The 72,089-nt window shown below is 38.2% G+C and overlaps 1 protein-coding gene and 1 long non-coding RNA gene across 3 annotated transcripts; both read left to right on the plus strand.

The window, feature by feature from the left end:
- The first annotated feature begins 1,449 nt into the window (after window positions 1-1,449).
- Window positions 1,450-42,717, plus strand: LOC135086434 (uncharacterized). Of its 2 annotated transcripts, XR_010260472.1 has the most exons (7): window positions 1,450-1,483; window positions 6,067-6,122; window positions 40,346-40,451; window positions 40,691-40,866; window positions 40,972-41,095; window positions 41,338-41,523; window positions 42,342-42,717. It is a non-coding gene; the product is annotated as an uncharacterized LOC135086434 (long non-coding RNA). The 2 variants fall into 2 exon arrangements; XR_010260471.1 differs by lacking the exons at window positions 1,450-1,483; window positions 6,067-6,122 and having other exon boundaries at window positions 39,866-40,451.
- Window positions 42,718-66,398: 23,681 nt separating this feature from the next.
- LOC135086427 (ATP synthase subunit a-like) lies at window positions 66,399-69,054 on the plus strand. The gene is made up of 2 exons (XM_063981154.1): window positions 66,399-67,051; window positions 69,033-69,054. Exons 1-2 carry the CDS (start codon window positions 66,399-66,401, stop codon window positions 69,052-69,054), a joined length of 675 nt encoding a protein of 224 aa, XP_063837224.1.
- Window positions 69,055-72,089: the final 3,035 nt, after the last annotated feature.

Raw genomic sequence — 72,089 nt, forward strand, 5'->3', positions numbered from 1 at the left:
AGTTGATCGTTAAAGCGTGCCATTCCGATATGTCCAAATGGACATACATGGTCGAGTGATGTTCATGTAATCCGATTACAACAATCGGGTTCGATGATTTTACGAGGACAGTAGTACGAACACGGTAGAAAGAAGAAATTATTTACGGATTGAGAATTGTAATTAACAGCACAAGTAACAAATAATTAATTAGAATAAAGTAGCATTGTTTTTAATACATATCCTGCGATGTACTCTTAAGAGTTAAAACTATGGTCCGTGTATGTGGTGCACTCATACCGATCACAAGGAACCGTACTTACTTTTATAACAATAAGACACACACTGAGCCCCGATTACGGTAACTTTTAACGTCTACAATCCAGACACGCTTCATCGATTCTGCGATACGATTGGTCAAAACAGCTGACGTACGCTGTTGAACGACCAATCGTATCGCAGAATCGAGAAGCGTGTCTGGATTGTAGACGTTAAAAGTTACCGTAATCGGGGCTCTGATCCATGTATTCATGCACTTGACCAATTTTTGTCTTGAAACGCTGGTAGGGTAAAAAAAAATAACGACATTTGACGATTTGTAAGAATTAATTTATTTAAAAAGGTAAATAAAGATGTTTTTGGTTTTGTATTTAACAAATTATCAGTTTTATCGGAATTAATTAATTGTCGAATCGAGTCACACGATATCTTTCGATGACTTTGCGAATGCAGTACGATGATACGATTATTTTTACGTTGCGGCAATCACTAAAATTCGCTAAAATGACACTAATGACGTTTAAAAAGTGGCACGATCGGCTTCATACAAATTTTTTCACATGCTGCATCTATCTATATCTGTGGTGTACAGCAACACATTTTGAACGTTTTGATATCTTAATATATTAATATAAATTAGTATAATGAGATTGGAATGTTTAAAATTTAAACGGACTGTTTAAAATTTAATAAATAGGTTTAGATGCGGCGGGGGTGGACCTTTCGCCAACCCTAAGCAGTTTATTTAATTTTATACATACGTGAATGATTTCTTTAATCACATTTACCAAATTATTCATAATAACCGATTGTTATTAATAATTATTTTTCTATCATAATTAATCATCATAATCAAATCAGATTAAATAAAATCTGAGTTGCGTTTATATCCTTTAGAGCGCCATGGTCTTTTTTAAAATACAAAACGTTTAACATTTCCGTGCAATATTTCTTTGATAAAAATACTTATAGACATGCTTTAGTTATTTTATGCGTATTTTTGCGATTGCCTAAAACCCTAAATCTTTATTTTCAAAACAGAAATATATTTTTTTACTGTTCCAGGCGAAATAGGTTGGTGACCAATAGGTTAAACACCACCAAACAAAAGTTGTCTATGGTCATAAGTTTTCTAGGCAAAAAAAGTTTGCCTGAGACATTTCGCGCTCTCATTCACTTCCGCCTCCCTCTCGGTCGCAACTGTTTTGCATCTTGTTTCATCGCGGTAAGTTATGTGTAAATATTATTAAAATTATTATCCATAGGTTTGTCAAATAATAAAATACTATTGTACAAATCAATTTTGATGATATATCAACTTAATTGTTTCTTTTCATCGTTCCGTTAGTGTAGGCATCATTTTTGTTGAAAGGGACGCCATTGTAAAACAAATGAAATAATGTTAACCCTTTCACTACGGGTGGCAACTATTGTTGATTTGAGAAAGTCATCCCTCAATACGGGTGGCAACTATTGTTGATTTCACATAGACAATTTTCAAACTTTTATTTAAAAATCTGTGTCTATGGTAGAACTGTTTTACCGACATAAATGTGTACTTGAAAAGTTTAACTATTCGACAAAAAAGTTCAGAAAAGAATCACTAGATGTCTATCTAGTAAAAAAAACCGTTAAAAAACTATCAAATACGTTGGCAACTATAGTTGTCACCCGTATTGCAGTGTGCGGTCGAATCGAGGCAATATGGCGGATTTTTAGAGAAGTTACAAATATGAGTGCGGGTATATCGATATTTTTTCCGTTAATATTTTCTCTGGTAGGGTATTTTAAAATATAACACTCCAATGCGCGCAGGGGTCTAAATGTTCATTTTTTTGTTATGTGACAAAAACTAAAAATAAGTATCTACAAAGTTAATAATATCTAAATGAATCTTTATTTATTTCTTCACATAGTGAGAATTCTTTAAATATTATTAAGATGTTTATAACTATTGGCACTTATTTGTGAAGAAATGAATAAAAACTTTTTTATTTATTTACAAAAAATAATTAAAAATTAACAATGTGACGTCACACACGTTTTCAGCACTGGGTTTAAAAATAAATTTTATTTAAATGTAATTTTAAAAAGTTACATTAAATATTACTAGAATTAAAATATTATTAGAATTTAAAAATTCTAGTAATCATTTAGTTATTGATAATATAGTAGGGTACGCATGACCACTATAAGTTCGAGTTCCTATTGATTTATTGACATGTACACTTATAGTGTTAACAATATTTTGCTTGCTAAGATACAATTTCATTAGTTGCGTTTTGAACACGATCAGCGTCACTGGTTGCTATTGAAAATTAAACTCTTGCAAAACTATTTTCGCGTTATTATGTCTGAAGCCGGGCCCAGTACATCTCATGATCAACACCAAGTTGTGCGTGATGAAGATATCGCAAACATTTTAATTGCGCTCCCTAATTCTGATGACGAATACGAGTTGGACGAACCACTTCTTCTCACCAATGACGATGAAGATGAAAACTTCCTGGAGACTGAAATTCAGAACATACCAGTTGTTCCTCCACCACATCAAGCGAGACTACAGAAGAATACTCCAATGGATTGGACTTCTCAAGAGTATACTCCTACTATACACAGTTTTGATAGTTCAAACTGCGGTCTGAAAACGAATCTGACCTGTAGATCGCTGCAGGGTGAGGTGTATGAACATTTTTTTAGTGAAGACATTGTACAAAAAATATGTTTGGCCACCAACAAATATGCCTCAAAAATACTTTCTGAATCACCGTCACTCTCACCTTCCGCAACTGATCACCGAGCAAAATGGAAAGATACAACTGTACCTGAAATGTATGTATTTTTTGGTTTAACGATGTTAATGACTAGAAAAAAGGCATTAGAAATAAATGAATATTGGTCAACCCATACATTATTATTTCAGCCTGTGTTTAATCAGGTTATGTCCAGAGATAGGTATAGACAGATTTTAACATTTCTTCATTTTAACGATTACGAAGAAGAAAACTCTAAAGACAAATTGACAAAAATAAGACCTCTTCTCGATCATGTAAGTAAAAACTTTAAAGACTCATTTGTTCCTTATGAAAAGTTATGTATAGATGAAAGCTTGATACTATTCAAGGGCCGCCTTATGTTCAAGCAGTATATTCCTTCAAAAAGAAGTCGATTTGGAGTAAAATTTTTTGTACTTTGTGATAATACCACCGACTACATCATCAGTTTCATAATTTATGTTGGAGAGACGACAGAATTACAAGACGAATATAATTTAGGTCAATCTGGAGCTGTAATCACAACACTTCTACGGGATTATTTCAATAAGGGCCACACATTGTACATTGATAACTGGTACACCAGCCCAGCTTTATTTAGAGTACTTCACCAATTCAAAACTAATGCTTGCGGTACTTCAAGAAAAAATCGTGTGGGATTTCCAAGTTTTGACAAAGTAAAAAAAAATGAAGTGCAAGCCAAATATACAACAAATATGATGGCTTTTAAGTGGCATGACAGAAGAGATGTTCACTTTTTGACAACTTTTCATAAAAACCAGATGCTAAATAGTGGGAAAATAGACCATAAAACTAAGAATGCTATATTCAAGCCTGAAGTAATTATAGATTATAATAAAAACATGGGATCAGTGGATAAGACAGACATGTTACTCAGTTCATTATGTTGTCTTCGTAAAAGTAAGAAATGGTACAAAAAAATAGGATTCCATATTTTGGATTTGATTTTACTTAACTCGTACGCTTCTTTTAAGCATTTGACCGGTAGAGAATCTTACCCATTGGCTGATTTTCAGTACACGTTAATAGAACAGCTCATTTTGAAACACCGGGGTAGTATAACATTAGATAGTCGCATTTCAACCCATAAAGATTCACTTTTTCGTTTAATTGGACGACATTTTCCAAGTCCGGTACCCCCCACCACAAAATATAACAGAAGGTAAACTCATGTATGTACCTCGCTTTGCATACCTCTCTCGCTCGCACGCTCGGGTCGCTCGGCCGTCGCGCTAGGGCTGTCTTGTCATGTGTTGCGTTTATTTCGTTATGATAGAAAAATGTTACTCTTAATACTATGCAAGAAAGACAATAACAGATATCCACGTATACTTATTTATATTTAGTACGTTATTATAGTACTAATAGTTTGCAAACAAATACACGAGGAGGAATTAGTATTTAGTTGAGTGGTTGACACTATTATCCAACTATAACATAATATTATAAATGCGAAAGTTTGGATGTCTGGATGTTTGTTGCTCTTTCACGCAAAAACTACTGAACGGATTTTGATGTAACTTTACAGTATTATTGTTTATAACCCTGAATAACATATAGGCTATAATTTATGACGATCTGAGACAAACTAAATTTCACGCGGGTGAAGCCGCGGGCAAAAGCTAGTTATCCAATAATTCCTAAAACCTCTCTAAAACAATTCGATATTCCTAATAATTGAGTTGGCTTTCAATTTCAATTGAAATTCAAATAAATAACTTACTTACCTCCCCGAATCAACTGGTAATTTAAAAAATGAAAATTCGGTATTTAATGATGAGTTTAAGCAACCAAATACCGAACAATTATAATACAACTTTTTCTGTTCACTCATGTTCGTCAATTTCGATAAACAAAATAATATCACAGGCGGTTGACCGGCGCGTGACTCAAGCGAACCACAGCGAACGTGTGGCGAACGTCTGTCGCGCCACGTCGCGCTCGCATTCGTCCAAGACAGTCTTGCTAGAGCGGTGTCTATGTGTGCGTGGCTCGAGCGCGTTTAGTATGGAGTTTGTCTTCTGTTATATTTTGTGCCCCCACCGAGAAGCGTTCTAAGCCATTTCGACGATGCCATGTATGTTCTACAACTGTACGTGGTCCCAAACAAAGAAAAATGACGAAGTTCATGTGTTCCGAGTGTAATGTAAACCTTTGTATTCATCCGTGTTTTCAAAATTATCATACATTTTTAAATTATTAATTAGTAGGTAACCTTCTTTTTATTTTTGTAGTAGTTTCATGTGATTTAATAAAACAATATGTTAATAATTTCTGTTGTATTTTTCATTCATAATCCAAGAAGAAAAAAAATTAAAACAAAAAAAATATTCCAATAAATTAAACATAGTTATTTAGTGACTCTATAATTGCGCTATTTTAAAATCACTAATAATACGCTATTAGAATAATAATATGAGGGCTGAAGATAAATACATATTCGCAAAGCACTTTTAAAATTTATCGATAGAGTATCCATTATGGCACATCACTAAAGCGCATTAGCAATAGTCAGTTATTTTGTAGTCAATATTTTTCGTGATAATGTCGCATTTTCGGTGTTTTTTTGGATAATAGTAAATATCTAATGCATATTGTGTATGAAATATTAAATTTAGTAGTGAAAAACAGTAAACTCGTGCTGATAAATCAAAAAATACCACAGTGAGAAAAACATTTTTTTCCTAATTGTTTAGTGCTTAACTCGATAAAATGTGTATGTTGTTTTAAACCTTAATAAACAGAGAATAAACTGTCAAAATTTTAACATTCTAACTGTTATAGTTTAGAAAATATCGTGATGTGAAGTGAGGCAAAATTTACGACTTGAGTAAAAAATGCCCCGTATTGGGTGGTGACTTCGGTTTCCAGCGCCCCGTAGGTAAGTGGTTAAACAAACAACTTTTTATGGTTTAAAACTTTAAAGTGTAATTATCGAAGTTTTAAGTGTATTTTAGGTTCTTCAGTGCCATAATTTGTAGTTCTTTAGTTCATTAAATGTGTATAATTGCAGTTTCACGATGCCCCGCTTCAACTACGATTCCACCACGGCCGTCTGCATCGCCACGGGTAAGTCTTATAAAGTCTTATTTGTTCTTCTTTCCATTATTTTCTGTGTTTAGGTCCTTTGGTTCGTTAAAAATATACTGTGTTTGGCTTTGATGAATAGTTATGGACCGCCATTTTTCTTCTTTTCTAATTGACATGGCAATGGTGTTGTAGGTAGTTCATAACTGCAAATTTATAGGATTTCTCTATCGTTGTTTCTTTATTTTGAGTCTGTTCGTTAAGATCTAGCTTTTTCAAGTCAATAACTTCACACATTTTCTAAATATGGTTGACAAGGGCGTAGCCCCTTATTCTATTTGCCAAGTTATTTAAATTACCTACACCTACCTACAATCATGGACCTATAAAAAAAGGTCCATGCCTAACAGTAAATAGTTAATAACACGTAAGAAATCTTTATATTTTGAAACATGTCAATTCCACACAAGGTACCTACTTGTATTAATAATGTCCTAACAGGCAAGTTATCATTTCATTGTTGATGAACATAAATTCACATTATCTATCAATAAAAGTTACTTAGATCTTCTTACTCTGAGATGGTTTTCATATGAATAGTTATGTAAAATAATTTTACATGTAGGATTATTTACTGTTGAAATTGGTGTTACATTAGGTATTTAAAATACACAAGTAAGCATAACTTTAGTTCTTATTATAAACAAAGCATTTATTGAATCACATCTAATTTAATTAATGTTTCAGTGTAGTTAAAATAATTGATTTGCTCTGAAATCAAATCAATAATAAGAACTTGATTGAATCCTTCTCAAATATTGGTAGGTAATATCAATGCAGTTTAAATATTATTTGAAAACCTTCAGATTTGCAATAGGATTATTTGCATTTGATACTACTTATATCCTGCGCTTGTTATATTTGTATTTATTTATCAATATTTTCAATTTAGTGTGTTGAATTCTGATTTGACATTCATCTTACTAGGTATAGGACTTATACGTCTGGATCTGACCATAATATCTAGCCTTTTATAAATCAAGATTAATAATTATAATACTAATTATAATTTACCTACTTGAATAGTGGTATTAATAACATTTAATTACAAGCTTTATATTGACTTCACTTGTTAGTATGTGTGGGACAAATCTTGCAACTGAAATTAAGACCACTTCTCCTCAACCGATTGAGCTGAAATTTGGTATACTTATGTAAGTACGATGACAATGCAATGTTATGGTACCATTGAGCTGGTCTGATGATGGAGTCAGGAGGTGGCCATAGGAACTCCTAAACGAAACGACGGAATCGCATCGAGTTTGGGTTCGTTGGATTTGTCTTTTCGAGCAGTTTCGTGCTAAATGATGTCCAGGGTCATGATGATGGATTAGGGAGGTGGCCATAGGAACTCCCTAAACGAAACGGCAGAAACTCATCGAGTTTGGGTTCGTTGGATTTTTCTTTTCGAGCAGTTTAGTGCTAGATGATGTTCAGGGTCCTGATGATGGAGTCAGGAGGTGGCCATAGGAACTCCTAAACGAAACGGCGGAATCGCATCGAGTTTGGGTTCGTTAGATTTCTTTTCGAGCAGTTTAGTGCTAGATGATGTCCAGGGTCCTTATGATGGATTAGGGAGGTGGCCATAGGAACTCCTAAACGAAACGGCAGAAACTCATCGAGTTTGGGTTCGTTGGATTTTTCTTTTCGAGCAGTTTAGTGCTAGATGATGTCCAGGGTCCTGATGATGGAGTCAGGAGGTGGCCATAGGAACTCCTAAACGAAACGGCGGAATCGCATCGAGTTTGAGTTCGTTGGATTTGTCTTTTCGAGCAGTTTAATGCCAGGGTCCTGATGATGGAGTCAGGAGGTGGCCATAGGAACTCCTAAACGAAACGACGGAATCGCATCGAGTTTGGGTTCGTTGGATTTGTCTTTTCGAGCAGTTTCGTGCTAAATAATGACCCAGAGATTGAGATACAACTAAAAAGTCTAAAATAAAATTATAATAAAAAAAAACTTTTTTAAAAACAAGCTTTATCCTGAAATGCAGTTGTACTAAAACGAAAAAAATAATTGTATGCTTGGTTCAAAGAATTTCGAAAGCTTGTAGCGCAAACAGAAAAAAAGAGGAATAAATTCCATGCGCGATACAAGCTTTCGAAATTCTTTGAACCAAGCATACAATTATTTTTTTCGTTTTAGTACAACTGCATTTCAGGATAAAGCTTGTTTTTAAAAAAGTTTTTTTTTATTATAATTTTTTTTATCTCTTGTCATAAATTAATTAAATTCAAATAGATGTGCACCAATTGATTGAAGTTATCAATATTCATTATGTTTGAAATTGGTCCTATACCTACTTAGATTATTAATCTAAGGTCCTATAATATTTTTCATTTTGACAGAAACATAAATTCTAAATTTCTTTTGATTCATATTATTACTAATTTAATTTAGGTATGTTTGATAAGCAGAAATTAGGTAGGTAGGTACCTACTTATTGTCTCAATGGGGTTAGGTAAGCCTGTTATTTGAATTTGCATTAGTTTTATTTTAGGAAATATTGTATCAATGCAATGCATTTTTTAGGTAGGATTAGCCTAATAAAATTACTTGTTGTAATATGAACTTCTGCAAAATGGTACAGTTACAGTAAAATAGGTTAGTACTAATTTGTATAATCATTGATTTCCATCATTACATACCTTAACTGGTAGGCATTGGTTTTTAATACAATTTACTGTTTTCTTTAGTAATTTGGATACATTACCTACCTACTTAAGTAGGTAATGTTGTTGTTCAATTATAATAAAATTTCAAACTTTTGTTTACATTAAACTTCTTATTACTATTAGCACTAGCTGCTATTAATTGTATGAGTTTGGATTTTCGGTTTAGGTAGGTCTCTATAGGTAGGTATAATATATCTACTTTTAAATTTAATTTAATTTCTTTTATTTATTAGTAAAAAACAAACTTAATTTCAATTACCAAAACAATAAAGGTAATTAATCAGGTAGGCATTGTAAAATTTATCACTTGTTCATTACATAACCATTTATAACTTATTGATTAATATGAATTTATTGACGATTTATTTTCAGAAAATTTGTTGGCACTATAGTTTGTCATTTTGTTTTCTGTGTGTACCTCAAAATTAGCATGATTGATATTGCTTTAAGGTGATGTTCTAAGGCCTTGTCAAAATGCTTTAGATATTTTAGCGGAGAGTGTTAGAAGATAATGAAAGTATTTTTATAATATTACATAACTGAGTCGAAAATTAGCATTAATTATGTGACCAATCTTTTAATTATCTTCCCTGTGTCATATAAATCTATAACACTTTTTATCATTCAATTTAGATACTGAAGTTGCATTCTTTACACGTTTATATTTTATGACAATAATTTTAAGAGAAGATTGACTTGAATCTTTTTAGAGTTTTTGTTATTTTTGTCTTGATAAGGTATCAGCATATATTATCTGAAAATAAAGAAACCACCTGCATTTTGTATTTCGAAGCAAATTACTTTCTTTTAAATTATGTATTCGTAATGCATAATAAGCGCGACTTCATTGTCAATCAGACTATTATTAATTATTAATTTCTGGTAAAGGATTGTCCCATCAAGGCGATGCACGGTATAAAGGTAATAATGCACAGTGTGTAGCCATGTCAGCATGTGCATCCGCTTTGTCAGTTATTAAAAATCGGGCCGTGTTTGATGTTGCGGATATCAATACTATTCTTCAGTACGGTGATTTACTTTACTTGCAGTGCAAACCTCGGGACCACGTTTTCTTATTACCAGACGAATTGCCAAATGATTATCGAGTAGGGAATTTTGCTGTTAAAATTAATGCAATGGAACCCAACTGGATTGAGAACGGGCTTTTTCCAGCTTCACTGCGCGATGTTGATGTTGCAACATTGCAGTTAGTTCATATTTTGCGCGACCGTGTATTCACTCGCGAACGTATCGATACTCGGGATAGTTACTTGTTCATCGGGAACAATTATACGGTTTCGTTTTGGAAATTTGGCAACAAATTTTATTTATTTAATAGCCATGCGGTTGGCGAAAATAATAAATTTAATCATCGGGACGAAACTCAAAATAAGGCGCGTTTGTTTTGTTGCCAAAATTTAGATGATCTCGCAAAATTACTGTTCATAGGACATGCGTATACCTCGGCGGAATATTCTATACATAAATTAACTGTAGTAAATTTTGCGCAAAACTTAGATCCCGTCGTCCCACTCGAGCCACGCGACGCAAAATTAACAACGTTAAAACCTGTCGTAGTTCTTGAAAAAGTTGAGTTAGAATCAATAGACATTGCACCGGTGCAATCAACCAAACGAGGTCGACCCAAAAAAAAGAGATCATCTAAATCTAAACTAGATTCTTCCGCACTGAAAAAATCTAAATTAATTAATGAAAAATTAAAACCAGTTGTGGTTCTTGAAAGAGTAGATTTAACTGCGTTAAAAATTGCCCATGATGCGAAACCTTTGTCCGTCAGTACTACACATTCTGATGTCAAATTGAAATTAAAGCCAGTCGTTGTAATTGATCGGGTCGATTTAAATAGCGGTCGGGTTAGTAACGTAACGTCAACCAAAACCCTTAGACACCGAGAGGCTGTAAAACGTTATGCTACCCAGAACCCAACTATCAATAGGGACGCGGTTAAACGTTATGCACAAAAAAATCCCTTCGTTCATAGGGATGCGGTTAAACGATACACTGACAAAAATCCCTCCGTTCATAGGGACGCGGCTAAACTTTATTCTCAAAACAATCCCTCCGTTAACAGGGACGCGGTAAAACGGTACGCGCAAAATAATCCGTCGGTTAATAGGGAAGCGGTAAAACGGTATTCGCAACAAAATCCGGAAGTTAATAAAGAAGCGTCGCAACAATATAATGTAGTAAACAGAAATTTAGAACCCGCGTTGCGTAATTCCAATATTTTGATCGGGCAAAAACAAAACGACGACTTAGATTCACTTCAAACCCATTGTTTCAAAAAACTGTCTTTGAATGACAGTCATAGATGTCCTCAATGTCAGGCGCGAATTTTTATAGAGGAAAAAGGTAGAGTCAAGTGGTGTTGTGGTTCTGGAGCATATAATGTTCAAAATTTACCGCCGTTAACCGAAGAGTTCTATTCCCACCCAGCTTTCCTTCTAAGACCGCGAGCTTTCAATAATTTGTTTTCGTTTAGCGCATTAGGCGTTTCTCATGGTTTTCATCAACCAAATTCCGGTGTGTCTTTCTTAAAAATTCAGGGCCGAACTTACCATCGCGTTTTTGATTTAGCTTACACCGACACATATAATCCTATCGGTATGTACATTTACGACGAAAGGGAAAGGACAGCTGTAAGCCAAAATTTAGACATGGAGGTAGTTCGCTGCATTACCAATTTTATGCATAATGTTAGTCCGTACATAGATTGTTTTAAACGTTTAAGTCAGGAGCCTTCCGAGGAGGCACATTTGATATTTGAACCCACGTCGCGACGCACCCATGGTAATATTTTAGGAGACATGCCAATCGGTTCGGAAATAGCCGCAATTCTAAGCACAGAACGCGAACGCTATATTCCTAAAGCTATAGTCATATGGCGCATAGGTGCTCGAAAACCGCACACTGTAGACATTTTACATCCGCCCTATGAAACTTTCCAATATCCTTTGCTGTATCCACACGGTAATCCCGGTTGGTTACCGAATAGACTCGATAACAACGGCGTAAAACTAACACAAAATAAATACGTCCGTTGTTTGTTGCTATCTGAGCCGCGGTTTTCAGAGTTGAACAGACTTTCTGAGGAATGGATAGTAGATATGTTCTGTAGAATTTCAGAGGAACGACTTAGGTACATTTTTAACATGCAGAATCATTCCTCAGATGCTGCTCTTAGATCTGCTCCCCTTCAGGAAGTAGAAAACTCGGTAGAAATTAGTAACCAGATAGCAGCAGATGAAACCATACGGGGAGAGGGCGGTGTTGTCCCGGGACGTGTCTATCTGCCCAATACATTTACTGGAGGTCCACGGTATATGAAAACTAAATATATGGATGCGATTGCACTGGTCAATAGACTGGGCACTCCATCATACTTTTTAACGATGACATGCAATCCAAAGTGGCCCGAGATCCAACAATCTACTCCACAAGGACAAAGGCCTAATCCTTTAATTTGTGCGAGAGTTTTTAACTTGAAACTCGCACAACTTTTAAAAGACCTTAGAACTGGTGCTTGGTTTGGTAGATGTATGTATATTATGCATGTCATAGAGTTTCAAAAACGAGGACTGCCCCATGCCCACATTTGTTTTAGAATCGAAGGGGGTGGTCCCATACAAAATTTTGAAATCGATCAATTTGTAAGGGCAGATATCCCTCCTCCTTCTGAGGCAGGTGGTAGATTACGCAAGGCTGTGCTTGATCACATGATACACGGCCCATGTGGACCTCCACATAGAACAGATTTGCCATGTTGGGATACTGAAAAAATTAAATGCACAAAGTATTTCCCCAAATCTGAAACGGCTGTAACTTACTGCGATGACAAAGGTTTTGTTCATTTACGCCGTGATAGTAAAAACCAAGCCACGATTAAATTTAGAAATAGAGACGTAACGGTTAGTGATTTGTGGGTCGTTCCGTACAATGCCGCTCTTCTCCTCAAGTATGACTGTCACATAAATTTATTAGCATATTCCGCACGCGCGATCGTTAAATATTTATTCAAATACATGACCAAAGGTCCTGACGAATCGCGCGTTACTGTCGTTCCCGATTCAGATAAAAACAATGAAATCGAACAGTATGTCACCAAACGTTACCTTGGTTCTTGCGAAGCGACGTGGCGCATTTTAGAGTTTGACGTAACAGCTCGCGAACCGAACGTAAAGCAGCTCGCCGTACACCTTGAGGGCCAACAATCCATCTTTTTCAAGCCGGGAACCGAAGCAGATGCCGCGCGCCGCGCTCATTCGGATTTAATAACTTATTTTAAAAGGCCTCTCGGTGAACAGTTTGATAACATAACGTACTTGGATTTTTACGAGCGGTTTATTGTACATTCACGACGTCCCACCACAAAAAATGTAGAAATCTTTGAATTGAGCAATAATAAATTTTTGACAAGACGGCAAAGGGGCGAATTAGTATCGCGTTTATTCTGGGTCGCGCCAAACAGAGGTGAATTATTTTACTTGCGTCTTCTTTTAGCGTCTCAGCCGTGTCGTAGTTACGACGATTTATATAAACTTGGTGGTCCATTGTGCAAAACTTTCCAGGAAGCTGCGAAAGCTCTCGGGATCGCGGACGATGAAGCGGAGTATGAGATTGCTATGCAGGAAGCATCTACATTTTTGACTGGACCACGGCTGCGTAGCTTTTTCTTACTCTTAGCTGTGAACGGGGTTAGGGTCGTTTCTTTGTGGGATAAGTACAAACATTTAATTGGTCAGGATTTTTTGCAGCGTTTATCCGATGACGCAGAAAAAGCGTACAAACTTTGTCTCGTCCAAATCGACCGGTTATTGCGTAAACATGGGACATCCCTTGTCGAGCAAGGGTTACCGGGCGTTATAGACGATTCGACCGAAGTAGGCCGCGAGCGCGTCGAATATAATCGCGACGAGTTAAACACGTTCGTGAGTAGCTGGCTACCAAAATTATCCCCCGACCAAAACCTCGTGTTTAGTTATATTCACACTCTCCTGAGTGACAGCGAGTTCCGAAACTCTAACAATACTGCCATTTTCATTGACGGGCCTGCCGGAACAGGTAAAACTTTGCTTTTAAATGTAATTACTGCACACGCACGCGGAAATTCAGGAATTGTCTTGTGTACGGCGAGTTCAGGTATCGCGGCGCAAAATTACGTAGGCGGCATTACGGCGCATAGCATGTTTAAATTCCCCCTCAACCCCGTAGATGATCTTGGTTACTGGAGCATTACCAATGGTTCGCAGCGCGCTGAGCTTGTTCGACAAGCTGACGTTATTATTTACGACGAAGCCCCTATGGCTCACAAATATTTAATTCACCTGCTTGATAGGTCTCTCCGCGATTTGATGAAGTGTAACAGGCTTTTTGGTGGGAAAATCGTAATTTTCGCAGGAGATTTCCGTCAGATACCTCCTGTCGTAGTAAAAGCTAAAAGTAACTCTAACGTAATCAATTGTTCAGTCAAGTCCTCACCGATTTGGGAACAAATTAAAATTTTCAACTTGAGCACTTCCCAACGTAACAGAGACGACCCAGAGTATTCTGACTTTTTATTAAAACTGGGATCGAATCAATTGCCGGTTCAAACAGTAAAGGTAAATCGTTCAATTTTAAATTTAGTAGATTTAACTTCCCACCTTTCTTATGTTACAGATTTGAACGATTTAATAGATTTTGTTTTTTCACATGTTGTCATTGTTGAACCGGACACGTGTGCTGGTCGAGCAATACTCACCACACACAATCAAAACGTTAGGGAAATTAATTCCATAGTATTAGATAGAGTAGAGTCGGAACCGTTACACTTTTATTCAATCGATAAAGTCCTTTCCGATAACGCGGACGATATATTTTTAGGCGCGGACGCGTTAAATAAACTGCAGCCAAAGGGTGTTCCAGAACATGATCTAACACTAAAAGTAGGATGCGTGTGCATGATAATCCGCAATCTTAGTTTTTCAGACCGACTGGTCAATGGCACAAAAGTTATCGTCGTGAAAACTACGCCGCGCATAATAACCGTTCGCAAGCCAGGCGAAACAAACGAATTTTTGATTCCGCGTATCTTGTTTAAAGCTCCAATCGAACCGGACAGCCCCATCGAAATGACGCGACGGCAATTCCCCTTAGCTCTGTGTTATGCCATGACTGTTCATAAGAGTCAGGGGCAGACTATAAATCGGGTAGGCGTAGACTTGCGGTCGGACGTGTTCAGTCATGGCCAATTGTACGTAGCGTTAGGTCGGGTCCAAGAAAAATCGGATATCAAAATTTTAGTTTCGCGCGATAAATTAGTCGACGATAAACTTTTGCTTAATAATGTAGTGTACCCGCAGCTTCTTTAGATTACTTTTTTTATATATTTTTTTATTTTTACGCAGTTTCTCGGAAAGTGTAAATATAATTCACCTCATCAATCAATTGACAATTCTTTTGTGTAAATATATTTTAAAATCAATTAAAATCAAGCTGACACGCCTATACACGTGCATTATTTATTTATTTTTGCTTTTTTATACTCATTTCGCATGAATTCAAAATTTGGTGGTTTTTGTTTGGGCATGTTGGTTTTGTGTATATGAGTTATGCGTGTGTGGTGGTGTGAGTGGAGATAGTGAAGTATCGGGGGAATGGGCTATGTTAAATATCATCTCTACACTGTAGGGGTGGATCGGTATAGCGTCGTCACTTGGAGTATAAATCCATTTACATTGGTGTTTGATTTTAGAATAGGAGCTTTCTCGGTCAACCAAATTGAAGAAGAGATGTTATGATATCGCTGAAGGGCGAACTGAAGGATAGACGTGGACGACTGTTAGGGGGACACGCCAGCCTGTGGGCTGATGTTGCTGATGCTGTGGGAAACACCGGCGGACGTCTTGGGGAAGGTAACGACATCGAAGCGAAGAGTGTGGAGTTCGACAGCCGCATAGCTGCGGGCGTGAAGTTGAGGGGGAAGAGACCGGAGAGAAGATGCAGGGGTGACGAATCAAGGTAAGGTTAATAACCGCTTGATAATGTCCCACTTGTGCCAATTGAATGCCTCAGCGTCGACGGAATGTCAGGAAGTCTAGGTACAAGTACGAGTATGCCAATATAACAAACATATGCATGGTTCCGGAGGCAATGAGCAATGGGTGTGTTGATTTTTTGTTAGTTATATGCCGTTTTAAGCGTAACTGAACGGAATTGTTCTTACCAGCATATAATAGATATCGTATAATTGTCATTTTGTAAAAGTAAGCTTCAACCAAACCAACGCGTGCAAATCACCATCGCCGACGCGATCATAGGCGAATGACAGGTCGCACGACCAGTCATTGGCCTATGATCGCGCCGGCGATGGCAATCTGCACGCGTTGGTTTGGTTGAAGCTGAAATAATGTACAGGGGTAGCCTTTTTTTTCCCATTACTTGAATAAGCAATGCACGCTGCGTCGTAGGTTACACTGAAGAACATAGGTACTTTTATAGATATATAAAGTGCTTTAAACGGTTATGTAGAGAGTAGGTTTTCGAGGGAGCACATATAATATTTGAACCCATGCAATGACCGTGACGTAATGAAAATGTCCGTTTGTTTCTTGCTATCTAAACCGCGGTTTTCCGATTTTTTTTATATTGTATGTAAAAAAATGCAGTTGGCTTTAGGGATGGCCAAGGGGCCACTCCCGCCGCAACTTGACCTATTTTTAATACTATGTTGCATAAATTAATATCATAAATTAGTAATAAAACATTATGACAATAAAGTGATCCCCTCCATTGTCAAGATTATCTTCAGTCTGAATTGTTATTTTTATTAAATTAAAAAGAAAGATCTTGAATTTGTCATTCTCACTAAAATGTCTCTAAAATATGATCGAGTGAAGCGATGGCTGGCTCATCCGTCATGTCTGTGAACAGGCGCTGCCTTCGGGGACTGGTCAAACCAAGTTGTCCAGATTTTTACGCTTTTAATTTTGAATGGGGTGATGTTATAGCATTACTTTGCCACAGTTCCCATAGATAGTCAAAAATATTTTTGGTTACTTTAGTGTTAAAACAGTCACATTATTGGTAATAAAACATTACACGATTGGAAGGGATCCTCTTCAATCTTATTGTGTTTAAGTTTTTTCAGTCTGAATTATTACTATCATTAGAATATGAAAAAAGATATCTTGGATTCATTCTCACTAAAATGTCTCTGGGGTGGTGGCGTGGTGAGGCGGGTCGTTACATTCTCTAAAATATGATGGAGTGAAGCGATGGCTGGCTCATCCGTCATGTCTGTGAACAGGCGCTGCCTTCGGGGACTGGTCAAACCAAGTTGTCCAGATTTTTACGATTTTAATTTTGAATGGGGTGATGTTATAGCATTACTTTGCCACAGTTCCCATAGATAGTCAAAAATATTTTTGGTTACTTTAGTGTCAAAACAGTCACATTATTGGTAATAACACATTACACGATTGAAAGGGATCCTCTTCAATCTTATTGTGTTTAAGTTTTTTCAGTCTGAATTATTACTATCATTAGAATATGAAAAAAGATATCTTGGATTTGTCATTCTCACTAAAATGTCTCTGGGGTGGTGGCGTGGTGAGGCGGGTCGTTACATTCTCTAAAATATGATCGAGTGAAGCGATGGCTGGCTCATCCGTCATGTCTGTGAACAGGCGCTGCCTTCGGGGACTGGTCAAACCAAGTTGTCCAGATTTTTACGCTTTTAATTTTGAATGGGGTGATGTTATAGCATTAGTTTGCCACAGTTCCCATAGATAGTCAAAAATATTTTTGGTTACTTTAGTGTCAAAACAGTCATATTATTGGTAATGAAACATTACACGATTGGAAGGGATCCTCTTCAATCTTATTGTGTTTAAGTTTTTTCAGTCTGAATTATTACTATCATTAGAGTATGAAAAAAGATATCTTGGATTTGTCATTCTCACTAAAATGTCTCTGGGGTGGTGGCGTGGTGAGGCGGGTCGTTACATTCTCTAAAATATGATCGAGTGAAGCGATGGCTGGCTCATCCGTCATGTCTGTGAACAGGCGCTGCCTTCGGGGACTGGTCAAACCAAGTTGTCCAGATTTTTACGTTTTTAATTTTGGATGGGGTGATGTTATAGCATTACTTTGCCACAGTTCCCATAGATAGTCAAAAATATTTTTGGTTACTTTAGTGTCAAAACAGTCATATTATTGGTAATGAAACATTACACGATTGGAAGGGATCCTCTTCAATCTTATTGTGTTTAAGTTTTTTCAGTCTGAATTATTACTATCATTAGAGTATGAAAAAAGATATCTTGGATTTGTCATTCTCACTAAAATGTCTCTGGGGTGGTGGCGTGGTGAGGCGGGTCGTTACATTTTCTAAAATATGATCGAGTGAAGCGATGGCTGGCTCATCCGTCATGTCTGTGAACAGGCGCTGCCTTCGGGGACTGGTCAAACCAAGTTGTCCAGATTTTTACGCTTTTAATTTTGAATGGGGTGATGTTATAGCATTACTTTGCCACAGTTCCCATAGATAGTCAAAAATATTTTTGGTTACTTTAGTGTCATAACAGTCACATTATTGGTAATAACACATTACACGATTGAAAGGGATCCTCTTCAATCTTATCGTGTTTAAGTTTTTTCAGTCTGAATTATTACTATCATTAGAATATGAAAAAAGATATCTTGGATTTGTCATTCTCACTAAAATGTCTCTGGGGTGGTGGCGTGGTGAGGCGGGTCGTTACATTCTCTAAAATATGATCGAGTGAAGCGATGGCTGGCTCATCCGTCATGTCTGTGAACAGGCGCTGCCTTCGGGGACTGGTCAAACCAAGTTGTCCAGATTTTTACGCTTTTAATTTTGGATGGGGTGATGTTATAGCATTACTTTGCCACAGTTCCCATAGATAGTCAAAAATATTTTTGGTTACTTTAGTGTCAAAACAGTCACATTATGGGTAATAACACATTACACGATTGAAAGGGATCCTCTTCAATCTTATTGTGTTTAAGTTTTTTCAGTCTGAATTATTACTATCATTAGAATATGAAAAAAGATATCTTGGATTTGTCATTCTCACTAAAATGTCTCTGGGGTGGTGGCGTGGTGAGGCGGGTCGTTACATTCTCTAAAATATGATCGAGTGAAGCGATGGCTGGCTCATCCGTCATGTCTGTGAACAGGCGCTGCCTTCGGGGACTGGTCAATCCAAGTTGTCCAGATTCCTATGCTTTTAATTTTTAATAGGGTGATGTTATAATATTACTTTGCCACAGTTCCCATAGATAGTCAAAAATATTTTTGGTTACTTTAGTGTCAAAACAGTTACATTATTGGTAATAAAACATTACACGATTGGAAGGGATCCTCTTCAATCTTATTGTGTTTAAGTTTTTTCAGTCTGAATTATTACTATCATTAGAATATGAAAAAAGATATCTTGGATTTGTCATTCTCACTAAAATGTCTCTGGGGTGGTGGCGTGGTGAGGCGGGTCGTTACATTCTCTAAAATATGATCGAGTGAAGCGATGGCTGGCTCATCCGTCATGTCTGTGAACAGGCGCTGCCTTCGGGGACTGGTCAAACCAAGTTGTCCAGATTTTTACGCTTTTAATTTTGGATGGGGTGATGTTATAGCATTACTTTGCCACAGTTCCCATAGATAGTCAAAAATATTTTTGGTTACTTTAGTGTCAAAACAGTCACATTATGGGTAATAACACATTACACGATTGAAAGGGATCCTCTTCAATCTTATTGTGTTTAAGTTTTTTCAGTCTGAATTATTACTATCATTAGAATATGAAAAAAGATATCTTGGATTTGTCATTCTCACTAAAATGTCTCTGGGGTGGTGGCGTGGTGAGGCGGGTCGTTACATTCTCTAAAATATGATCGAGTGAAGCGATGGCTGGCTCATCCGTCATGTCTGTGAACAGGCGCTGCCTTCGGGGACTGGTCAATCCAAGTTGTCCAGATTCCTATGCTTTTAATTTTTAATAGGGTGATGTTATAATATTACTTTGCCACAGTTCCCATAGATAGTCAAAAATATTTTTGGTTACTTTAGTGTCAAAACAGTCACATTATTGGTAATAAAACATTACACGATTGGAAGGGATCCTCTTCAATCTTATTGTGTTTAAGTTTTTTCAGTCTGAATTATTACTATCATTAGAATATGAAAAAAGATATCTTTGATTTGTCATTCTCACTAAAATGTCTCTGGGGTGGTGGCGTGGTGAGGCGGGTCGTTACATTCTCTAAAATATGATCGAGTGAAGCGATGGCTGGCTCATCCGTCATGTCTGTGAACAGGCGCTGCCTTCGGGGACTGGTCAAACCAAGTTGTCCAGATTTTTACGCTTTTAATTTTGGATGGGGTGATGTTATAGCATTACTTTGCCACAGTTCCCATAGATAGTTAAAAATATTTTTGGTTACTTTAGTGTCAAAACAGTCACATTATGGGTAATAACACATTACACGATTGAAAGGGATCCTCTTCAATCTTATTGTGTTTAAGTTTTTTCAGTCTGAATTATTACTATCATTAGAATATGAAAAAAGATATCTTGGATTTGTCATTCTTACTAAAATGTCTCTGGGGTGGTGGCGTGGTGAGGCGGGTCGTTACATTCTCTAAAATATGATCGAGTGAAGCGATGGCTGGCTCATCCGTCATGTCTGTGAACAGGCGCTGCCTTCGGGGACTGGTCAATCCAAGTTGTCCAGATTTTTACGCTTTTAATTTTGAATGGGGTGATGTTATAGCATTACTTTGCCACAGTTCCCATAGATAGTCAAAAATATTTTTGGTTACTTTAGTGTCAAAACAGTCATATTATTGGTAATGAAACATTACACGATTGGAAGGGATCCTCTTCAATCTTATTGTGTTTAAGTTTTTTCAGTCTGAATTATTACTATCATTAGAGTATGAAAAAAGATATCTTGGATTTGTCATTCTCACTAAAATGTCTCTGGGGTGGTGGCGTGGTGAGGCGGGTCGTTACATTCTCTAAAATATGATCGAGTGAAGCGATGGCTGGCTCATCCGTCATGTCTGTGAACAGGCGCTGCCTTCGGGGACTGGTCAAACCAAGTTGTCCAGATTTTTACGTTTTTAATTTTGGATGGGGTGATGTTATAGCATTACTTTGCCACAGTTCCCATAGATAGTCAAAAATATTTTTGGTTACTTTAGTGTCAAAACAGTCATATTATTGGTAATGAAACATTACACGATTGGAAGGGATCCTCTTCAATCTTATTGTGTTTAAGTTTTTTCAGTCTGAATTATTACTATCATTAGAGTATGAAAAAAGATATCTTGGATTTGTCATTCTCACTAAAATGTCTCTGGGGTGGTGGCGTGGTGAGGCGGGTCGTTACATTTTCTAAAATATGATCGAGTGAAGCGATGGCTGGCTCATCCGTCATGTCTGTGAACAGGCGCTGCCTTCGGGGACTGGTCAAACCAAGTTGTCCAGATTTTTACGCTTTTAATTTTGAATGGGGTGATGTTATAGCATTACTTTGCCACGGTTCCCATAGATAGTCAAAAATATTTTTGGTTACTTTAGTGTCAAAACAGTCACATTATTGGTAATAACACATTACACGATTGAAAGGGATCCTCTTCAATCTTATCGTGTTTAAGTTTTTTCAGTCTGAATTATTACTATCATTAGAATATGAAAAAAGATATCTTGGATTTGTCATTCTCACTAAAATGTCTCTGGGGTGGTGGCGTGGTGAGGCGGGTCGTTACATTCTCTAAAATATGATCGAGTGAAGCGATGGCTGGCTCATCCGTCATGTCTGTGAACAGGCGCTGCCTTCGGGGACTGGTCAAACCAAGTTGTCCAGATTTTTACGTTTTTAATTTTGGATGGGGTGATGTTATAGCATTACTTTGCCACAGTTCCCATAGATAGTCAAAAATATTTTTGGTTACTTTAGTGTCAAAACTGTCATATTATTGGTAATGAAACATTACACGATTGGAAGGGATCCTCTTCAATCTTATTGTGTTTAAGTTTTTTCAGTCTGAATTATTACTATCATTAGAGTATGAAAAAAGATATCTTGGATTTGTCATTCTCACTAAAATGTCTCTGGGGTGGTGGCGTGTTGAGGCGGGTCGTTACATTCTCTAAAATATGATCGAGTGAAGCGATGGCTGGCTCATCCGTCATGTCTGTGAACAGGCGCTGCCTTCGGGGACTGGTCAAACCAAGTTGTCCAGATTTTTACGCTTTTAATTTTGAATGGGGTGATGTTATAGCATTACTTTGCCACAGTTCCCATAGATAGTCAAAAATGTTTTTGGTTACTTTAGTGTCAAAACAGTCACATTATGGGTAATAACACATTACACGATTGAAAGGGATCCTCTTCAATCTTATTGTGTTTAAGTTTTTTCAGTCTGAATTATTACTATCATTAGAATATGAAAAAAGATATCTTGGATTTGTCATTCTCACTAAAATGTCTCTGGGGTGGTGGCGTGGTGAGGCGGGTCGTTACATTCTCTAAAATATGATCGAGTGAAGCGATGGCTGGCTCATCCGTCATGTCTGTGAACAGGCGCTGCCTTCGGGGACTGGTCAAACCAAGTTGTCCAGATTTTCAACCGACTTCAAAAAAAGGAGGAGGTTCTCAATTCGACCCGTATGTTTTTTTTTTTTTTTTTTTTTTTTTTTTTCTATGTTTGTTACGCGATAACTCCGCCAATTATGAACCGATTTGAACAAATCTTTTTTCGGCGTATAGGTAATACCTCAAGAGTGGTCCCATTTAAATTTAATAATAAAAAAAACAACCCCCAAGGGTGGAAAATTGGGGATGAACTTTTTTATACGCAATATCTCCGCCGATTATAAACCAATTTAAACGATTATTTTTTTGTTGAATAGGTATTATCAAAAGGGTGGTTTCATGCGAATTTGAAGAAAATATTTCGCCCCCAAGGGTGGAAAATTGGGGATGAACTTTTTTATACGCAATATCTCCGCCGATTATGAACCAATTTTTTTTGGTCTCAGTGTACTGCCTACCTTCAGTGGTAACATCAAGGTAATAATTAGTTAACTAAAAAGCAAGAAATAAGTAAAATTTTATAAAAAAAAAAACCGACTCCAAAAAACCTACACTAAAACGTAGAAAAATAATTACTAATTACCTACTTATTTATTACGACGAATTATTAATATTTATGTAGGTATACCATGATTTATACTTTTGGAGTCGGTGCAGGCAAACTTTACATGTTTCATAATCTTGGCACCGACTCCAGAAGTATCAATCATGGTATACCTACATAAATATTAATAATTCGTCCTAATAAATAAGTAGGTAATTAGTAATTATTTTTCTACGTTTTAGTGTAGGTTTTTTTTACGCTTTTAATTTTGAATGGGGTGATGTTATAGCATTACTTTGCCACAGTTCCCATAGATAGTCAAAAATATTTTTGGTTACTTTAGTGTCAAAACAGTCATATTATTGGTAATGAAACATTACACGATTGGAAGGGATCCTCTTCAATCTTATTGTGTTTAAGTTTTTTCAGTCTGAATTATTACTATCATTAGAATATGAAAAAAGATATCTTGGATTTGTCATTCTCACTAAAATGTCTCTGGGGTGGTGGCGTGGTGAGGCGGGTCGTTACATTCTCTAAAATATGATCGAGTGAAGCGATGGCTGGCTCATCCGTCATGTCTGTGAACAGGCGCTGCCTTCGGGGACTGGTCAAACCAAGTTGTCCAGATTTTTACGCTTTTAATTTTGGATGGGGTGATGTTATAGCATTACTTTGCCACAGTTCCCATAGATAGTCAAAAATATTTTTGGTTACTTTAGTGTCAAAACAGTCACATTATGGGTAATAACACATTACACGATTGAAAGGGATCCTCTTCAATCTTATTGTGTTTAAGTTTTTTCAGTCTGAATTATTACTATCATTAGAGTATGAAAAAAGATATCTTGGATTTGTCATTCTCACTAAAATGTCTCTGGGGTGGTGGCGTGGTGAGGCGGGTCGTTACATTCTCTAAAATATGATCGAGTGAAGCGATGGCTGGCTCATCCGTCATGTCTGTGAACAGGCGCTGCCTTCGGGGACTGGTCAAACCAAGTTGTCCAGATTTTTACGTTTTTAATTTTGGATGGGGTGATGTTATAGCATTACTTTGCCACAGTTCCCATAGATAGTCAAAAATATTTTTGGTTACTTTAGTGTCAAAACAGTCATATTATTGGTAATGAAACATTACACGATTGGAAGGGATCCTCTTCAATCTTATTGTGTTTAAGTTTTTTCAGTCTGAATTATTACTATCATTAGAGTATGAAAAAAGATATCTTGGATTTGTCATTCTCACTAAAATGTCTCTGGGGTGGTGGCGTGGTGAGGCGGGTCGTTACATTCTCTAAAATATGATCGAGTGAAGCGATGGCTGGCTCATCCGTCATGTCTGTGAACAGGCGCTGCCTTCGGGGACTGGTCAAACCAAGTTGTCCAGATTTTTACGCTTTTAATTTTGAATGGGGTGATGTTATAGCATTACTTTGCCACAGTTCCCATAGATAGTCAAAAATATTTTTGGTTACTTTAGTGTCATAACAGTCACATTATTGGTAATAACACATTACACGATTGAAAGGGATCCTCTTCAATCTTATCGTGTTTAAGTTTTTTCAGTCTGAATTATTACTATCATTAGAATATGAAAAAAGATATCTTGGATTTGTCATTCTCACTAAAATGTCTCTGGGGTGGTGGCGTGGTGAGGCGGGTCGTTACATTCTCTAAAATATGATCGAGTGAAGCGATGGCTGGCTCATCCGTCATGTCTGTGAACAGGCGCTGCCTTCGGGGACTGGTCAAACCAAGTTGTCCAGATTTTTACGCTTTTAATTTTGGATGGGGTGATGTTATAGCATTACTTTGCCACAGTTCCCATAGATAGTCAAAAATATTTTTGGTTACTTTAGTGTCAAAACAGTCACATTATGGGTAATAACACATTACACGATTGAAAGGGATCCTCTTCAATCTTATTGTGTTTAAGTTTTTTCAGTCTGAATTATTACTATCATTAGAATATGAAAAAAGATATCTTGGATTTGTCATTCTCACTAAAATGTCTCTGGGGTGGTGGCGTGGTGAGGCGGGTCGTTACATTCTCTAAAATATGATCGAGTGAAGCGATGGCTGGCTCATCCGTCATGTCTGTGAACAGGCGCTGCCTTCGGGGACTGGTCAATCCAAGTTGTCCAGATTCCTATGCTTTTAATTTTTAATAGGGTGATGTTATAATATTACTTTGCCACAGTTCCCATAGATAGTCAAAAATATTTTTGGTTACTTTAGTGTCAAAACAGTTACATTATTGGTAATAAAACATTACACGATTGGAAGGGATCCTCTTCAATCTTATTGTGTTTAAGTTTTTTCAGTCTGAATTATTACTATCATTAGAATATGAAAAAAGATATCTTGGATTTGTCACTCTCACTAAAATGTCTCTGGGGTGGTGGCGTGGTGAGGCGGGTCGTTACATTCTCTAAAATATGATCGAGTGAAGCGATGGCTGGCTCATCCGTCATGTCTGTGAACAGGCGCTGCCTTCGGGGACTGGTCAAACCAAGTTGTCCAGATTTTTACGCTTTTAATTTTGGATGGGGTGATGTTATAGCATTACTTTGCCACAGTTCCCATAGATAGTCAAAAATATTTTTGGTTACTTTAGTGTCAAAACAGTCACATTATGGGTAATAACACATTACACGATTGAAAGGGATCCTCTTCAATCTTATTGTGTTTAAGTTTTTTCAGTCTGAATTATTACTATCATTAGAATATGAAAAAAGATATCTTGGATTTGTCATTCTCACTAAAATGTCTCTGGGGTGGTGGCGTGGTGAGGCGGGTCGTTACATTCTCTAAAATATGATCGAGTGAAGCGATGGCTGGCTCATCCGTCATGTCTGTGAACAGGCGCTGCCTTCGGGGACTGGTCAATCCAAGTTGTCCAGATTCCTATGCTTTTAATTTTTAATAGGGTGATGTTATAATATTACTTTGCCACAGTTCCCATAGATAGTCAAAAATATTTTTGGTTACTTTAGTGTCAAAACAGTCACATTATTGGTAATAAAACATTACACGATTGGAAGGGATCCTCTTCAATCTTATTGTGTTTAAGTTTTTTCAGTCTGAATTATTACTATCATTAGAATATGAAAAAAGATATCTTTGATTTGTCATTCTCACTAAAATGTCTCTGGGGTGGTGGCGTGGTGAGGCGGGTCGTTACATTCTCTAAAATATGATCGAGTGAAGCGATGGCTGGCTCATCCGTCATGTCTGTGAACAGGCGCTGCCTTCGGGGACTGGTCAAACCAAGTTGTCCAGATTTTTACGTTTTTAATTTTGGATGGGGTGATGTTATAGCATTACTTTTCCACAGTTCCCATAGATAGTTAAAAATATTTTTGGTTACTTTAGTGTCAAAACAGTCACATTATGGGTAATAACACATTACACGATTGAAAGGGATCCTCTTCAATCTTATTGTGTTTAAGTTTTTTCAGTCTGAATTATTACTATCATTAGAATATGAAAAAAGATATCTTGGATTTGTCATTCTTACTAAAATGTCTCTGGGGTGGTGGCGTGGTGAGGCGGGTCGTTACATTCTCTAAAATATGATCGAGTGAAGCGATGGCTGGCTCATCCGTCATGTCTGTGAACAGGCGCTGCCTTCGGGGACTGGTCAAACCAAGTTGTCCAGATTTTTACGCTTTTAATTTTGAATGGGGTGATGTTATAGCATTACTTTGCCACAGTTCCCATAGATAGTCAAAAATATTTTTGGTTACTTTAGTGTCAAAACAGTCATATTATTGGTAATGAAACATTACACGATTGGAAGGGATCCTCTTCAATCTTATTGTGTTTAAGTTTTTTCAGTCTGAATTATTACTATCATTAGAGTATGAAAAAAGATATCTTGGATTTGTCATTCTCACTAAAATGTCTCTGGGGTGGTGGCGTGGTGAGGCGGGTCGTTACATTCTCTAAAATATGATCGAGTGAAGCGATGGCTGGCTCATCCGTCATGTCTGTGAACAGGCGCTGCCTTCGGGGACTGGTCAAACCAAGTTGTCCAGATTTTTACGTTTTTAATTTTGGATGGGGTGATGTTATAGCATTACTTTGCCACAGTTCCCATAGATAGTCAAAAATATTTTTGGTTACTTTAGTGTCAAAACAGTCATATTATTGGTAATGAAACATTACACGATTGGAAGGGATCCTCTTCAATCTTATTGTGTTTAAGTTTTTTCAGTCTGAATTATTACTATCATTAGAGTATGAAAAAAGATATCTTGGATTTGTCATTCTCACTAAAATGTCTCTGGGGTGGTGGCGTGGTGAGGCGGGTCGTTACATTCTCTAAAATATGATCGAGTGAAGCGATGGCTGGCTCATCCGTCATGTCTGTGAACAGGCGCTGCCTTCGGGGACTGGTCAAACCAAGTTGTCCAGATTTTCAACCGACTTCAAAAAAAGGAGGAGGTTCTCAATTCGACCCGTATGTTTTTTTTTTTTTTTTTTTTTTTTTTCTATGTTTGTTACGCGATAACTCCGCCAATTATGAACCGATTTGAACAAATCTTTTTTCGGCGTATAGGTAATACCTCAAGAGTGGTCCCATTTAAATTTAATAATAAAAAAAACAACCCCCAAGGGTGGAAAATTGGGGATGAACTTTTTTATACGCAATATCTCCGCCGATTATAAACCAATTTAAACGATTATTTTTTTGTTGAATAGGTATTATCAAAAGGGTGGTTTCATGCGAATTTGAAGAAAATATTTCGCCCCCAAGGGTGGAAAATTGGGGATGAACTTTTTTATACGCAATATCTCCGCCGATTATGAACCAATTTTTTTTGGTCTCAGTGTACTGCCTACCTTCAGTGGTAACATCAAGGTAATAATTAGTTAACTAAAAAGCAAGAAATAAGTAAAATTTTATAAAAAAAAAAAAACCGACTCCAAAAAACCTACACTAAAACGTAGAAAAATAATTACTAATTACCTACTTATTTATTACGACGAATTATTAATATTTATGTAGGTATACCATGATTTATACTTTTGGAGTCGGTGCAGGCAAACTTTACATGTTTCATAATCTTGGCACCGACTCCAGAAGTATCAATCATGGTATACCTACATAAATATTAATAATTCGTCCTAATAAATAAGTAGGTAATTAGTAATTATTTTTCTACGTTTTAGTGTAGGTTTTTTTTACGCTTTTAATTTTGAATGGGGTGATGTTATAGCATTACTTTGCCACAGTTCCCATAGATAGTCAAAAATATTTTTGGTTACTTTAGTGTCAAAACAGTCATATTATTGGTAATGAAACATTACACGATTGGAAGGGATCCTCTTCAATCTTATTGTGTTTAAGTTTTTTCAGTCTGAATTATTACTATCATTAGAGTATGAAAAAAGATATCTTGGATTTGTCATTCTCACTAAAATGTCTCTGGGGTGGTGGCGTGGTGAGGCGGGTCGTTACATTCTCTAAAATATGATCGAGTGAAGCGATGGCTGGCTCATCCGTCATGTCTGTGAACAGGCGCTGCCTTCGGGGACTGGTCAAACCAAGTTGTCCAGATTTTTACGTTTTTAATTTTGGATGGGGTGATGTTATAGCATTACTTTGCCACAGTTCCCATAGATAGTCAAAAATATTTTTGGTTACTTTAGTGTCAAAACAGTCATATTATTGGTAATGAAACATTACACGATTGGAAGGGATCCTCTTCAATCTTATTGTGTTTAAGTTTTTTCAGTCTGAATTATTACTATCATTAGAGTATGAAAAAAGATATCTTGGATTTGTCATTCTCACTAAAATGTCTCTGGGGTGGTGGCGTGGTGAGGCGGGTCGTTACATTCTCTAAAATATGATCGAGTGAAGCGATGGCTGGCTCATCCGTCATGTCTGTGAACAGGCGCTGCCTTCGGGGACTGGTCAAACCAAGTTGTCCAGATTTTTACGCTTTTAATTTTGAATGGGGTGATGTTATAGCATTACTTTGCCACAGTTCCCATAGATAGTCAAAAATATTTTTGGTTACTTTAGTGTCAAAACAGTCACATTATTGGTAATAACACATTACACGATTGAAAGGGATCCTCTTCAATCTTATCGTGTTTAAGTTTTTTCAGTCTGAATTATTACTATCATTAGAATATGAAAAAAGATATCTTGGATTTGTCATTCTCACTAAAATGTCTCTGGGGTGGTGGCGTGGTGAGGCGGGTCGTTACATTCTCTAAAATATGATCGAGTGAAGCGATGGCTGGCTCATCCGTCATGTCTGTGAACAGGCGCTGCCTTCGGGGACTGGTCAATCCAAGTTGTCCAGATTCCTATGCTTTTAATTTTTAATAGGGTGATGTTATAATATTACTTTGCCACAGTTCCCATAGATAGTCAAAAATATTTTTGGTTACTTTAGTGTCAAAACAGTCACATTATTGGTAATAAAACATTACACGATTGGAAGGGATCCTCTTCAATCTTATTGTGTTTAAGTTTTTTCAGTCTGAATTATTACTATCATTAGAATATGAAAAAAGATATCTTGGATTTGTCATTCTCACTAAAATGTCTCTGGGGTGGTGGCGTGGTGAGGCGGGTCGTTACATTCTCTAAAATATGATCGAGTGAAGCGATGGCTGGCTCATCCGTCATGTCTGTGAACAGGCGCTGCCTTCGGGGACTGGTCAAACCAAGTTGTCCAGATTTTTACGCTTTTAATTTTGGATGGGGTGATGTTATAGCATTACTTTGCCACAGTTCCCATAGATAGTCAAAAATATTTTTGGTTACTTCAGTGTCAAAACAATCACATTATTGTTAATAACACATTACACGATTGAAAGGGATCCTCTTCAATCTTATTGTGTTTAATTTTTTTCAGTCTGAATTATTACTATCATTAGAATATGAAAAAAGATATCTTGGATTTGTCATTCTCACTAAAATGTCTCTGGGGTGGTGGCATGGTTAACTAATATTAGTAATTTACCAGTATAATTTAAGTTAATGCAGTGTAATAAATAGGTTAAGGTGCGGCGAGGCTGGCGCTCGGGCCCCTATGCCACCTTTTTTTTCAACCGACTTCAAAAAAAGGAGGAGGTTCTCAATTCGACTCGTATGTTTTTTTTTCTATGTTTGTTACGCGATAACTTCGCCAATTATGAACCGATTTGAACAAATCTTTTTTTGGCGTATAGGTAATACCTCAAGGGTGGTCCCATTTAAATTAAATAATAAAAAAAATAACCCCCAAGGGTGGAAAATTGGGGATGAACTTTTTTATCCGCAATATCTCCGCCGATTTTAAACCAATTTGAACGATAATTTTTTTGTTGAATAGGTATTATCAAAAGGGTGGTTTCATGCAAATTTAAAGAAAATATTTCACCTCCAAGGGTGGAAAATTGGGGATGAACTTTTTTATACGCAATATCTCCGCCGATTATGAACCAATTTGAACGATTATTTTTTTGTTGAATAGGTATTATTTGTGTTCACGCATTTGAAGTCGTTTTTTTTTTAAAGTTATATTGATATTATTACATTTAGAAATAAACATTTCATAAACTTATTTGTTACGATTTAATAGTAATCGCGTCGGTATCCTTCCGTTTGGCCAAATTACTTTTCGCCAAATTTCGCTTCGCAAACAACTTATCGCCAATGTTTCATTTCCCAAATAAACTTTTAGCAACTGTTACTTTTCAACCGACTTCAAAAAAGGAGGAGGTTCTCAATTCGACCCGTATGTTTTTTTTCTATGTTTGTTACGCGATAACTCCGCCAATTATGAACCGATTTGAACAAATCTTTTTTCGGCGTATAGGTAATACCTCAAGGGTGGTCCCATTTAAATTTAATAATAGAAAAAACAACCCCTAAGGGTGGAAAATTGGGGATGAACTTTTTTATACGCAATATCTCCGCCGATTATAAATCAATTTGAACGATTATTTTTTTGTTGAATAGGTATTATCAAAAGGGTGGTTTCATGCGAATTTGAAGAAAATATTTCACCCCCAAGGGTGGAAAATTGGGGATGAACTTTTTTATACGCAATATTTTTAATTTTTAGTTTTTTTTTGTGTTCACGCATTTGAAGTCGGTTTTTTTTTTTTAAGTTATTATCGCACCACCTTTGCTGAAGGTTCTTTTACAGACATCTGGAAGGTAGGTAGACTATTGGTCCTCCCGAAGGGAAACGGTAAGCCTCTCTCTGACCCGAAGGCCTATAGGCCTATTACTCTTTTGCCAATCCTGGGTAAGATCCTGGAGCGCGTCATCATCTCCTGCGCTCCCTGCTTGCACCGACATATATCTGACGCTCAGCACGGTTTCACCCGTGGCCGGTCTACGGTCACGGCGCTCAAGTTCATTAACTCGATCACCGAGAACAGTACTGCGTCATACGTGCAGCTGATCTTCCTGGACATCTCCGGTGCTTTTGACAACGCGTGGTGGCCGATGATTTTGTTGAAAGCCAAACAGACCGGAGCTCCACCTAATATCTTCAGGTCATTGGTTAGTTACTTTACAGACCGGCGTGTGGGCCTCTATGTAGGGGCTCAAACGTCGTGGAAGCGCAGTACCATGGGATGTCCTTAGGGATCAATGTTGGGCCCGACACTTTGGAACCTCCTGCTCAACGGCCTCCTGATGCTGCCGTGTCCTGAGTGGGTACACGTAATAGCGTACGCAGACGATGTGACGATCGCAATCGCTTGGTGTGACCCTCGACGAGGCTAGGTCCTATGTGCCGCATGCGAAATTGATTGATTTACAAGCTGCCAATGGTTTTGGCAAGACGTCATGGGGCGTGAGATACCCCGCCCTAAGTGTGCTGTACGCAGGCATTTATGTGGCCACGATGACATACGCTGCGGCCGTATGGTACCGATGCTCGTCGATTTTTGTGATGACAAAGGTGGTTGGAGGGTACTCAGCGACCGGCGCTCATTTTACTCACGAAGGCTTACAGGTCGTGCAGCACGGCAGCGTTACCTGTAAGTCTCTCGTGCAGGACGACTTGCGGAGGAGGGAATCCAACTGGCCCCCAGGGAGCGCCGGGAATTGAAGCGCACCATTAGAGAGGATGCCGTGGCCTTTTGGCAGGAGCGGTGGGATGCGATAATTCATTTGGTCAAATTATCATTTGGCAAAATTTTACTTGTTCAAGTTTTTTTATGGCAAATTTTTGTATAGCAAATGTTTTTTGCCAAATATCCAAATAATTTGATTGATCAAATTAACACTTCATATACTTACCCACAAATCAAAGCATAAGGCACATGATCATAGTTTTCTTAAACAATAATTTTAATAATAAAATTGTATGTTTGCAAAAAGTACGTATTGCAGAAAATAGTGGGTTAGGTTAGGTTAGAACAGTGCTGCCAATGCCCCCTACCCCTGCAGCAACTGCCAATGCCCCCTACCCCTGCAGAGACAAGCAATAAGACGTATTCCATGGTTGCTGCTGCCTCTACGGCCTCACAAAACTCGGTGAAGGCTGCGCCCAAGACAGTACCTAAACCTACAAACGCATCCAAACTTCCTGCCAATGCTGGACCTTCCCGCCCACCTGAGAGCAGAAGAAATGTCCAGAGACCTGAAACGCAGCCACCTACGACCTCAGCAGTCCAGGCGGCTTCAAGTGCGGAGCAATGGACCAAAGTGTCCCATAAAAAGCGGAAGAAGAATAAGAAGAATTCCTCTCAGTCTTCCTCCGCTCCACAGAATGTCCCATCACGGATCCCCAAGTCTGGGAACCGTTCTAAAGGAGGGGTCTCTCTTACCCCACCTCGCACTTCTGCTGTAGTAATATCCTTACAGCCAGAGGCTGTGGAGAAAGGAGCAAGCTACGGCGAGGCCATTAAAAAAGCTCGGGAAGTTCTCTCCCTCGATGAACTAGGGATGGACCATGTTCGCTGCAGAAGGACGGCCACGGGAGCCAGAATGCTGGAGATATCTGGTTCCCAGAGCGGTGAAAAAGCTGATCAACTAGCTGTCAAGCTGAATGAAGTGTTAGAGGGGGTCGCCCGAGTGGCACGCCCCGTGAGAAGAGTCGGTCTCCGTATAACGGAGCTTGACGACTCCGTCTCAAAAGAGGAGGTCATCGAGGCCATTGCAGCTAAAACTGGCTGTCAGAAAGAGGCCATCAAGGCGGGTGAAATCCGTCCTGGGCCAAGAGGCGTGGGTGCCATCTTGGTTTCGTGCCCGGTGACTGCTGCGCAGGTTCTATCCACTGGCCGCCTTCTGGTGGGCTGGTCGTCCGCAAGGGTGTCCTTTTTAGAGTCCCGCCCTCTACGGTGCTTTAAATGCTTAGGGCTGGGGCACACCAAACAACTGTGTCCCTCATCGTCGACCCGTAACGAACTGTGTTTCAGGTGTGGGCATCCTGGGCACAAGTCCACCAGCTGTTCGGCAAAGATCAGGTGTGCAGTTTGTGCGGATGCTGGAAAAGCCTCCGACCACATTATGGGGGGGAAATCATGTAGACCCCGTCCTGTCAGGGGGAAAGCACCATTAGTTGTACAGATCCCAACAACTCCGGTGACCAGTGGTGTTCAATCACAATCGGCAGAGATGGAGACGACTAGCGTGGAACCCTACGATGGCATTTAGGCCTAACACGCTTTTCCTACAGTCGAACCTTAACCATGCAACCAGGGCCCAGGACCTGTTTCTGGCAAACCTAGTGGCGTGGCAGATTGATATTGCGGTAGTGGCTGAGCCCTACTACATATCTACTCAGTCCAACTGGGCTGGCTCAACAGATGAGACAGTTGCCATTGTCAGTCGAACTGACTCTCAAGCACCTCCACTTGAAATCCGAGAAAAGGGGCTAGGATACGTAACAGCAAAGTGGAAGGATATAGCTGTTGTTGGGGTCTACTTCTCTCCCAATCGAACGGTGCCCCAATTTGAGGCCTTTCTAGAGACCCTGGGTCCAGCCATAGGGAGGTTGTCGCCTTTGCAAGTCATCGTTATGGGCGACTTCAATGCCAAGTCCCGTAACTGGGGGTGTCCTTCCACAGACAGTCGTGGCGAAGTCTTAGAAGAGTGGGCGGCAGAAATCGGTCTCAATTTACTGAATACAGGGAATGCTTACACCTGCGTCCGTGGACAGGGGGGATCTGTGGTGGATCTCACGTTCGCCACCCCTGCCCTCGCACACAGCATCACGAACTGGCGTGTTCTAGTGGGAGAGGAAACATTATCTGACCACACCTATATTAGGTTCGAGGTCACTCGCTCGCAATCACATATAGTTCCACGGGAAAACCGCTGCTCCTTCCCGCGATGGTCCCTCACACAATTTGATAGAGAGATAGCTGGTGATGCATCCTTAGTGCAGGACTGGTTCTATGGCCCGCCACTAGAGAACGCAGATGAGGCTGCAGCTCGCTTTCAGTCTGCCTTAACTGAAGTCTGCGATGCCTCAATGCCCAGGGTACGACATCCTCCTTCCCGAAAGGGAGTTTATTGGTGGACAGAAGAAATAGCCTCTCTTCGGGCCACCTGTAATGCATCACGTAGAGCGCTTACAAGAAGTCGTCGAAGAAGTTACCGTGCTCCAGAGGAGGAAGATCAACTACGTGCAGCCTACCTTGAGGACAAAAAAGCGCTGCAGTTGGCTATCAACATCTCTAAAGAACGGGCCCGTGAGGAAATGCTGAAAGACCTGGACAGAGACCCATGGGGGCGTCCATATAAAGCTGCTAGAAACAAATTTCGCGCAATGACGGCCCCCATATCAGAGACCCTGGATCCACCTTTACTAGAGCGCGTAGTGTCCGGGTTGTTTCCCGATTGTGGACCACACATCCCCCCAGATATGACTCCCTCACATGCTCCCGTGAGTACTGCTGCCCCACCTGTCTCTGATGGGGAAATGGAGGCAGCTATAGAACGCCTCAAAGGCAAGAGTAAGGCCCCTGGACCCGATGGTGTCCCCGGCCGTGTCATTCGGGTCGCCCTCCAACACCTAGAGGGACGCCTTCGGTACCTTTTTAATCTATCTCTCAATACTGGGAGGTTCCCGAAGGCATGGAAGGAAGGTCGACTTTGCCTGATTCCTAAGGAGGGGAAACCCCCAGACTCCCCCTCGGCTTACAGGCCCATCGTGTTGCTTGACGAGGCGGGGAAGTTGCTTGAGAAAATAGTGGCATCCCGCCTTGTCAAGCATCTTGAGGACACCGGCCCAAACTTGTCGGATGCTCAGTTCGGCTTTCGAGCTGGACGCTCGACAACGGATGCAATAATGGCGCTGAAGAGCTACACGAATGAGGCATTAGAGATGGGAGACAGGGTTTTGGCGGTATCTCTTGATATCGCCAACGCCTTCAACAGCCTCCCCTTCTCTACTATTTTAGAGGCTCTTCGATTCCACGGAGTACCCTCATATCTGGGGAGGCTGTTGGAGGACTATCTCCGGGACAGAGTAGTGACATACATAGACGGAAATGGAACGCTGGTTCGCAGGGCGATGCGTTGCGGTGTTCCGCAGGGTTCAGTGCTTGGCCCAACCCTGTGGAATATTGGATACGACTTTGTCCTGCGTAGCCTCCGTCTTCCCAATACGCGACTGCTCTGCTATGCAGATGACACCCTCATTGTCGCTCGAGGGGGGAGCCTCGCTGAAGTGTGCAGCAGGGGAGAGGCAGCTGTCGTCAGGACGATAGACTGCATCCAGGCTCTGGGTTTAAAAGTGGCCCCGTCTAAAACGGAAGCAATGATCTTTCACAAGCCCCGACAGGGCCCCCCACCAAGTGCCCATATCACGGTGGAAGGGGTCCGTATTAAAGTCGGGGCTCAGATGAAATACTTGGGCCTTACCCTGGACGGAAGGTGGACCTTCTGCGCCCACTTCAGGCTGCTTAAGCCCCGTTTAGTAAAAGCTGCAGCAGCTCTGAGCCGGCTACTGCCTAACGTCCGCGGCCCCAGCGTCAGCTGTAGGAAACTGTACGCTGGGGTCATCAGAAGTATGGCACTGTACGGGGCACCGATCTGGTCTCCCCTGATTAGAGAAGCTAGAATTGCGCTTCGCCAACCTCAACGCATTCTAGCATTGAGGGCAATCCGAGCTTACCGCACGGTTGCCCTCGATGCAGCGCTCGTGTTGGCTGGCCTCCCCCCATGGGAGTTGGATGCAGGAGTCCTCGCTGAAATATATCACATGAGATCAGCGAGGAGGAACGCTGGAGAGCGTATTGAACTGGAGGATATGAGTCGTGCCAGGCTCCAGGCTCAGGAGACCCTGTTGCGACGCTGGTCCGAGCACCTGGATGCCGGTGAGTACGGAAGGCTCGCACGGCGTACCATTGGCGCAATCCGCCCGGTGCTAAAAGAATGGGTAGAAAGAAAACACGGTCACCTCACTTACCGATTGGTGCAGATGCTAACCGGCCATGGGGCCTTTGGTTGGTACCTGCATCACATCGCCAGGAGGGAACCGACCCCTGAATGCCATGAGTGCGGCGCTGCAGAGGACACGGTGGACCATACCCTCGTGGATTGTCCGGCTTGGGTTCGGCAGCGTCGCTCTCTGGTTTCAGCGGTAGGCGTAGACCTTTCGCTCTCCAGCATAGTTAAAGCCATGCTGGAAAACGAGACTGCCTGGAAAGAGATGGCCTCTTTTTGTGAAGAAATTATGTCACAAAAGGAGGCCTCGGAACGGGCCAGGGAGGAGGATCCCCTCGCTGACCCGATCCGCAGAAAGCGAAGAGGTAGACGGAGAAGGCAATACGCTGCCCTCCTCCATCAACCTCTGGCAGCGAGACCGTAGGCATTGTGTCAGGGGCCCCGACGCCTACATTGTAGTCCCGCCAGTCTGGGGGCAAACATGCTCCGCCTTATTGCCTGAGGCCCGGCAACTGCCAGGTCGTGCGTGGAGGGGGAGTGGAAGTCGACCAAACGGGTTCCCACTCCTCCTCGACACACGATGCACGGTTTATGGTGGATAGGTTTAGTGGGTAGGGTCCGCTAAATAGGACGAGCCCCACACACCTCCCAGCAGCCCCTCGCGACTGGGAGACGGTGCGCAAAATGCATTCCGACCACCTAAAAAAAAAAAAAAAAAAAAAGGTGAGAACAGTGACCATTAACGCGCGAAGGCGAGCGCAGCGTGCCGCGGTAGCGGCCGCCGAGCGCCAGAATCACCTCTTGTTAATGAATATTTCGATAAAAAGAATGAAATAAGTTGTTTGCGATGTGATAATTTGGGAAACGTTTTTGGCCAAACATTAGTAATCCAATCACGTCATATTATTAGTTACTGCACGCTATGGCTGCAGAAGATTTAAACAATATTTTTGGCGAGAAAATCAATTTTCGCAGGACATATCCGGTTAAATATCCATGTTGTAGTTAAAGCTAGAACTAACTCTGACATTAAACTGTTAATAATTAAAATCCTAAACACTTCTTAACGTATTTTGTTGCATGGAGTATTCAGTTTTTTTATGAATACTGGGTTTTAATCAATATTTAACGAATACATAATAGTCCAAAACCAAATGATATAAAGATTTTTTAACAATTTTACAAGAAATTGTTTTTTTTTTATAACTAAAAACATTTAAAACATAACGTTACTTTTCTTGTTATACATTTAGGACATAATTTTTTAATTCGAATCGACACTATACGAATAGTTAAAAGGAATTCATATTTTTAATCACATTTAAGTCATAAATGTTGCTACACAACAAATAATATTTTTTATTAATTAGTACCTGTCTTTGTTAATAATATTAAAATTTGCAATAACTTAATATAGAACCAAAAACTTTTTTCTCTTAATGTGTACATATTAACTATAAATTAATTAATAATGAATATTGACTACCACCTACCTATAATGTTTTTATTGTAATTCAGTTTGTTATGTTTGTTAGCTTATTCACATATTACAGAATAGTACTTTTTAATAATTTCATTTATTTAAACAATAAGAATTTTGTTTTGGGTGCACTGTTTTTAATGTCCTACGTAGGTACATATTTTATGTTCGTCCATTTTAAAACCTAACAATGAAATTGTGATAAAAATGGGTCTCATTTTGAGAACTGCTGTCTGTTCCCTCGCTAAATATTATCCTAATTACCTCTTGTCTTTGAAGTTAAAATTAATAATTTATCAGTTTCAACTACTCTGTTCAATATTTTCCTCCTTCTTCTCTCGTTGATGAGATAGATGTGCGACGGATCTCGAGCACTGTAGGTCGTAGGTGTTAAAACATCCTATCGCTTGTCTTGCTGAAGACAAGTGAGCATTGGATATCGACTACACCGTTTGTTTTTATTTGGGCTTTCACTTCTTTTGTACCTAATGTTTACTATATTTTCAGTTTAGAATTTTCTTATGGTATTGTTATTTTATTACCATTATTCTTTCACATTCTTAATATTAAAGTTACTCCTTTTATTTACAAGTTTGTTGTTGCTATCATGCATGAGGTAATTTTATTGTTGAGAGGGTTTTCATAATGGACGTGACATTTTCTTTCTTTGCCAGGAATTGCTACTTGATCAATTTCATAAAATTAACAATAACTAAAAGTTTTTTTACTAAACATTTTATGAAAATTACCTAATGGTTGTTAAAATTTGTGGATTCTTGAAATAAATAACTAATTAAATAAGTAACGTTATGTTTTAAGTGTAACTTGCTATTTTTTAGAATGTTTATTCTTGTTAATTAATATTTAAGTACTATTTAAAATTACAAATAAATAAATTTTGACTTTGTTTTTGTAACCGTTTATAGCACTTTGTATACCTTTAAAAGTACCTGTTTTTTAGTGAGACCTATGATGTATTTGCAATGTTTATTTAAGAAATGCGAAAAATGGCGACGGTTACATTATTAATTTTACAAAATGACAATTATACGACGATCCTTATTATGCTGGTGAGAACAATTTCGTTCAGTTTCGCTTATTATTTCGGCATTAACTAACTTCATTTGAACACATCCATTGCTCATTGCTTTCTGAACCACGTGTTGTTTGTTATATTGACATACTCGTACTTGTACCTGGACACCCTGATATTCCGTCGACGCTGAGGTGTTTGATTGACACCCGGTACATTATCGACCGGTTATTTTCTCTGCCCTGATTCGTTAACCCTGCATCTTCCCTCCGCTCGACCTCTTCAACTTTATGCTCGTGCTGTGTTGGCTGTCGCCTTCACACTCTTCGCTTCGATGGCGTCACCCTCTCTGAGGCGTCTGCCTGTGTCACCCACGTGGATCAGTGGCGTCCCCTGCAGGCTGGGGGTGTCGTCCTAACAGTCTTCCCCTGTCAATCAGTTCGTTCAGTCAGCGGTATCATTCTCTCTTCCTTCGTTTGGTTGGCTGAGGAGGCTCCTGTTCCGAATCAGGCGCTAATGTCATGGTGATTCCAAAGTGATTTCGTTATATTCCGATATACCACTCTTACAGTAATGGGGTGATATTTTTCATATTCCATTTCACTTTGCTTTCCCATCTTCTCTTACATTACTGCACACGTAAACACTCATCATATACAATATCGGCTTACCCGGGCAAATCTATCAAATTTTGGATTCATTTCAGTAGCTGCTTTGCAATTGCTTGCTGCTTTAAAATGCTTGCGCTGCTTGGGCTTAGAATTCATTCATATTCATATTATTTATTTGCTAACTAATTGTAGCTAGAAGATCGAATTCGCCCAGTAGGGCGATCTAACTACATGAAATGGTTTTTATTTAAAATAGAAAGACCCGTGTCTTTCTATGTGTCTAGGTATGTCTTGACGCGATATTTATCAATGAGTTACATTATGTACTCACTGCTTGACGTTTAGTTATAATGGGTGGGACGCGAATGATTAAAATCTGTTTTTAATGTTATACATTTCATGTAGGTAGATGGGGAGTAGAAGGGAGAGTGCATAACAAAACTAATCTTACTAACCATTGGCTTGCCTTTAATTAATTATAAGATCAAATTAATGTTATGGTACTATCCCATGTGCCAACCTCACCTGCTCGCGCCAACAGCCGGCTGTTGGCGGCAGCGGCGTGGCTCACCGCGAGAATGAGACGCTCCGCTGCGGTGCTCCCTGCTGTCTTACTGACGAGGCTCTGGCTTTAACTAATATTTATGGCTGTCTTTTACTAACATTGTATGTCATGTTATAGAGCTTGCAGATGGACTAACCAGGCTGGCAGTGTGTGGCAGCTAACTTGTTTATAAATGTGGAAACATCTCATTCACACAAAACACAGATGAGCCGTGCAATGCTTTGATGTGTCTCTAATTATACATCGATGTAAACTCTAACAATGCATAGCCAAATATAAATCTAATTTTAATATGTTTTATATTACAGATGACAAACGATTTATTAGTAATATCACTGTTTATATCTTATCTGGATAAGATACTCAATTAGACATCAAGATGACTGTCACTCGTACACTCAAAAGATACTAAGAGTAAGTATTAAAAATATTAATAAAATTATTATTTAATTTATAAAAAGACTAGCTTTTGCCCACGGCTTCTAATAATAGCCTATGTGTTATTCTGGGTTATAAACAATAATACTGTAAAGTTTCGTCAAAATCCGTTCAGTAGTTTTTGCGTGAAAAAGTAACAGACATCCAAATTTTCGCATTTCTTATATGTATTAGTATTTTAATCTGTACTACATATTTTATATTAATTATTTCAGGTATAGAAGCCAAAAGAGAAACTTGAGTGATGCAAAAGTTAAAATTGCTACGATGGTGCTCACCACATGTACTCGCAAGTCAAGTTCCTCAAGATGAAGCATTAATAACGCAGCCCTGACAAAATAATGCAAATTTGAAGAATTCATAAACATAAAAGAACTAACTACTAATTAAGGTAAACGCAACTTCAATCTTCAGATTTATATTTATATAAATTATACAATTATAATTGTCTTATTACATTTCACTATTAATAATATTAATATGCCATCTATTTCAGGTATAGACTAGAAGAAATAATAAAAATTAAAATGTAATATAATACTTAGCTACCTACGTTTCGCTACTTCATACTGAACTGAACCGGAGCCTGACAATGCACCACACGACCTTTTTCTGATTATGTAAGTAAAACAATTTTACAACTCAATCGCAATAATCAATAGTAAGTGTTAAGATACCATAAACATTAAGCTTGGGCATATCTTTGGAGTACTCAGCCAGTGTTCTTTTTTCTTTTCACCAACTGTCGTTAGGTCATATAACCTAGAGAGGTTCTCTACTGGCAGGTGTTCACGCGCGCCTACTACCTTTGTTTAAAGGCATTTTTTTATAAAAAATACTTTTAACAAAATTTAACCAACAGGTAAAACGCCATGAATATAATAGAATTGATCACATCTCACAAGGAAGGAGGAGTGATATCGCCAAGAAGAAATTACTGTCTCAATGCGTAAAATATTACTCTACGAAGCAAGAAGGCTAAGAATAAAGAAAGAAAAGAAGGCAAAACATAAACGCAAGACGCAAATAGTAGTTCACGACACGACAAGTAAGTGTACCTAACATTATTACGCTAAACGACCAAGAAATATGAGATAAGTAATAGGCTAGATGACAAAATTTCAATTATTTGTCCGTCAAACAGATAATTAGAAAATATTAGACTCATAATTTTTGTTCTTTTATAATTAAATAATAACAGTGGCTACATCGAGTTGAAATGGCGCTATACGTCACGCTTGAGTAGAATTTTTACTCAAAAATGATGACACGCGACATTTCAACTCAATTTAATACTGTAATTATTCGATTATAGAAAAAAAATATGAGTAATATTTTCTAATTATAGTTCCAAAATACTGAACTGTCCTATCGATGACATTGACAGCGGGGCGCCACCGTCAATACCGAATCGCTGGTTCCGATTTTTGCCATGTTGGAAACCATAAAGTTGAACGATGGTAGCGCCCCCCTGTCATTGAGTTTGGCGGGACAGTTCAGCGTGGGTCATCTATATCTGTCTGACGGACTAAATATAATTTTGATTTCATTACCCAGTCATCATCCCTATTGTATATTATTGCAAATCCATTTCCGAGGCATGTTCAATATCACTCTTATAAAATGAATTCTATGCATAATTTGAAATCTTATTTTTTAAACGCAAATGTCACACAATAAATGCCTGCCGCATTTTATTTAGATGTCACTTTAACTAATAATTAGGTATTATGTGATAATACTACCACGCATCCACTCACCTCTATGTTGTCATTTCTTAATTACCTATAGTCCTTTTTTGCGAATAAAATATAAGAGAATGAAATCATTAAAACGAAATAATTACAACTGTCTTTTTATTTCCAGGTTCATCAGTATCATTGAATTATCGACATTGGACTTGAAATCTCAGTTGCAGTTCCGGCATTGGATTGACGACAGCAGTCAACTATCGATGAACACTGATTTGAAGATGCTTGACGTTCTACAGAGGAAGCAAGAAAATAATCATTAGAGATATTTACAGATTAAAACATAGTAGTTATGCACTTTTATTCAAATTAATATTGTTTACTGATCAGTAATAATAACATAACCCAAGACTTGTAGCAGCTTATGCTGAACCTCATCATGGCTCTTTTGTTTTTTTTTTCTTTATTTTTCATTTTCTAATATTAATTTAGTGAACATAAAATGCCAGCTACTCGGATATTTAGGTGACTTAAGACTGATTTTTTAATCGTTGAATATCTGCTGAAGAATAAACATTTTGACATATCTCATACTATATTCTTCAGTTAAAAGTTATACGACGATTGAGAAATCAGCCCATAAGTTTTTTTTAAAACTGAGGTGGAATTGTGTAAAGCAATCGTTATCATTTGACAGTTACGTACGTAACATAACGTACGATTATTCTGTCAAACACTTTAACTGATTTTATCGTACGTTATGAACTGTCAAATGATTACGATTGCTTTACACAATTCCACCTCTGATCCAGATTCTTTTTTATATTTTCATTTATATAGGAAAATGTAACATAATTATTTAGCCAATGTCAATTTGCATTCATATTATAAATAAATATTGCACTTGAAATTATGATTACATAATATTTTGGAATTAAACATGTCTTAGCTAAATAAAGCGCGAGATCAAGCGAGAAGCTCAAGACCGAACGAGATGGAGGACTGTTGTGGACGCCCTCTGCCCCATCTAGGGGACATAGGACCATAAGTCAAGTCAAGCTAAATAAAATTACTCGAATTTCACTATCATTGGAATTTAATATTTTTCGCTTATATTAAAATCGCAGCTTGATCCACTGTCATTCTAGGTAACTTAGATTTTTAAATCCGACTCTGTCAGCACTGAAGCTACATGTAGCACTTTTTTCACTTATAAGCTTATGTCTTTTTATTTAATGTACTAAATGATAGATCAATTACGAAAGTAGATTGCTCCTTTACAGAAACATAGTAATATTACAGTCAAATGTATGCTTTCAAAAGTTGTAGAATAATAAAATTGTTTAATCGTTATAAATATACTATTTAAACTAATTTTTTGTTTTTCTTCATTAATTAATTAATAAGCACAATCAGTGCCGTAACTAGCCTTTTATGCGCCCGGTGCGAGCTTTCAAAACTGCGCCCTTGAAAAATGCTTGGTCTGGTCATTTCTGCGCCCCTCCAGGGTCTGCGCCCTGTGCCTGGGCACCGCTGGCACCGCCCTAGTTACGGCACTGAGCACAATGTAGGTTGAGTTATAATAACACACAGGCTTAAATATCTCACACACAGGCTTAATTATCTCGCACACAGATTTAAATATCTAACATAGGCTTAACTATCTCGCACACAGGCTTAAATATCTTAGATATCTGTTTCCTAAATAACTTTCATTTAGGTTAAATGTCCCGCCCCAGAGCATGACACAGAGAATGCTTGGAAATAAAATCGATAGGTGGCGCATTGTTAAATAGTAATCAATGGTGATAGCTCTACGATGCGCCTCCTGTCGGTATTATTCCTAAAGCATTCTGTAATTTCAGCACATTATCATGATAGACTACATTCATTCTTAATTCTTAATGACAATAAAATTAATAAACAAGTACACTAGCTATTACTTTTATTATTATGAATGCATAAGATTTTACAATATAGTTGATTATTATAAAAGAATTTGTAATTTGTTAGGATAATCTCATAGGTACTTACTTTTGTAATACATAGCCTCAGATCATAGAAGGGAATAGATGTGAAACGGGGGCGTGGCGCGTGTCTCCGCGATATGCCCAGAAACGAACATCGCCCGCGACGCCAGGTTAGTCGCGATTCAGTCGTACTGAGGAAATGTTCTCCGATATTGTTGGATAATGCGTCGTAACGTGCAATAACATAAGTGAAACGAAGAACTACAGGAACAATGAAGTCATTTACCACATGTAAGTATTGCAAATCCATTGGTATTTTGCTTATAAATAAAAAAAACAACATTTTTACGAACGAATTCAGTGCCGTGACATTTACTGCGATATCGAAATTAGTGGTGATAAAAATTCAAACACGTTGTACATTGACGATTTAGTTAGCAACCACTTTATGTCATGCGTAACTACTGCGCAATGTATTTTATTTCTTCCGATATCCACTGACGCGTGAAAATACACAGTACGGCCGCATGTGCCGGTCGTAACATAGTGCAGGGCTCGTGTTCTAATACGGTTTCCTATTATCGATAAATAGAAGTAAATTATTATTTTCTATTTTCTAATTTTGAATGAAAAAATCATGAGTTGCTTGCGATTTTTAAGTTTTTACAAAAACAATAACAATAGTAGAAGGGATTAGTAACTGTCAACTATGTAATTACTATAAGAGCTAGTTGAAAGCCTAATATAGGCATTATTTTTGATAAACATAGGCGGTACGAATTTCGCCATAATTAAAAAGTTAATGCGCGATAGTAGTTAATAATAATTACAGTGATCCTGTTATTATTATTAAAGTAAATAATAATATATTACCAATATTGTAAATACTGGTAAAAATCGCAAGTACCTACTTAACCCATGACATTTCATACAAACTTTGTCAGTCTATAACTTCTATACTCCATCGATAACGACATTGAGCTTTGGTTGGGGTAAATTAATATAAGGTAACTTCATTTACCTAGTCCCAATAATTGATTCTGAGTTTTTCGTCCATACAAAATGGAACTGACTACTTTATGCAAAAATCGTTAAAGAACATAATAATAACGTATAATAATAAAAAGGTTTTCATACAAGCATTTTTTAAACCAATTTCGAGCCTTGCCCCCAGGATTTAAAGTATCGATATCTTATCGACTCCATTTTATCTTTCTTCTCTCTAATTGCTTTTTTCAAAGTGTGCGTCACGTCACGCGGCCATTGATTGGCCATAAGGCACGCCTTCTGGCCAATCACAGCACTTTTAAGCCGGTTGCACATGTTGTCGTAGACTCTCAGTCGCTTTGTTTTTACACAGTTGAATGTGTGTGTGGGAGCTGTGGTGGGGGAAATGTGGGGACACTGGTTCTCGTTGTAGTTACGCGCGACTTCATATCTATTCTCTTTCTATGATCTGAGTACATAGCCAACAAACAACTAAGGTAGATAAGCTAATTGAATCAAGAAATATGTACGACAACTGAAATCTTTCATAATTTATTGCCTTCTATGCATAATGTCCCGAAGCAGTGGTAGGGTTAATATTGGGACGTGTAAAAGCGCTTTTTTAAAGCCTATTTGCAAAAATAAATGAATTTATTTTAATTTTAATATTATTGCTTAAAACGAAATAGATTTTTGTGCCAAATTCTAAAGACTAAGCCATATAACCGAAAATAAAGGCGAGGCCGAAGGCCGAGCGATAGTTTAAAGCCTGTGAGTCGCCATAGATTAATTTTTAATGCGTCAAAAAAGGACTAGAGCCCAGTGACAGACAGAAAGGCGAGGCCGAAGGCCGAGCGATGGATCAAATCCCGACAGTCGCCATTGATTTACTTGTGTTGCGTCAAAAAAGCAAAAGAGCCTTGCGACAAACGAGAACGCCCCCTGTAATTTTTGCGAGGCCGAAGGCCGAGCTCCGAATGCGAGGCCGCAGGCCGAGCGCCGCGTAGGGCGAAGCCCGGAGCGGCCAGCATCGCAGATCTAGCTTTTGTAGCCCGCGTAGCGGGCGACCAAAGCTAGTATTATTTTAAACGTAATGTAACTTGATTTAACATGTATCACGGTAATCCGATAAAGTAAAAAGTAAATTTTACTTCTTGGTTTGTTATAGTTGGCCGTCAGTCAAAAGACATTAAATCAAATCAAATCAAATATAATTTATTTGCATTAAATAGGGTTTCACAAAGTGGGTGTTATTAAATTTTTAAGTTATTGTACTTATGCCTATTTAGCCATACTTAATTACAGCATGCAAATTTTAAATTTTGTCCTACATTAATTAATTAAAATTATAATTTATTTTATTACAATGTCTTATTTTAAGAAAATCTCCTATGGTATATATTAACCCTTACACTCTTATAACTATTCCAAACCATACAATTCTTTTTTCTTTAGTTATATCTATTTATTTAAGTCTAATTTAACATAAAAGTAGTACAGAAAATATAAGTGCTATGTATTTCAGTGTTTTTCAGTCGGGGACACATATGTCCCTATATGCGTTAAGGTATACATTCCCTCATATATTGAAAATAAAATACTTCGATGCTTTTATTGCAAAATAAATACAAATCACACTAAAAATGCACATCAAATTTAATCAATAAGCTTATTTTTAATATTTATAATAAGAAATTTAAAATAGATAGCATCATATCTTACGTATTTTTATATTTGATCCTCATCTCATCATATACTTCTTTCTTGAAGTTAGCCCTACCTAACTAAACTGTTTGTTTCAAGAACAACTTTGAGTGTAGAGTCTCCAGCGTGCAGAGGAGTGCGTGTAACACGGATATTTGACATAATTGTTTCGTGTTGTCCATGTTTATTTTGAATCCCATTTATTGAAAGCCTGTACTGAGGCCATAGAGCATTGATTCTAGGTCTTCCAAGGTCTCAGCCGTGCCGTGACTACAACGTTGAATCTTACTTGGGGGGACAACATCCGAGAGGCTTCGCGACATCTTTTTACCCAAAATACCGCAGTGTCTCAGGACCTTTGACTGAAAGTCTTTGACCAATGTGTGTTGGCTTGGCGGCGATGACGCACGGAACGGAGACGTGTTCCTTCACTCTGGGCCTTATGAGAAGGCTCAAAGTCACCCAAAGGGTGATGAGGAAGTCCGCAGGAGACTCAAAGTAACAGACATAGCTCGCATAATTACCAAACTATCGCGGCAATGGGCAGGGCACATAGCTCGCAGAAGTGATGGCCGTTTGGGCAGAAAATTTCTCGAGTGGCGCCCACGTATAGGAAGACGCAGTGTGGCAGGCCTCATGTTCCTGTGCTGCTCATGTACATTCATGTATACGAGCAGCACAGGAACGATTGTTGTGAAAATCTCCAGGAAAGCCTCTGTCCAGCAGTAGACACCCTTTCATCAGGGAGGAAACCATCCTCGTTGTCACTATTTTCAGTCATCATGACTTCTAAAATTCGTCTTTCCTGAGCGAAATTTCTTCAAGTCGATTTGAAGACAAATGATTTACAAAAATATGTATGAATTATAAATAAAACATCAATATAAACATACAAATTATAACGAGGCAAACAATATCCTTAGTAAGAACCAAGTTGCCTTTGACGCACATAGGGACACCCGTGTCCCAATACAGATTTTCACATAATATTCATTATACATACGAAGAAAATGGAAAATATGTAATAAAACGATAATTATACTTATTAGTGAATGTAAATCGGAAGAAAAGTAATGGCCAAACAGCCGCTAAGTAATATTAAAATATTTTTTAATTTTGACGTCTAACGAATTTTTTTTTTACATTTTGTGCCAGTATTTTTTTACACAAGGAATCGCGTTTTTCATTATTTACAGCGCATAATCATAAAAGATAATAATAAAATTTAAGAATATTAAACTACAAAGGGTTTAACTTAACTAGTATTACTGTAAATCGTAAAAACTATGCGGGGACAAATGTGTCCCATATGCGTGAAAGGGTTAACTTCATATTTTGATTTTTTTTTAAATACTGTGTACGTTATTTTGAAATGCCAGTAACTAAAAATGATTACTAAGACTTATTTTTATGTATCGGCATTTTCATTGCTTCGCTACCTATTATATTTTTTTTTATATGGCTTTTTGTCTCTCCAAACTTCATTAAGCTATTTCTCGAAATCATGTTTCTGCTAGTTAATTACTTCTTGCAATCAACCGACGATATTATCTGTGGTGGAAAGTATTTTAAGCATTTCGGCTGTCGTGTTGTCCGAATGTCCTCCGGTGGCTGCAGTTTGTGGCAGTTTATGTTCAATTCTATCCACTTGCGGAGGTTGTTCCTTATTTGCAACAACAGCAGCCCATGATCGACCATCAACGGCACGTGGCAGGCGCTTGGCTGACTGAATTAACTTTAGCTCTTCCTTTTTAGCTTCCATAGCTTTTAAGTACTGCTGTCGCTCTTTGCAATATCTGTAGTTAGCAGGGTGTTGTTCCTTGCAATTACAACATTGAGCGGGAGTGTCGCGATCTTTTTTTGAGCATTCGCTTGTTGCATGAGTCTGTATTGGTTTTTGATTTAGACTATCGACATTTGGCTACTGTATAAAAATTATTTGTTCGAAAATAACTGAAACGTTAATATTGTTACATGCATACTCTTAAACAATTATAATTTTGACTCGGCGAACTTCGTACCGTCTAACAGACAATGATTGTTGGCATTGAGATGGTATTACGTCGCAGACCACCCACAACTTATTGGATAATACTCTTAAAACATTACCCTTCTTTTTGGGTAGTCGGGATATGTTAGTCCAGGGTGCCAGCTATCTCCATGCCAAATTTCATTAAAATCTGTTCAGCCGTTCTTTGTTCTATACATAAAACAAAGTCGTGTTAGTTACACGATTTATAAGTCAAGAACGGCTGGGCAGATTTTGATGAAATTTGATATGGAGGTAGCTAGCCAACTACCTAAAAAAGAAGAATAATAATGTTTTTAGTGTATTATTCAATAAGATGTGGATAGTCCGCGACGTAATACCATCTCAATGCCAACAATCATTGTTTTTAGGCGTAGTAGGGAATTAAGTGCAAGAACCCCTCCACTTTGATATATATAGAAGGCTCATTTTTGCACCAGTTGTTCTTTGGGTGCTCCTGAGTAGATTTCCGTCGGTAGACATCGGGAGCCCCCCCCTGTGGTAGCAGGGGGAGGGGGGGCAAGTTTCCTTCTGCCGCGCTTCACTTTAAGGCCCATATCTTCAAAACTATGGCACAGAATAAGTAATAGTACAGGTACAGAAGGATTACTCCGCAAGACGATTTAAATAAATGCGAGTCTTGCTACGACGCGATACAGTGGAATTCAGCTCGCACAGCACTACGTACCTATAATTTTATTCACCTACAAGTTTTGTCTCTTTCTATCGCGTGCCTCTGAACTCTTCTTACGCTGTTAGGGTTGCTGTCTAGTGAAAAAATATTTAATCTACTTATTTGTAATGAGGTACGTAAGTAGGTAAGTATGCATTCATTATTTCTGCTGGACAAAGGCCTCTCCCAAGGTTTCCCACCTTGGGAGAGGCCTTTGTCCAGCAGTGGACGTCTTTGGCTGAAACGAACGAACGCATTCTGAGCAGTAGTCATAGTAGGTTAGGTTCCTATACTATCCTAAGAATTATTGATTACCTACATGGCCAACATACCTTTCAGCATCTTTGGGAAGCGAAAAAAAAAGATAAATCCGGTAGATTTCTTTTCGAATTTAAACATCCGAACGCCGCACAATATTTCTTTCTCTTTATGTCCATTTTTAAATAATACTTCGATCATAAAATTATAATCATACTACAACGCACGCCAGCGTCCTGACGGGCGCGCGCGTGACACTCGACTGATATAATACCCGCCGGCGGGGCGCTTCGCTGTAGGTAATTATCGGATGTACCGCGCGGAGTGAGACAGGCCTGACTATGGGTATTAGGGCAAGTGTGGTGTCATTTTCGGATAACTAAAGGATGGCGAATTCATTTCTAGAATAAACTTTTTGCTTTTTCATACAAAAAAACCGGCCAAGTGCGAGTCGGACTCGCGCACCGAGGGTTCCGTACAAACCTGCAAGGTTTACAAAGTTCGTTCATTACGACAATCGAGTCATAACTATGGTATTTTTATTGCAAAATGAAATTCATAACATTACAATGGGGAAAGTAACTACTTAAAAGGAGAATGCCCAAAAGTGGTATCGCTCGAAATCTAATTGTACATTGAGGGTACCACACCGTAAATTCCTTTCTTCATTTGTAATGATTTGCGAAAGTAGTAAGAAATTGTAAAACCTCCGGAATAAAATCCGATTTTAATAAAAAGTATTGTAACAATGAGCTGCAATCAGCAACACCTATCACCGAGCAACGACACTACGTAGTTCGCACGGTTGTCAATAGATGGCGCTGTTCGTAGTTAGCTCGCGGTATCATTTGATTTTTTCCTGTCCTTAAGTAGTCAGGGCTAACCACAAATCCCTTTCCCCTTGCAAAATGGTATAAATAACATTGGTATGCACGCAAGATTATTTTGTGTTTATATCTGATCCTTATCAAATAACGCTAGCTTTGGCGTAGCTAGGGTTTTTTTTTAGGCAGGGTAACTATCTACAAATATAAAACAAGTATTCTAAGGTAAAACCTGTAGCTATGCCAATGGACACCATTCATTTCACTTAAACCAAAATTACGTCAAAGTCCGGAGTTTTATAAAAAAAAAATATGCTGTATGATTATTTTTTATTTATTTATTTTTCCTATATTTGCATTATAGGTAGGTAGGTACCTACCTCAGCGTTTTGAATTTTTGCGTTGATTTAGAATTTCTCACAGTTTAGAGGCAATTAGATTTAAGAAGTGTTTGATATGAATTTCAACTTTAATATCTCTACGCGTTCATGTGAAAAAGGGTAGGTAGTAAGTTTATAATTATTAAAAAAATATTTTATGTCATGTAAGCAAAAATAATATTTTAAATTTTATATAACTTCAAATTTATCATTTTCGAAATTTTTCCTTTATCTGTACTATATAACGTTGCTTCGTGCCGAATTTCAAGATTCTGAGTTCACAGGAAGTACCTTGTAGGTTTTGATTCCCTAGCGTGTGACGGAAATTCGTCTAAGGTGTCGGTATAAACTGCTGTATCTTTTGATCGCGTTAACTTAGAAGTTTGATTTTTTTACTTCTTAAAGGGACAATAGATCTAGGTATTTGGTATAAATTTCAATTTGATACCTTTATTCGTTCGTGAGAAATAAGGTAGTAAGTTTCATTTTATTAAAATATTTTTATTATATTATATAACTAAAAAAATGTAATTTTCGCAATTTTTCCTATATTTGCATTATATGACAATGCTTTATGCCAAATTTCAAGATTCTGAGTTTACGGGAAGTATCCTGTAGGTTTTGATTCCTTTGCGAGTGTCGAAAATTTGTTGAAAATATCGACATAATCGGCTGTATCTTTTGATTGGCTTGGCTTAGAAGTTTGATATTTTCACAGCTTAAAGGGACAATAGACCTGAGTATTTCATGTGAATTTCAGCTTGATACGTTCACGCGTTCTTGAGATAAAGGGTCTTGACAGACGGACGGACGGACAACAAAGTGATCCTATAAGGGTTCCGTTTTTTCCTTTTGAGGTACGGAACCCTAAAAATAGAAATATTGAGTAAAATTCACAAAAACCAAAAAGTATTTTTTAAAATAACGTTTACTTTTAAACCATTGGAGATAATGTAATAAAAAAATATGTCCTGAAAGCTACATTTATCAGGATTATAAATATATACCATTGTATGGCACTTTTTTCGAAAAAAGTAGGTGAAAAAAAATTTTTCTTCAGGACACAGCGGGCGAATTTTGATGCGCGTCGGAAAAAAATATTTATTTTATCCAAGAATTCATACTATTTGGTTCATAAGCAAGTAAAGATTATTATTTTACAATTTATTTAGAGTTTCTGGCACATCATGCTACCATGATTTGTATTTTTTCTTTAATTAATTTTGAACTCTATGTGTAAGTCATAAGGTTGAAAATAGTTTAAATACATTTTATTATTGAAAATATCATAAGAAAAAAGCACTAAATAAAGAACTTGAATTTTTCTAAACGTCTAATGATTATTATTAGTATTTTAATTAACATTTTTAGGGTTCCGTACCTCAAAAGGAAAAAACGGAACACTTATAGGATCACTTTGTTGTCCGTCTGTCAAGACCCTTTATCTCAAGAACGCGTGGACGTATCAAGCTGAAATTCACATGAAATACTCAGGTCTATTGTCCCTTTAACCTGTGAAAATATCAAACTTCTAAGCCAAGCCAATCAAAAGATACAGCCGATTATGTCGATATTTTCAACAAATTTTCGACACTTGCAAAGGAATCAAAACCTACAGGATACTTCCCGTAAACTCAGAATCTTGAAATTTGGCATGAAGCATTTTCATATAATGCAAATATAGGAAAAATTGCGAAAATCACATTTTTTTAGTTATATATGTCGGAGTTGTGGACGAATTTTATTTGATTAATCGGATAAATCAATCAGTTAACGAATGAAATGTCAGGTTTGACACCTGGGTGGAATCATAGATAATGTAGCGGTCGCAAATTGCGAGTAACGGAAAGTGACAGGGGATTCGTGTACCAACTGTTGGAGCGACCGCACGTATCTATGAGATCACCGCATTTCAATCGTGAATTAGCAGAGTAATCTTAGTTTATTTTGTATTGTACATTAGTGATTTGATTAAATTCGCATTATATTTACCTCGACGTGTGGTTATTTCAACTTTTCTACCATAAATATGAGTGACGACGAGCACGAGCCAGACCCCCGCTTCGGCCATACTTCGTCATCAGAAGTGAGACCGCCATGCCTACAAGAAAATATGGCGAGTGACAACGACTCAAAGTGGATGAAGATACTCGAACAACAAAATAAGAACTTTTTGGCATTATTAGAAGCTGTGAAGACGCCTTCAGTGAGTACTAATATTGTCTTACCTGAATTTGATCCTGACCGTAACAATGTAGATGCGCGTGCTTGGATTTCGACCGCCGATCTATGTATGGCAGACCAACCTTTAGAAGGTGCCTCGTTAATAATTGCTTTGACTAAAGCCTTAAAAGGAGAGGCCTCTATGTGGCTGTCACAAGTCACATATCAAGGAATGACGTGGTCTGATTTTAAGGATTTGTTTACTTCGAGATATGAATGCCTAGAAACGGCCGCTGCTCACTTAATTAATTTGAACACTAGTAAGCCTAAGGATAATGAATGTCTAGCCTCATACGCAGCTACACTTATGACGTCATTGATGTCACGATGGAAAGAATTATCAAAAGAGCAGATTGCAATTGGGACAGTTATGGCTCATATAGCGCAATTTGAACCTAGAATTCAACGCTTGGCTTTCACGACTAACATTAATAGCAGAAGTCAAATGCAACAGGAGTTGAAGGCGATGACATTTATGAAGAGACGTTACACCGCAACATCTGACGAGAGAGATGCAGCAGATATCAAGCGATCTAAGCCTACACCAAGTCAGCAGCAACCCTTCAAATGTTACTATTGTGGGAAGTTAGGTCACAGAGCGATTAGCTGTCATCTGTGGAAGGAAAATCGACCAAGCACCTCTTCAGGACAATCATCGAGTAAGGATGCAGCAAATTCGAAGCCAAGTAGTACCATCGTCTGTTACAAGTGTCACCAAGCTGGGCACATCGCAACCAAGTGTCCTAGCCTGAATCACAAGGATGGAAGCAGTGTTGGCACCACTGCTGCAGAGCGACGTGTGGACGTGTGCACCGTGGTTACACCTACTGGGACTCTAAATCATTCTGGTGAGCAAATTCCATTTCATTACGACTCTGGGTCAGAATGTTCATTGGTAAAAGAATCTGTTAGTAGTAAATTTTCTGGTAAACGCTTTGTCGCTTTGGTAAATAATGTGGTAACGATGACGGGCATTAGGCAAACGAGCGTGGCAAGCACTCTCCAGATGAAATTGATAACATTTCTCTAGAAATTTTATTTCATGTTCTTCCCGACTGTTACCTACGTTCTGATGTTATGATAGGAAGGGAAATTCTTAGTCAGGGCCTTGCCATTAACATGACTCTAGATACACTGCATCTTTATAGGGTATTAGATGTGAACACATGTAATATTGCACGTAACGGATCTTGTGCTACAAAGAGCCCCATTGATTTTGATTTAATCGAAACGGATATCCCCCTTGAATTTAAACCTAAACTTACAAAAATATTGGACGCGTATAAACAACATTTTGTTGAAGGCATCCCATGTACTCCCGCAAATGTAGAACCAATGCAGATACGTTTAAAAGATGTGAATAAGACAGTGTGCCGACGTCCATATAGATTGAGCCCGGATGAGCGACAGGTGGTTAGGCAAAAGATTGATGAACTACTTGCATGCAATATTATCCGCCCAAGTTCCTCTCCTTTTGCAAGTCCCATCCTACTTGTTAAAAAAAAAGACGGGACTGACCGTATGTGTGTGGACTATCGGGAGCTGAATGATAACACAATACCCGATAGGTTTCCTTTGCCCCTAATCTCTGACCAAATTGACAGACTTGCGGGTTGCTACTACTTCACTATACTTGATATGGCCAGTGGCTACCATCAGGTGCCAGTACACCCAAACTCCATCGAGAAAACGGCATTCGTAACACCTGAAGGCCAGTTTGAATACCTCACGATGCCATTTGGTTTGCGAAACGCACCTTCGGTTTTTCAGCGAGCCGTCATCAATGCACTAGGGGAACTTGTTAATACGTACGTAGTCGTGTATATGGACGACATATTGGTCCTGGGGGGTCCAAATATTAAGGAGGCTCTAGATAGGGTCCATATCGTGTTAGATACTCTAACGAAACGAGGGTTTTCCTTCAACTTGAATAAATGTTCCTTTTTCAAACAAAAAGTTGAATATCTGGGCTTTGAGGTTAGTCGCGGTGAGATCCGCCCTAATCCAAAAAAGGTGGAAGCTCTGTTATCTCTGCCTCCTCCTCAGTCAGTCACTCAGCTTCGTCAATTCATTGGCCTCGCCTCATATTTTAGGCAATTCATTCCAAAATTCTCCCAAACAATGGCTCCATTGTATGCTTTGACCAGCACCCTTAAGGGTAACATTGAATGGACCCCCGCTCATGAGGCTATTAGACGGGAAATTATGTCGGCTTTGACTAACGAACCCGTCCTGACTATTTTTAATGCAAATAACCCAGTGGAACTACACACTGACGCAAGCTCAATCGGTTACGGTGCAGTTCTCATGCAGATCAAAGATGGGAAACGACAGGTTATTGCCTATTACAGCAAACGGACTACGACTCCAGAGTCTAAGTACCACTCTTATGAGTTGGAGACTCTGGCTGTCGTTAATGCTGTAAAACATTTCAGGCACTATTTGCACGGCCGAAAGTTTACAGTCATTACAGATTGTAATTCGTTGCAGGCATCGCGTAAAAAGCTCGACCTGACCCCCAGGGTTCATAGATGGTGGGCTTTCTTGCAAGCATATGACTTTGATATTATACACAAGGAAGGTAGTCGCATGGCCCATGCAGACTTCTTCTCGCGAAATCCCCTACCTGACCCCTCCCCCAAAGTTGTAGAGAAATTCCAACACATGGAAGTTAATATCAATAATCTCCCTGGCAATTGGTTGTTGGCCGAACAGTCACGTGATCCGGAGCTTTCTAAATTAATATCTGACCTAAATTCTAATAAACTTAGTGATAATGTGGCCAATACTTATGAGATACGTGCTGGTGTTTTATATCGCAAAGTACAAAGGAATGGGCGTTCGAGATGCTTGCCAATCCTTCCAAGGGGCCTTAGATGGTCTGTTATCAACACCACTCATAACTCTTTACAACATTTGGGATGGGAAAAGACCCTAGAAAAAATGTATGATCAGTTCTGGTTTGAACATATCGCACCTTCGGTAGAACAAGGGCACAATTGCACTTTTTGCAATTTTACAGGAGAGCTATTTTAAGATTTTTATTGGATTTAATATGGTCTAGCTCTGATAATATTCTTGTAAAGTGATCCACCTTTGTATGACATAAACTATATACTATATACATTTTACGCGCATTGCTTGCAAGAATAAAAAGCTTTTAGTTTTTTTTATATTAATTTTCTTTTTAAGGAGGGGGTTCATTTATGCCCTTGTTCCACCAATATCTAAATTATTTTGTAGTTATGACCAATTTGAGCTTTAATTTAGGATGATGTTGGAATAAAAATAAGCAGTGTTTTTGCATAAATAATGTATTTTTTTTATTAATTTTAAAGCGTGTAGTAACTTCACACAAAAAAAGTGAATAAAACTTAGAGATAACATGACTTTTTAGTATCTATCTATAGAAAAGCGGAAGGTCACTGATAGACTCACTCATCACAAAATGTCAGAAACTATAACACCTACAAACTTGAAATTTGGCAGGTAGGTTCCTTATAGGGTGTAGATATCCGCTAAGAACGGATTTTACGAAACTCCAACCCTGAGGGGGTTAGAGGTACACGCGTACGAAGTCGTGGGTGGCCGTTAGTTCTTTAATCAGTCTTCGTTCGTTTCAACCAAATGACGTCCACTGCTGGACAAAGGCCTCCCCCAAGGTTTTCCATAATGAACGGTCCTGCGCTGCCCGCATCCAGCTTCACTCTTTTATAACTACTGTTCCAAAACAAATTTACTTAGCAAAACTCTGGAAATACGCTCGTAATTACTTATAAAATAATAGAATTTTTATAAAAATAACATAAACTTAACAAAAAAATAGTCTCTTTATGTTTTATTCAGTACCTACACTGTTTTTAATTATAATTTAATCCTTCCATAATGGATTTTTAGTTAAATTGTTAAATTTCTAAGCACATTTTTTGGAATAGCACTCGACTTTAAGACCAAAGAATAAAAAAAAGTTGGACGGACAAGGGCATAACTGTCTGAATGACTCTTTCCCTCCCATTTTTTAATTACTTACTAGGCATAAGTGTGATAGATGTGGCCTTGTCACTCCAGAAACCAAAAACATTAAAGGGCATATTTACCATTGCGGCGTTAGCGCTCCAAATGACAAGTACTTCATTCCCCGCTGACGGCGCAACTGACCAATGAGACTTTGTCGCGTCAGAACAGTAAAATAAAGGCGCCAATAAGACAAAGCCGCTATTTGCCCCTGACGGTTTTTTGAAGGAATTAAACGGGTGTCTTTGTCTCAACAGTTGAAAACACATTTTTAAAGTATTTCTGCATACTTAACTCATTTTTGCAATTTTTGACAATTGTGCCCTTGTTCTACCGAAGGTGCGATATGGCCAAGTATGTCCGGAAATTTGTAGATAACTGCGCCACATGTAAGGTCGCGAAATCACATTCTGGTAAGATATCGGCCGAGTTGCATTCCATTCCCAAAGTGGCGGTGCCATGGCATACGATCCACATTGACGCAACGGGCAAACTTAGTGGAAAGAACGATAGAAAGGAGTATGTTTTTGTTCTGATAGATGCCTTCACTAAGTTTGTAATGTTGCAAGACACAATGAATATTGATACGACCAACAGTATTAAAGCTGTAAAGATGGCCGTCTCTTTATTCGGTGCACCTACACGTATTATCGCGGATCAGGGGAGATGTTTTTCCAGGGGCGAATTTCGAGAATTTTGTAAATCCAACAATATCAATCTTCATTTGATAGCTACTGGGAGCTCTCGTGCTAACGGTCAAGTGGAGCGCACTATGAGCACTTTGAAAAATATGTTAACGGCAATAGAGACAAGCAGGGAATGTTCTTGGCAAGAAGCGCTTCCTGATGTTCAACTCGCATTAAATTGTTCAGTAAATCGCGTCACTAAGTTCAGTCCACTTGAGCTGTTAATTGGCAAAGTAGCAAGGCCCCTAGATTTGATGTTTACTGATGAGGAATTTAATGTTGAACTTAACGAATCAAGGACTTTGGCTGTTAAAAATATGGAAACTAACGCGACTTACGATAAAACTAGATTTGACGGGACAAAGTCTAAAGTAAATAGATTTTCTGTTGGTGACTTTGTTCTTTTACAAAATGAAGAAAGGAATCAGACAAAATTAGATCCTAAGTACAAAGGGCCATTTCGGGTGAGTGAGGTTCTAGAGGGTGATAGGTATGTGCTAAATGCACTTAACTCTCGGAGAACGTACAAGTATGCACATGACCGTTTGCGCAAATTGCCTGAGTCTAGTACTACATTATGTGACAATGACGAAAGTGATTCGGATTGACTTACTATCTCCTGTATAATTGCCTGTTTAATGTTAGACCGACAGATAGGAACACAATAAAGTTTGGTTTTGATCATGACCGCGCAGTTATAGTGTGTGTATTGGACTGTATTGTTTGTTGTATTCTACCACCAGAGTGGTAAAGAGTGCTGAAGCTAGGAGTGTATTCTGCCACGTGGCTGAGTGTGTCAGCCAGTGGTAATGGTATTCTATCATCAAGGAGAGTGATGATAATGAGTGCAGTCAGCACTTGAGTATTCTACCGCTGTGTGAGTGGTAAAGAGCCTAAGCACTGATAAATGGTATTGCAGTTCAGATGTTCCTAGCTGTCTGTCAAAAAAAAATAATGTTTCTAAGGATATCGAATTATGAGTTTTCCAATTATTTTAGCTAACAATAAAGAAAATTAAGTTTCAACGATGTTGTTTCTCATATGGCAGCCTTATCAGGGCTGGCTGAGTATCAGTGAACTGCCTGGTATTTCTCGTCTTTACAGAGGCATCACCCGAGGACGTGTGAAACCAGGATGGCCGTGTCGGAGTTGTGGACGAATTTTATTTGATTAATCGGATAAATCAATCAGTTAACGAATGAAATGTCAGGTTTGACACCTGGGTGGAATCATAGATAATGTAGCGGTCGCAAATTGCGAGTAACGGAAAGTGACAGGGGATTCGTGTACCAACTGTTGGAGCGACCGCACGTATCTATGAGATCACCGCATTTCAATCGTGAATTAGCAGAGTAATCTTGGTTTATTTTGTATTGTACATTAGTGATTTGATTAATTCGCATTATATTTACCTCGACGTGTGGTTATTTCAACTTTTCTACCATAAATATGAGTGACGACGAGCACGAGCCAGACCCCCGCTTCGGCCATACTTCGTCATATAATATAATAAAAATATTTTAATAAAATGAAACTTACTACCTTATTTCTCACGAACGAATAAAGGTATCAAATTGAAATTTATACCAAATACCTAGGTCTATTGTCCCTTTAAGCATTGAAAAAATCAAACTTCTAAGTTAGCGCGTCATGTACATCGTGTTCGCCAGTATTGCTCTCACAGCATGCCGCCTTTTATTGTCGTGGCAGCGGCCCCTCGAGATGTGGGCTTGATGATACACGCAACTACGCAAGGGTCTTGCTGCATTCATGGCCAACTTTGTTGTAGGGGTGACTACTACCACTACGCCACATCACCACCACCTTTTTCTAACGTGGCAAAACGTGTAAAATTTAACATTTTGGTTGAGGGTGAACGGAAAGCGGAAGGAAAATATATTAAATAAATGACAATTCGCACCCCCCCTGGAAGAAGTATGCAAGTCCACTTGTGCGATATTTTTTTTATTGCACTAAAAAATCAAGAAGGAGGTAATACATATTGTCAATTTTTTTCATAATTTTTCTCTTAAAAATGAAGAAATTATGTACAAATATGTAAAATATTGCAACATTAAAATATCTAAATCTCCATAACAAAAACGAAGTAAATATATTTGCATTTAATTGTTTAATAAAGTTCCGTATGAATAATAGCATATTAATATTTACATACATCTTCCACGAAGACTTTAAAAAACATTTTCGCGTATCTATTGTTGCATACTTATTTTAGGATATTATTTGGTGGGTATCGTGGTGCAAGTTCAGTTGCGTAGTTTTTCCACGAAACTTTTGTGCACATTATGCTGGTAATTTTGTGCAAGTCTAGATGCCTAATTCTTCCACGAAGCTTTTATTCGCATTATAATATATAACAATTGATACGTTATTTTCTACGTAGATATCTTTGTGCAAGTCTAGTTGCTAATATCTTGCGAAACTTTTGGCGATGTTGTATTTTATACCGATATTGATACATTTATTTAGATGTAATTAAGTCATTAACAAAGCACAAATTGACTTAGTTTCAGTCATTTAACCCTCAGTTTGCATGGTGACTAAAACTTACGTTAAGTGTAAGGTGGAGACCCAGGGACTCCATATTTCAAATGAAGAAAAAATATACTAATACTTATAAAAGTAATATATTTTTTATTTGGTAACATAATATGGTTAATATACTATTAATTAGAAACAACAGAAATGGAAACATTAATTAAAATTCATTTAAAAAATAAAATTTTCATGAAGTCGTAAAAATCACATAAAAATCGACATAGGCATTTTGTACCTCTTAAAGTTAGAAAAAAAATTAACCAAAAATTTTTTTTCTCTCTAAATTATGTGGACATAACAGTCTTCTTGATAAATAATATGTAAAATGTTAGAAAAAAATTAACACGAAAAAACGTGCAATGGCTTAGTAACTACTACGAGCAGCACATTGCCTGCCAAACTTTTTCGAACAATACAAGCATATTTTTGTGAAATGAATTTCAAAATAAGCAGTCTTTCTTTTAATTCATCAAAACACATCATCAAAATACAAAATCATCAAAACAAATCTTTCGGGACGTAAGATGTAAAATCCTCTTCTTTTTCTTCATCGTCTGCATTTTCTTCTAGACTTTCTTGCCAGTCCCTCATATCTGAGGCCTCATTTCCATCTAACGTATTGATAAATCATGTATTGTGACTGTTTGATGCTTTTTGATCCACTCAGACCGTAAATAAATCATAATTAAAAAAAAATAATAATATCATAATAAAAATTTTTGTTACGCAAAGTGTATGGTGGAGTCCACGGGACTTCGCAAGTGTCAATTACTCAACTTTCTGTGATGCGCACGCAGACGACCTCTCGCCCCCGAGTTGGCCACGACACCAAAGGAAGCTACTCAAGCGCACAGCACTTTATTTGCGTATTGAAAAAAATTATGAACCAAAACATATTCACATGGAGTCCCTGGGACCTACCATGCAAATTGAGGGTTAAGTATCCAATCCACTACTTTTTGCACTAAATACCCTTATAAGACTATCAGATCCTGTGTGTTTATCAAAAATTCGTCCCAATGATTACTTACCACGTGGTAATTATCGGTCTTTATGAGTACAAGATCCATTTTAAATTCTGTCTCTCTCTTCAGTGAATCGTTATCGTAGTTATCGTGATAAATTTTCATCTTTCCAGAGCCGCATGAGTTCATTTATTAGCTTATGCGTGTATTGCCAGCGTGACAAGGTATGTATCTATACGTCTTTTGGAGCAGTAAGCAACAATCGGTGTGTCCCCAATTATAGAATGACACAAGTTTATATGTATTTTAAGGATTATTGTAATCAAAAGGACATACTCGTAATGGTCAGACGTTTAAAAATGGAAGAAACTGATACAAAACTGTTGCCATCTTTTCGTATGTACGATGAGCGAATACTGACTGTATTCTTTTCAGGTGGTACTTGATCGACCGGACGCCAACCTTCCGCAGACCTCCACAGATTGTACTTGCCACTGGAATGTAGTGCCTATCCTAGTGTTGACGCTATTTGTCCAGTAAATTGCATTTATTTCCAGGCCTTATGAAACTCCTGGCTCAGACAAAGTTCCTATCCTGGTTGCTTCACAGGTCCGGCCACTCTTCAACAAAGCGTATAAAAGCACCTATAAGTTTTGGACCAAATAAAAACTGTTCTTTCTTTCTTTATAGGTTCACCCAAACCAACGCAATCTCAAGCGATCAGCCGGCGTGCAGTGATGACGATTAGACTAAGGGTTCGGCCAAACCAACGCGATCACAGCGCGATCAGCTGGCGTGCAGCGATGGCGACCAGACCTAAATGCATTGTTCGCCATCGCTGCACGCCGGTTGATCGAGTGTGAACCTTATAGGATTTGGAAGTGATGTCACCAACGAGTTCAATGTGGGTAGCTTTTGTAGTCATGCAGACAATAAATATCACTATATTATAGGCTTCTATAGTTTTGTTCCCTTGGACATCAAAATTTAAAAAGGTCCTTCAAAATCGTCTCCCTTGTTCATGAATTGTCTAGATTGAGATACTTGCTGTTCTGGTAAATCTACCATTATTTGTACTTTGGCAGTAGCATTCAATTTAGCACAATTGAAACATCTGTGCACGTATTTTCTCGCCAATGGTTTCGCCTTGATAATCCAAAATGTGGAGCTGTATCAGCTTTCTTATGAATTATAGTATTAATTATTATAAACGTTTTCGACTTTCTCCACGACGCGGTTTGCAACAATAGATTTCCACCTATTCGTCTCTCCAGACAGCTAGGCGATCACAATAGAAAAACCTGTTCACAGTGTTCGAACATCTGTGAGGTTGGTATTCTTCACATTACTTCTTCTCATTTGCTTCATCCAGTTTACTCAAAGCACCACATAGCTCAAGACGTGGTAAAAAAAATACTTTTTAGAGAGCACTTGAGTTTTTAACAATTAATTTCGTTTTAAATCCTTCATCTAGTTGATAGTGAACGGCTGCAGTTTATTGCACTCACAGAGGCATCGCTAAATTAATCGTATTGTATTTTTACTCGGCCTGCATCCAACGCCTTCCCGCTACCTTTATCAGGTCGTCGGACCACCTTGTGGATCGATGTCCTAACGCTGCGTTTTCCGGTACGTGGTGTCCGCTCCATAACCTTGCCTGCCCCATCGGCCGTCAGTTCTGTGTACTATGTGCTTCCAACCGCGCGATGTGTGAGTCATTGGGGGAGGCCTATGTTCAGCAGTGGACGTCCTGTGGCTGAAATGATGATGATGTATTTTTTCTCTCTATCTATAGATAGTATACCATCCTATATCTGTATTTTGTCAATGTGAATCAAATCCTGCCGTATCTTAATCCAATCTTTTTCTAATGAGTTACTTATCTTTCCATCCTTACTAGTTTTTTATCAGCCAAAGTTTTTTTTTGAAACAAATAAATACTTTCTATTCTATTTCCATTAGAATCTTAGCCATGACTGTACTTAACGACGCTAAGCTCCAGCCAAGGGGATCAAAAAGTTTGATCAGATGTATCAGATAAAATGTTACGTTTCATGGTTGGTTTTGCAATTTGTGGTATATTCACATTGTATTGAAATCTGTGCTCAAATTCCATTCAATACCCAATGCTTGGACTGTTCCATCAAGGTTCATAAAACTACTTTAGCACTAGCTTATATTTTGTTGTCTTCTATTGACTTCATAAACTCAACGCAGAACTAGGTAGCAAAAGGTGTTTGACCGCAATTGCATGTGATGTTAAGTGAGATGCAGTATAAGATGATAGATATCTACCTGTAAGTGCCTATAAGGTCCGGTATAGTGCTCAGGAGAGACAGCAGCAGGTAGCGACCTGTTCCCATTATAAAAGAGTTTATCGAAACGCTTAGTGCAAGCTGGTGGAATGTCGACAATGTAGGAATGATACGTTAACCAGCGTCTGATGATGGAAGGGGGCTGGTGGAATTAGGTCGTGTAATTCCTTCACACATTCTATGAAGTGTAACCTGGTGGATGGTCACATCAGATGTATTATTATCTGCTCTGTAAGTTCTCATTAAATTATAGCATTATAGCTTCAATTGACCAGTCCACTCCTGATAAAAGGTCGTTGATATAAAAATATTGTTTTATTATTTTATAGAAATCGGTACTCCGGTAATCCGAATCATTTTTTGTCACATAAATCTGAAGATCATCTTCATAATGTCATCTATGAAGCAAACACGTTTCATCTCATTATAATATTTCTCGGGTTTTCTTGCAGCTGGGAACCTACAAGCAGTTCGTTATTCAGTGAAATAGAAATCGAACCTTAACACAAAGCATCAAATATTATAATCGTGCGCGAGTTGTCTCCGTATTATTCCAGACGACCGCATGATGAGGTAAGTATACTGTCAGTCTTGTTTCTTTTTTTTTTTCAGGTAGGTTCTTTTATTAAAAAAATTCTGTGTGTTCGTTAATCTTTTTTCAGTTCTAGTGATTTCTGTAACTTCCTTTCTAATTGAACGGACCTGTGAGTGGTTATGTTTCTGGGTTTTTTAAGGGAAAGGAGGCAAACGAGCAGACGAATCACCTGATGGTAAGTGTTTACCCGCCGCCCATAGACACCCGCTCCTCGGTGAGTTACAGGTGCGTTGATTGTCTTTAAAGTATTAGAGTCTGCTCTTAAAGGTTTTAGGTCGTATTGGTCCGCAAATACTGCAAACGGCAGTTCATTCCTCGGTTTGGTGTCTGCAAATGGTGATTGTGGATTTTCTGTTTTAAATGGTAACTTTACAAAATATCTATCTACCGCTTCCGTAAAAAAAAATGTCCTGAAGCAGTGGTTGGGTTAATACTGGGGAGTGTAAAACTATAAAAGTGCTTTATAAAAGCCTACTTGCAAAAATAAATGAGTTTTATGCCCGTTTTCACCATTAATCCCAAATTTTTAAGTGACCCCTATAAAAACAAAATTCCTGTTATGTATCACCATAGAGGTCACTTACAAATTAGAGATTGATGGTGAAAACGGGCATTAGTCCTTTTGATAGCTCGTCTCTCCCTAAAAATGCAATTTCCGAAAATTATAATATAGTTATGCAAAAATATTGTCGCTATAAAAATATAGGCCGCTACCAACCGTGCGATGTGGAAGTCATTGGGGGAGGCCTATGTTCAGCAGTGGACGTCCTGTGGCTGAAATGATGATGATGATGATGAAAAATATTGTAACTTTTTGATTTTGAATAAAGCTATAATTTTAAATACTACCATAAGTAATGTAATTTTTCACAAGGTAAAAGTACGTTATCCTTTTTACGAATTTATTTCAATACGAATAGTTCGAGGAAAAACTACGTAAACTACACTTACACGTTGAATGCACGACTAAATCTGAACGCCAATAAGTGGTTATCTGCAATAATACCAAACAGCATGTATTCCTTTACATGTCAACAATGCAATATTCATAATTACAACAACAAGTGTTAAATATGTTTCGCGGAATAAGTACGCAACGCTCTTTTTTAAGTTTTTCTCAAAACCTATTAAGTGTATTTTAAATATAAATACATAGGCCCCTCACAGACATTTTAAGCTATCTTTTGATGTATAACACATATTTTTAATAATGGTAATACATTTTTAGGACAGTTTTTTTACGCTCCTGAAAAGTTGGCATTTTTCACTTGCGTACTTATTCCAGGAAGGGTGCGAATTGACGTTTTTTTTTTTTTTCGTTTTTTTTTTTTTCCTTCCGTTCGGTCCGCACTCGGCTGCAACCGCTACAGACATGTATCTTGTATCGTTATTTTGTTGTTTTACCGTTATTTTATTTTGTTGTTTGTTTATACCTCTCTTCATTACTTTTTGTCTTTTGGAACAGCTGTGAACCTTCCCGGTCTATTGTTGTAATTATAGTAAAAATATTATATTGTTGTGATGTTTGTAATAATTTTGCGAATGGAACTTGATTTGTTAGGCGCAACTTGTAATCGCAAACCAGTCGTAAAATGTTCGGAACGGCGGGGGGGCGCCACCGTCGTTCAAGTAAATAGTTTAAACGTGGCGAATAGCGGAACATGCGATTCGGTATTGACGGTGGCGCCCCCCTGTTAGTGCCTCGGGTGGGGCGTTTCATGTTACATTAGTTTTTAGTTAGTTTAGTTTTTGGTTTTTGATTCTGTTTAGTTTTGTGTTAATATTGTTTTCTTTTTTGTTTTTTTTTCTCTCTTTTTTCTGACCACCGTCCATAACGCCCCCTGTTGCGCGCCTTCTTGACTGGTAGCCTCAATATGGTCCCGGTCAAGAGGGCGCGCAATCCGCAATCTTCGTGTTGGTTTCCGCTGAAAACCAGCTTCTCGACATGACGCTTGTTATGTCGCGAATATAGCTGAGCGGACGCCTCTTCAGCATAGCTTGTAGTTTAATGTTTAATGTTATATGTACTGTATTTTTATTTTATTTTTCTATGCTGAATAAAGTGTTCTTGTTCCTGTTCCTGTTCCTGTTCCTGTTCCTGTTCCTGTTCCTGTTCCTGTTCCTGATCCTGATCCTGATCCTGATCCTGATCCTGATCCTGATCCTGATCCTGATCCTGATCCTGATCCTGATCCTGATCCTGATCCTGATCCTGATCCTGATCCTGATCCTGTTCCTGTTCCTGTTCCTGTTCCTGTTCCTGTTCCTGTTCCTGTTCCTGTTCCTGTTCCTGTTCCTGTTCCTGTTCCTGTTCCTGTTCCTGTTCCTGTTCCTGTTCCTGTTCCTGTTCCTGTTCCTGTTCCTGTTCCTGTTCCTGTTCCTGTTCCTGTTCCTGTTCCTGTTCCTGTTCCTGTTCCTGTTCCTGTTCCTGTTCCTGTTCCTGTTCCTGTTCCTGTTCCTGTTCCTGTTCCTGTTCCTGTTCCTGTTCCTGTTCCTGTTCCTGTTCCTGTTCCTGTTCCTGTTCCTGTTCCTGTTCCTGTTCCTGTTCCTGTTCCTGTTCCTGTTCCTGTTCCTGTTCCTGTTCCTGTTCCTGTTCCTGTACCTGTTCCTGTTCCTGTTCCTGTTCTTATCAAAATATACAGCAGTTTATACCGACACTTTAGACGAATTTCCGTCACACGCTAGGGAATCAAAACCTACAAGGTACTTCCCGTGAACTCAGAATCTTGAAATTCGGCACGAAGCAACGTTATATAGTACAGATAAAGGAAAAATTGCGAAAATGATAAATTTGAAGTTACATAAAATATTGTTTTTGCTTACATGACATAAAATATTTTTTTAATAATTATAAACTTACTACCTACCCTTTTTCACATGAACGCGTAGAGATATTAAAGTTGAAATTCATATCAAACACTTCTTAAATCTAATTGCCTCTAAACTGTGAAAAATTCTAAATCAACGCAAAAATTCAAAACGCTCTAAAACGATGCCTATAAAATGTTGTAAATAAATAACTTTAATAAAAGAACTTTTACAAGGTACTGGCCTACTATTTTAGTTATATTATAAAATAAAAAATATTAACTATGTTGACTCTCACGAAATTACCATAACTATGATTGTTCTAAACTGAACGGTTTGCGCGAGAGTCACTTCTAAAGTATTAAAATGTGTCCCCTCTCTGTAAGTTCCAAAATAAGATAATATTAAAACTAAAAAAAAATATATGATATGCATTACGCATTACCATGCAATTGGTTTGAACGATATCTAGTAAGTAATTTGATTTAATACGTCATAAATTGTAAACCGCTACGTTTGTACGGCGGAACCCTCGGTGTGCGAGTCCGACTCGCACTTGGCCGGTTTTTTTTTAGCTCTTTTAGTCCGTAGATAAAAGATAATTATTTAGAATGCAGTTTTTTTAACATGTTCTTTCCAATTTATGTGCGAGTCTATATTCAAACCTAAAAAGTTGAAAGTGTTTACCATTTTCTTTTTTTGATAAGGTCTAAATTAGTAGGTAGAGAATTTAGTGCAAGAACCCCTCCACTTTGGTATAGAAGGCTCATTTTTGCAACAGTGGTTCTATGGGTGCTCCTGAGTGGATTTCCGTCGGTAGACATCGGGAGCCCCCCCCCCCCCCCTTTAGTAGCAGGGGGAGGGGGGGCAAGTTTCCTTCTGCCGCGCTTCACTTTAAGGCCCATATCTTCAAAACTATGGATATTAGGGCAAGTGTGGTATCATTTTCGGATAATTAAAGGATAACGAATTTATTTTTCGAACAAACTTTTTGCCTTTTCATACAAAAAAATAGAAATATTGAGCAAAATTCACAAAAACCAAAAAGTTTTTTTTTTAAATAACCGTCTAACCCTATAACTTTTAAACCACTGGAGATAATCTAATAAAAAAAAAATGTCCTGAAAGCTACATTTATCAGGATTATAAATATATACCATTGTATGGTACTTTTTTCGCAAAAAATTGGTGAAAAAAAATTTTTCTTCAGGACACAGCGGGCGAATTTTACTGCGCATCGGAAAAATATATTTATTTTATCCATGAATTCATACTAAATTTATAAGCAAGTAAGGATTATTATTTTAGAATTCATTTAGAGTTGCTGGCACATCAAACTACCATAATTTGTATTTTTTCTTCAATTAATTTTGAACTCTATGTGTGAGACTTAAGGTTGAAAATTGCTTCGTTTCAGCCAAATGATGTCCACTGCCGAACATAGCTCGCAGAATTGCTAAAACCAAGTGGCAGTGGGCGGGGCACATAGCTCGTAGAGACGATGGCCGTTGGGGCAGAAAAGTTCTCGAGTGGCGACCACGGGCTGGAAGACGTAGCGTGGGCAGGCCTCCTACTAGGTGAAAATTGCTTAAATACATTTTAATATGGAAAATATCATAAGAAGAAAGCACAAAATAAAGAACTTGAATTTGTCTAAAAGTCTAATGATTATTATTATTATTTTAATTAACACATTTCTACATACTTTTGTACCAGTGATTTAACGGAAAGGTAAGTGTGAGGAAAGTGAGGATTGACAATCATAGTACGGGAGATATTTTTAGCACAATGGCTACGGCTGTGACCGTTTTAGTGGTTTTTTCAGACAACACCAGCTTCTGAACTACTTCTTGCACTTACATCTCACCATTTCCAGCTCAGATCATAGAAGGGAATAGATGTGAAACGGGGGCGTGGCGCGTGTCTCCGCGATATGCCCAGAAACGAACATCGCCCGCGACGCCAGGTTAGTCGCGATTCAGTCGTACTGAGGAAATGTTCTCCGATATTGTTGGATAATGCGTCGTAACGTGCAATAACATAAGTGAAACGAAGAACTACAGGAACAATGAAGTCATTTACCACATGTAAGTATTGCAAATCCATTGGTATTTTGCTTATAAATAAAAAAAACTAAACATTTTTACGAACGAATTCAGTGCCGTGACATTTACTGCGATATCGAAATTAGTGGTGATAAAAATTCAAACACGTTGTACATTGACGATTTAGTTAGCAACCACTTCATGTCATGCGTAACTACTGCGCAATGTATTTTATTTCTTCCGATATCCACTGACGCGTGAAAATACACAGTACGGCCGCATGTGCCGGTCGTAACATAGTGCAGGGCTCGTGTTCTAATACGGTTTCCTATTATCGATAAATAGAAGTAAATTATTATTTTCTATTTTCTAATTTTGAATGAAAAAATCATGAGTTGCTTGCGATTTTTAAGTTTTTACAAAAACAATAACAATAGTAGAAGGGATTAGTAACTGTCAACTATGTAATTACTATAAGAGCTAGTTGAAAGCCTAATATAGGCATTATTTTTGATAAACATAGGCGGTACGAATTTCGCCATAATTAAAAAGTTAATGCGCGATAGTAGTTAATAATAATTACAGTGATCCTGTTATTATTATTAAAGTAAATAATAATATATTACCAATATTGTAAATACTGGTAAAAATCGCAAGTACCTACTTAACCCATGACTTTTCATACAAACTTTGTCAGTCTATAACTTCTATACTCCATCGATAACGACATTGAGCTTTGGTTGGGGTAAATTAATATAAGGTAACTTCATTTAGTCCCAATAATTGATTCTGAGTTTTTCGTCCATACAAAATGGAACTGACTCCTTTATCATGCAAAAATCGTTAAAGAACATAATAATAACGTATAATAATAAAAAGGTTTTCATACAAGCATTTTTAAACCAATTTCGAGCCTTGCCCCCAGGATTTAAAGTATCGATATCTTATCGACTCCATTTTATCTTTCTTCTCTCTAATTGCTTTTTTTCAAAGTGTGCGTCACGTCACGCGGCCATTGATTGGCCATAAGGCACGCCTTCTGGCCAATCACAGCACTTTTAAGCCGGTTGCACATGTTGTCGTAGACTCTCAGTCGCTTTGTTTTTACACAGTTGAATGTGTGTGTGGGAGCTGTGGTGGGGGAAATGTGGGGACACTGGTTCTCGTTGTAGTTACGCGCGACTTCATATCTATTCTCTTTCTATGATCTGAGATTTCCAGGCAAGCCTCGGCAGCTACGGGCAAATCGGTTGATGTAGGCTCCATGTTGCTATCGATTCTGGTCCACCCCCAACCAGTCAGGTAAAGGAAAGACTGAGTCGGTTGCTTGCATTTGCAACGGTATCCTTCCGTTTGGCCAAATTACTTTTCGCCAAATTTCACTTCGCAAACAACTTATCGCCAAAGTTTCATTTCCCAAATGAACTTTTAGCAACTGTACTTTTCGCAACTAATTCATTTGGTCAAATTATCATTTGGCCAAATTTTACTTGGCAAATGTTTATATAGCAAATGTTTTATGTTGCCAAATATTATATCCCAAATAATTTGTTTGGTCAAATTGACACTTCACATACTTACCCACCGTTACCCACAAATCAAAGCATAAGGCATATGATCATGGTTTTCACAATAATTTTATGTAAAACATTGCAGAAAATAGTATGGTTGCAAAAAGTAGGTATTGCAGAAAATAGTAGGTTAGGTTAGGTTAGAACAGTGACCCTTAATGCGCGAAGGCGAGCGAAGCGTGCCGCGGCAGCGGCCGCCGAGCGCTAGAATCACCTTTATTGTTAAAGAATCATTTGGAAATTTCGATACAAAGAACGAAACAAGGAAATTAATGTAGAACAAATTTTATATTAACTCCCCACTAAACAAAATAATAACCACAAGCTAATTTGTATACCATTCTATGCACCAATCAAATTATTTTGTAAATAGTTTATCGTGAAATATTTTTGCCTAATGAAACATTTGGCAAAGCATACTTTGCCAAACAATAATTTGCTAAACAATAATATGCCAAAAAAAACATTTGCGAATTAAAAGTTTGCAATAAGTTGCTTTGCCAAATGAGAATTTGCCAAATGAAAATTTGCGAAACGTTGTTTGCGATGTGATAATTTGGGAAACGTTTTTTGGCCAAACATTAGTAATCCATTTGCAACAGATCCTATACGAACCCCTTGATATACAAAATTTTAAATAACTTAAAAAAATCCTAAGGATAATATGATTACCGTCCTTGATATACTGCCAGAACAAAACAAAACCAGTGGATTAATAAGATAAGTGGGAAAAAACAGTGGATAGATCTTGAACAAGGGACGACTAGAAAAGAGGACCAAAATCCCAACAGAACAGCCTAATCTGGTTTACTAGCATAGCAGCGGTGTAGTGCTTGCGTACGGAGCTCTCGGGAGTTTTTGCTTATAAAAATAGATAAATCGCTTATAAGTGTTTGTGAGTGTAATAATCGGTTTGTATGTGACACGAACTACGGAACTGTAAGTTATTCTGTCTATTTATCGCCTCGTTTGTGTTTTCTGGTTAAATATTCGGTGAGTAAACATCTTTTTTATTTTCTCTCGTTGCGGGTGTTTGATAAAATCGGCCCGCGCCAACCGAGGTGGCGCGGGCGGGTCGACCGTAAGCGCGCTGCGTCAGCGGTGCGCGTTTCCATTGCGCCCGACTATAAACTCGTCCGTCATGATGACCCTCTGTTCAACGATCAACCCGTCGACGTCGCTAACGAAGTATTTCTCCGTAGCAATTTAACGCAGCGTTCTCCGCCTAGTGTAGGAAAAAGGACACGTAGCGAAGCATTATCTCCAACAAATGTGTCGCCATCGTCTTGTAAACGCGTACAACTATCGGATTCGCCC

This window comes from Ostrinia nubilalis, chromosome W, assembly GCF_963855985.1.
Source record: "Ostrinia nubilalis chromosome W, ilOstNubi1.1, whole genome shotgun sequence".
Classification (NCBI taxonomy): domain Eukaryota; kingdom Metazoa; phylum Arthropoda; class Insecta; order Lepidoptera; family Crambidae; genus Ostrinia; species Ostrinia nubilalis.

Coding starts and splice junctions, on each gene's coding strand:
- LOC135086427 (XM_063981154.1), top strand. CDS start 66,399: ATGCTGAATAAAGTGTTCTTGTTCCTGTTCCTGTTCCTGTTCCTGTTC. Junction 67,052..69,032: donor AGGGAATCAAAACCTACAAG/GTACTTCCCGTG, acceptor CACCATTTCCAG/CTCAGATCATAGAAGGGAAT.